Source organism: Lactuca sativa, chromosome 1, assembly GCF_002870075.4.
Source record: "Lactuca sativa cultivar Salinas chromosome 1, Lsat_Salinas_v11, whole genome shotgun sequence".
NCBI lineage: Eukaryota > Viridiplantae > Streptophyta > Magnoliopsida > Asterales > Asteraceae > Lactuca > Lactuca sativa.
Genome location: NC_056623.2, coordinates 73,680,869 through 73,752,957, shown reverse-complemented (window position 1 = coordinate 73,752,957; position 72,089 = coordinate 73,680,869). Strand labels below are relative to the sequence as shown.

The 72,089-nt window shown below is 38.4% G+C and overlaps 4 protein-coding genes and 2 long non-coding RNA genes across 6 annotated transcripts; 2 read left to right on the top strand and 4 right to left on the bottom strand.

Moving 5' to 3' along the window:
- Window positions 1-27,029: 27,029 nt before the first annotated feature.
- LOC111916558 (receptor-like protein 9DC3) lies at window positions 27,030-28,166 on the bottom strand. The gene has a single exon (XM_023912221.1). The coding sequence runs from the start codon at window positions 28,164-28,166 to the stop codon at window positions 27,030-27,032; it is 1,137 nt and encodes a 378-aa protein (XP_023767989.1).
- A 364-nt stretch (window positions 28,167-28,530) lies between these two features.
- LOC111916557 (uncharacterized) lies at window positions 28,531-29,823 on the bottom strand. The gene has a single exon (XM_023912220.2). The coding sequence runs from the start codon at window positions 29,821-29,823 to the stop codon at window positions 28,531-28,533; it is 1,293 nt and encodes a 430-aa protein (XP_023767988.2).
- A 9,722-nt stretch (window positions 29,824-39,545) lies between these two features.
- Window positions 39,546-42,917, bottom strand: LOC111916589 (receptor-like protein 7). Its single transcript, XM_023912250.3, has 2 exons — window positions 41,915-42,917; window positions 39,546-40,502 (listed from the first exon to the last, which is right to left on the bottom strand). The coding sequence occupies exons 1-2, from the start codon at window positions 42,899-42,901 to the stop codon at window positions 40,485-40,487; spliced, it is 1,005 nt and encodes a 334-aa protein (XP_023768018.2). The 5' UTR covers window positions 42,902-42,917; the 3' UTR covers window positions 39,546-40,484.
- Window positions 42,918-43,266: 349 nt separating this feature from the next.
- LOC122195178 (receptor-like protein 20) lies at window positions 43,267-46,920 on the bottom strand. The gene is made up of 4 exons (XM_042896743.1): window positions 46,533-46,920; window positions 45,867-46,274; window positions 45,715-45,780; window positions 43,267-43,403 (listed from the first exon to the last, which is right to left on the bottom strand). The coding sequence occupies exons 1-4, from the start codon at window positions 46,918-46,920 to the stop codon at window positions 43,267-43,269; spliced, it is 999 nt and encodes a 332-aa protein (XP_042752677.1).
- Window positions 46,921-57,325: 10,405 nt separating this feature from the next.
- LOC128126447 (uncharacterized) lies at window positions 57,326-59,485 on the top strand. Its single transcript, XR_008224437.1, has 2 exons — window positions 57,326-57,527; window positions 59,320-59,485. It is a non-coding gene; the product is annotated as an uncharacterized LOC128126447 (long non-coding RNA).
- Window positions 59,486-64,489: 5,004 nt separating this feature from the next.
- On the top strand, window positions 64,490-66,649 carry LOC128126445 (uncharacterized). Its single transcript, XR_008224420.1, has 2 exons — window positions 64,490-64,691; window positions 66,484-66,649. It is a non-coding gene; the product is annotated as an uncharacterized LOC128126445 (long non-coding RNA).
- Window positions 66,650-72,089: the final 5,440 nt, after the last annotated feature.

Here is a 72,089-nt window from a genome sequence, read left to right as displayed (position 1 = left end):
GGACCAAAGGTGATCTTGATAAATATTAAACAAGTAAGGAAGGTGTGGAGTACACACTTCTTTAAGTTTGATCAAGTTTTCAAAGTACACTGTCATTTAAGGGCGAAGCCCCTAAATGAACGGGGTCCGGGGGCAACACCCCCGAGAGCGGGGACGAAGGGACAGAGCCCCTGACTGGGGTCAGCGCAAATTTTTTTTATATAGGGTATGTTGCTATATAAAAAAATGCATCAGAAAATCGTATTTTCAGAGAATTGACCATTGTTTGACCCTTATCCAAACTTCCGTTTTATTTTGGTTTTTATAGTTTATGACAGTTTGAAACTGTCATATGACAATTTTCAGACAAAGATCATAAATTCGGTTTTGGTCTCATTTTTCTGGTACAGACGAAACTATCATCAAAGCATTCTAAATTCTTCTCTCTCTGAGTCTTATCCGATTAAAGAATATTGAGAGTATAACCCAAATCCTTAAATCTTAAAGTGTTTTATACAATTCTCAGAATTCCAAGCCTTACTATACCCCAATTTTTAACAAACAGATTGTCAATGCATTTGATTTCGATAGTTTGGGAACACACTCAAATGTTCATTCATTGCTTGAAGATGTATTCGACAGTCGAAGCGATGATGTTGATGTCGATGATTTTGGGAACGCTTGTAATAGGGAAGTGACGATTATGAGATTGAATGGTACGGTGGATTTCGTTACTGGTAAACAAATTGGAGAAGAAACCAACCAAGTTTCGAAATTGGTCCTTAAACTTTCAAAGATTTGACAGTTTACACCTACATTCGACATAAGGACCTAATTTCCACAGTTTGAAGACAAGAGGCGAAATTTTCGAAAGTATTCCCTAAAGTTTCGAAATTTTGGCAGTTTATACCCAACTTCGTAAATAGGGTTATAAAGCTGAGAATTGAAGAATGTTCATTTCTAGTCCCTGCAGTTTGTGCGAATTTATACTTTCTACTCAGTTTCAATCACGAAATCCACGACACCTTTTTAACGAAACGTTTTACTTGAAATGTCGAAAATTAAAAACTTTCGTTAGTCCAGGTATCACCAAATCCTTCGACTCATTATTTCCCCAACCCAAATTTTCGACAGTCGACGGCTTGCCAATACTCGACCTTCACGACATCAATTCTCAACTCCACTCAACCATCGAAATTTTCGATACTTTTCAATCTATTTCGTTAACAAACCAACACCAACCCTCAACTCATAGAATCTTCGAAATCCAAGAAACGAATATCTGATTTCGTTATTCTCAATTTATTCCTAAAATTATCAAGTTCGACTGTGGAAACCAAATAAACCCAGCAATCGACTCCAAACGTTCCTTATTGATACCTTCCCAATCCAACATTCCAAGCCCATACCTTTGCTATCGCCTTTGATTTCCATTCATTATCAGCTCATGGATCTCAGGTTTGACCACCAAACAAAAAGACAACTATGACCCCAAAAGCGAATTCACTTTTTCAACAACGAACTGGCCATGATTCGTTCAACATCAAGCTGAGCAATACAAATCAAAAATGATTTCGACATCAATTACTCAAAAACTTCCTGTTGACCACGAATTCCAGCCAATCATTCTCAAGACTTGGACCGTTCGACATCAAAATTCAATTGCAAACACTTTTCAAAATTGAACCCCAAATCATTCATGATTTCGAAATTCATATCCCATGTTCAACTTGTATTAAAAAATTTCAACATCCAATTCAACAAATCAACCAATAGAAGTCGAGTTTGACTTTTTCTGAAATTGACTTTTCGAAGTCAAACATCAATAAACATAAAATTGATGAATCTAATGTCAATTTTCAAATCAAAAAGTGTTTTTCAACTATTCTTCATCACCATCAAGTGTTCTTGACAATGATTTACAAGATCAAAGAATCAATTTCCAATTTCTAAGTCTTGACATGAATAAAACCGATTTCATCTTACACCAATCATATGAAATCGATTCACAGTTTTAAATTATCAATCAACAAGAATTGATTGTTAGAATTGACGGGATGAAATACAAGAATCAGAAAAAAATGATGCGAACATCTTGTACATGTTGAAATACGTATGGCGAATGATATCTAATCAAGGATTAAGTGTCGACTGGAAATCATTGGATTGTACAAACCATTGGGCTCACAAAAATGGATCATGAATAGTAACAGATTTAATGCGATTAGTAGGGCACGAATCAATGAACAGTAACCAGATCGATACATTTGGATTTGAATGAATGAAATGGATTAAAACTTTTGATTGAGCCTTTTGAATTCAATCTAATGAAAGTAAATGATTACAATTTTAGGTTTTGGACAAGATCAATTGAAAGAAATGTATTGGATCATAACAATTGGGCTCAAAACAAATTTGATCCAATGAATCAAAATGATCTAAAATCAAGAACGCAACATACAAATCATCAAGATTAAGAGAGATCATAGAGAGAGACTCACCATAAATGCTCTAATTGTGACGAATTTAGCCAAACCGAGAATCGTTTCTTCAAAAAATCATGTTGATCTTCGAAGACATGCTCTGATACCAATTGATGAGAATTATGAGCTTTGGTCTGGCTTGCGGAATTAAAGAACACACAATGAACATGGTGATTTCGGTGTTTAAGAGATGCATTCAATTATGTATGGTGTTACAAAAAGGGATCTAGATCTAAATCTACATAAATAACACACACTTACACACTCAATTTTACATCTCTCAATCACACCTCTATAAAGTGGTATAAACCCACCTTATATAGAGGTGTTTACATGTCTCTCTCTCACTCTCTATCTCATGTCAAAGGATAAAGCACCACATGCAAGTGGGTCTACAAAAGTCAAACCATTGACAAAGTTGTCATAAACCCTGTCTCACTCTTCTTGAGACCTTTGGGTCTACAAAGGTCAAACCGTTCTCCTTTGGAAATCCATTTTCAAGGGAATAACTTCCTCCTTCAAGGTTGTCATAAACCGTATCTCACTCTTCTTGAGACCTTTGTCGAGTTGCATAGTTGATAGGATTCGGGATCCAATCCTATTTCTCTTCAAGGGTATAATGTGAATTATTGAACCCTTAGTGATGTGCATGGTATCATTTCTCTCAAATGACCAGGGTTGTACGTTGTCTAGGAAATCCATTCCTAATACCATACAATAGTCATCCATATGCACCACTGTCAAGTCTATGGTGCCTTCCGATTCTGCTATCTTAAAAGGTACTCCATAAGCAACACCAATGATAGGCTTAGATAAAGAGTTGACGACTTTCAACCAGCTTATATTTTTGGTGTATTTGATGCCCAACTTCCTAGCTTCATCTTCAACAAGGAAATTATGAGATGCATCTATATCAACCAATGCCTTGGTGTATCCTCCATTTACCTTGGCCTCCACGAACATTAACCTTCCTATTTTAGTCTTATTCTCTTCTATAGCAAATAATGCCTTGTCATCCCATTCATCCTCTACTTCCTTTTTGGAAGTTACTACATTGCTTTCCACAAACTTTTTCTTTGACCAACAATCCTTGGACATGTGGCCCCACTTTCCACAGTTGTTGCAGTTGCCTTTGAACCTCATCCCTCGAGAACTCTTATTGTCGGTCTTTTGAGATCTCCATGGTTATGAGGTTCCTTGCTGACTCTTCCCTTTGTCAACATTTTTGTATCCTTCTTTAGAAGATGGCTTGAAATTCCTTCGACTTTTGCTTGTGTAGAGTGCTTCCTCTTCATTCTTTAGCGTGATGCCTCCCATTTGCTTAGCCATAGCTTCTTGGTTGGCCAAAAAATTCTCAAACTCTACAAGTGATGGTTGAACATGCCATCCTTATACAAAAGTAACAGGCTTCTATATTCCGGCCTCAGTCTATGGATGATGATCCTCTTCATTCAAGCTTCTGCAATGACGAATTGCGGATCTAGTTCAGTAATCTCCTGACATATTGACTTGACCTTGCGGAATTATTGAGCAATCGCCATGTCACGTTGTGAGATTGATAATAGTTCGTTCTCCAAAAGTTGTAGTCTCATATCATCCTTCTTTGAGAAAAGCATCACAAACGTGCCCCAAGCTTCTTTCGGTGTGTTCTCATCCCGAATATGCTCCAACATCTCTTCTTCGATTGTGGTCTTCAAGTAAAACATTGCTTTGCCTGCTTTGATTTTCCATTTGTGCAAATCACCATTAACATCTTCCTCTAGTGGCGTAGTTTCGCTTCTTCCAACGACCTCCCATAGATATTGTCCTTGTAAGTAAGACTTCATACATGTTTCCCACGTTTTGTAGTTGTTGTTGTTGTTGAGTTTCGTGATTCCTCCGACAACTTGGAGATCACCCATTGTGTTGGCAGTACCTCGGTAATACCAAACAAGCTAGCTTCGAAACCAAAATTGTAGAGTCACAAACTACTCACAATACAAAGAGAATCACTCATTCTCACTATCAAGAAACCTCGCTCTGATACCAGATTGTTGAACACGTCTCTTTGTGTGGGAAACAATAATACTTTTATTAAGACATTTAAGAAGAACTTACACTTTGAGAGACTACTACACACTTTGCTTTCTTTTAGGCTTTTCTTGGATGGTTTTATGTTGTGATTGGTTTGGAGCAAATGAGCTCCATACCTATTTATAGGTGTTTTCACCTCCATATAGGAAGGTTCTAGATCTACATACATTCATGACTATTCTAGAACTTTCTATCATATTCTATATCTATTACAAACTTCTATATGTTTCTAAAATGTTTCATAACGTTCTAGAGAGGTCTAGGATGCTCCAATGTCTTCTAGAATGATCCATAACCTTCCAGGTTCTTCCATGTCATTCTAGAGTATTCTAGAGTCATTCGACGTCTTCTAGACTCCTCCATAGTATTCCATAATGTTCTAGAATCTTTGAGATCATTCTAGAACATGCTAACTTCTTCTAGACAATAACATTATTTCTCTTGGGCTAATGATGACCTTCAACATGATGCACCAAGATTTCCAGAGCTCATGGTATGCCATGTTAGTTTGAAAGTAATTTTGGTCCAACTGGCCACTGAAACGGTTGTTAGACAGGTCTATAATCTGCAGCTTAGGTAACTATAAGGAAACGATAATAAAATCTTGAGTTGGACCATATAATTTGTTGGACCGCAAAACCAGAACTTGTAGCTGCACAAGACTTCCCAACCAAGAAGGAAAGATGCCATGAAAAGAGTTATCTTCAAGAGAGAGAATCTTTAAATTTGTACAACTCATCAATGATCTTCCTACTTGACCCCTAAATCTATTTTCACTCAAATCAAGTTCTTTCAACTGGCTTCTAGACATAAAATCATTCATCATTTTTCCATGGAATTTATTTTGTTTCACATTCAAAGACATCAACAAATTGCTAAGGATACCTAAACATGAAGGAATTGTTCTGCTCATGTTTTTAAAAGACAAATCTAATTGTTGAAGAGATTTTAATTCACATATCGATGGTGGTATTTCTCCTATCAAATTATTATTTGAGAGAGAATATATAACTGTGGTTTGTGGTGGAATTGGTAGTTGTCCTCATACCTGATTATTATCGATAAAAAAATACTTCTACATTTCTCCATGGAGAAATGAGGATGTTGATCAAAGCCATTGATGGAGTTGAATGAAAGGCTAATCAACTCTAATGTTTCCCGGCTGTTGTTCCAGATCCGCACCGGTACCAGCCCATCAATTTTGTTGTGGTCAAGAAATAAGGCATGCAATTTATTTTGGAAGCACAAAAAGGCAATAAATTCCTTCAAATTGCATTAAGACAGTCCTAACTTATCCAATTCTGGTAAATTGGTATTGGTGTAGTTGTTGGTGGCTACTACTGATATGATGTTATAACCTAAGCCTAATACTTGAAGTTTGTTGACTCCTAGGAACATGCCGAGTTCAACCCTACCACTGAAATTGTTAAAAGCTAGGTAAACAGACCGAAGACTTTTGAAGTTGGAAAATGTCTTTGGAATTGGTCCTTGCAATTGATTAAAAATAAGATTTAAATTTGTTAGTTGGTTCAGGTTGAACAACCATGATGCTATACAACCAATAAGAGAATTTTTCCCCATTTTTACCTCATTAAGTTTGGTAAGGTTGGCAAGAAAGAGAGGGATTTCACCGTTTATGTTCATATCAACTAGAGAGAGTTCACGAAGGTTATTCAGCTTTCTAAGCCAATTCGGAAAGCGTCCTTTCTCAAATCTGTTACCATCAAGTTCTAAAACATTGAGTTTAAAAGACTAACGAGTGAAGGAATTGAACCAATGATGTTATTATCACCAAGAGCCAAGTAAGTGAGTTGCGTCAAGTTAGAGAGTGAACCTGGAATAGGCCCCGAGAAAGTGCATCCAGTAAGGGACAAGACAATCAGACGGTTAAGGTGGCTAAAGGCATCTGGTACAATTCCAAAGAAACCTGTGGAAAATAATATTACTTCTACAAGTAAGCTGATTTTATGAAATTTGGGAAAGGAACCAGTGAGATCTGTATTTTGTGCCAAATCAATAACTTTAACTCTAGTAGCTCAAGTATGACTGCAGGGAATTTATTCTTAAACGAGCAGTTTCTTAGCTGGATTAAACTCAAAGAAGAAAAGTTGGCCAAGAAAAGTGGTATATAAGAACTAATGTCAACCCCAGAGAGATTAATTTCTTCAAGCCCTGTTATGTATTGCCCAAGGTTCTTGAGGTTAGGATTATGAAGCTTTAGTGAATTCCCTGACAGATCTAAATATGACAACTGAATCAATTGTGAGATTCCTTTCGAGATTTGGCCACTAAACCCAGAATAAGAGATATCGAGGGTTCTTAATTGCTTTAGAAGAGCAATCTCAGATGGGATTTGAGATTCACCAAAATTGTTCCCAGAAAAGTGATATGTCCTAGGCTGGAAGATCAAGATTTGGTCAAGTATATCAAAGGTGTGGCAGGAATATCTCAGTTTAGGATAATTGTGGTTATTTATGTTTAGTCTTTATCCTTTTATGTTAATCTTTATCTAGTCTTTATCTTTCCTAAGATGTGTCGATATCTGTTATTAGAATTGGAGTCAGATTAGGTTTGCTTGTTATGTTAGCAGGACACTATAAATAGTGCTCCATAGGATTTTGTTTGATTTTCATGAAATTAATAAAGACCGAGAGGTGTTAGGAGTATTCTTGTGACTCTAGTAACAGGTAGGGATCTTAGGTTACCTGGGATCATATTATTTGGTATCAGAGCTGTTAACGGTTTTGGAGGGGAAGGGCACCAATGCCGAAAGGCTTGCTGTGCTTGAGGGTTCCGTCAACCAGGTGCTCGATGCATATGAGGCTCATCGTTTGGAAGTGGCAAAGCAGATGCAGGTGCTCAACAAATCCATTTCTGAGTTGACTGAAGCAATAAAGAGACCAAGAAAGAAAGACAAGAAGTCTTTGTAACACCCATGTTTCCGGGATTGCCATTTTTAGCAATGTAATGGTCTAGGTTAACCTTTGTAACCCGTTTTGAAATAATAAGATTGTATTATTTAAGTATTGTGTGTTTTGTGCTTAATTGCTTAATTATGTGGTTTAATTAATTAAGAATAAAAATAAGCGTCAAAATTTAAGTGTAAAATAAACTTAATATCTTTGAATAATGTTGTAGTAGTTGAAACGAGGTTTCCGAATATATATAGAACGCCCAAATCTGACTTCGTATGAGGAAGTTATGATTTATCGAAGTTTCGGCTTAGCGGTATGCAGCTTGAAATACTCGATTTGAGATCGAGCGGTTTTTAGCCGAAGCAATCTAAACGAGGACCGAAGGTCTCGTTGTTGGTATTGAAGCGATAAAAAGTTAGGCGAGAACGGACGTCAAACGAAGAAGTTATGAATTTATAACGAAAGTTTCTGTCCCGGCCTATTAAAAATAAATAATAAAAATAAAGTCAAAATTAGCCGACAAAGTCTAAACGAAAGTTGTAGAGCGTAGTCTCACCTTCGCGTGGATATAAAGAACGTTGAAAACGGAGTTCGTATAAAGAAGATATGAATTTTCGAAGTTTATTAAATATTTTGTATTTAAATTAAATCTTTAAATCTGGCATTATCCGAAGGGGAGTCAGCAATCCGATCCGAAGTACGCCCCGCGTACTCGAGTACGCCCCGCGTACTCCGAAGGTGTCGACACTCGCAGAAAGTGGCTTCGGATGACGCATGCAGTGACGAATTCGGACGCGTACGCCCCGCGTACTCCGAGGCTCCAGCCTCCTATAAATAGGATGCGAGGGGTCCGGGCATAATTGCTCATTTCTCCTCGTTTTTGTGCCGAAGCTCTGCGCGTAAATCCCCGAAGCCATCCCGAAGCCCTGGTAATATTCTCGAGCCCCGAAGCAAGTCCCGAGATCTCGAAGATCCCGAGAAGTGCGGTTCCCGAGCCGAAGCTCTGCCCGCGAGAAGTTCGATTTTTGTAGAGATCTTCTAGATCTGCTGTGGATTACTACTTCTGCAAGTCGTAGTGCTGTCCGATCATCTTCTGATCAAGTGAGTGTGTAGTTACTTTCTTCTAACGCATAATTATGAAGTATTTTATACGTAATACGTATTATGTGTATAATTTTGTGGTTATGTGTGTGAACGTGTGTTCACTTTCTTCTAACTCATAGATATAATTTATTCTCTATGAGATAAGTGTTATGTGTGTGTGTGCCTCATCTGTTATGTGAAATATGTGTTGATTAAAGCATGTTATGCAGGTTTTTAAACTATGTATACAAATGTATATTTTTATCTACTAATATGTTAGGTAGAACATGGGTAGAGAGTTTGTGTGTAATAAACAGATGAAAGACCTCGTTGTTGTTTGATTTAGTCATCTAGCGGAGTTTAGATGATGACCACGGGCTATTCTAGACAGTCTTGTGGAACATTATTAGGTTCGCCACCCGTAGGTGTTAATGAACTTGGGTGTTCATTCGCTGTACTCCATCCCCCTCATGGTTGCCTTATTTGACTTATATTGCTGAGGTACCCCCGAAGCATGTGTTGTTGCCCCGATGAAATATTCTTAGACTAGGTCCCTTATGTTAGTTGTCTTAGGGACATTAAAGTGAGAATAACGGGAATGGGTAATTGGGTTATTGTTGGTTGGTGAAAGTTAAGTATGATTATTTATTGTGGGTTGAAAACCCTATATGCTCACCAGGCTCCCAAGCCTGACCCACTCAGTTTTATTTGTATTACAGGAAGTGGCGCAAGGGCATGAGATGGATGAACCATCAGTTGTTTTGTTTACAAGTCTGTATATGTATATATTGTTGAATGACTTGTAATGTTATCGTTTATGCTTATGGGTCTGTATCGGAACATGACACCCCGAGTTTTGATTATAATGAAAATACATTTCTTTTACGAAATGCTTTGGTAAACATTGTTTTATCACGTTTTGTTTTTGGGAACAAATTCCGCAACTCTTTCAAATCAAAAGGATTTACTCTGAAAATATTTTTAAAGCATAAATGAAAATCGGTCTTTTCTGGCCGAGATTTTGAGGATGTCACAGTTGGTATCAGAGCATTAGTTTAAGCGAACTAGGAATTTGTAGGATTTCTAGACTTAAACTTAGAATGCTAAGTGGAATTTTGAGATGTGTGTCTGTTATGTTTTAGACACGAGCACCAGTTTATTTTAGGAAAGTTGCCTAAAATGCTTTATGTGCTAAATGTTATATGTTGCCATATATGATATTATTTGTTCGGATCTATGGTCTGTTGCCGACCGGATCTAGAAACCTTATGTGTGTAGGATTCTAAGCGTACGTCTACGATATTAGAACTAGCATGTAAACGTTTCGGAGTGATAAGGATGATTTGAATATCTATCGTGATTGAGGATCTAATTTCACCTTATTCGGTGTGTAGATCAAAATGGTGAGAACAAGAAGTGGAGTTGGAAATGCTGACGAAAACAGGAATCAACCACCAGTGATTGAACAAATACCTGTCGTAGCAGCAGCACCTGAGCCAATAACCATGGCTGGTGTGCAAATGATGATTCAGACGATGTTGGATCGTCAGATGGATGAAACTAGACGGTTGCTTCAACAGAATCGTGAAGAACTGTCAATTCGTGTGGAAGAGCCTGAATTAAATGAAGGGCACTTGGAAGGAGGAAACTTCAGTGGGTCTGTTGGTCAAGCCAAACCACCGATAGTTAGGCAAGACAACCATGATAGAAGGAATGATGGAATGGGATGCAAGTACAAGGACTTTTTAACTTGCAAACCATCGACCTTCAATGGAAAGGAGGATCCGATTGGGGTTATGGATTGGATCTCAGAAATGGAATTGGCCTTCATGACTTGTGGCTGCAAAGGTAAGTTGCAGACTATCTATGCAGTGCGACAGTTTCGAGGTGGAGCCGTTCGTTGGTGGAACACTCTAGGGAAGACTTTAAGCCCTAATGAGCCACTGCAATTGACTTGGGCAGAGTTCTTGGTGCAGTTCAAGCGCAAGTTATGCTCGGCTCAAAATCTGTTGGAATTGGAGAACAAGTTCCTGACATTGACGAAAGGCAGCATGTCAGTTGATGAATACACCAATAACTTCACCGATAAGATGCAGTTTGCCTTGCGTATCGTCCCAGACGAGTTGACAAAGGTGGACCGGTATGCGAAGGGACTCCCATGGGAGTATGAGGTGCCAGTACGTCAGACACATACTCTAGAGGTAGCTATCTGGGCTGCCAAGTCTGTTGAGAACATGATTAAGGGGAGAACCACCGACAAGGTTGATGTTGGTGAGAAGAGGAAGTTTGATGGAACATCTGGTTCCGGTAAGAAAGGCAAATTTTCGAAATCTGATTCGAAAAAGTTTGGAGGAAAAGGAGGCGAAGCGAAGTGGTGTGATAAGTGTAAGAAAAAGCACTTTGGAAAATGTAGCGAGGATGTAACCTGCTACAAGTGTGGAAAGATTGGACATTTTGCCAATGAATGTCCGAACAACAAAAGGATGTGTTTTGGTTGCAATGAAGAGGGGCACATTTTGAAAGACTGTCCGAAGAAGAAGGAGGCAGCTAGGCCCAACATTCCACCAAAGCCAAAGGCGAGAGCCTTCCAGATGACACTTGAGGCTGCGAAAGATGAAGTTGATGTCGCTTCAGGTACCTTTCTCGTTAACGAATTACCTGCTCAAATTTTGTTTGATTCTGGAGCCAACTACTCCTTTATTTCGCATGAGTTTGGTAGAAAGCTAGCTTTGCCTGTTGATAGACTAGATAATGCTTTATTAGTCGAAGTTGCTAGTGGCAAGTTTGTACCTGTTAGCCATCGTATGAAAAACATCTTAATTGACCTTAATGGGAATAAGTTTCACGAGGAATTATTTCCTATCGAACTTAATGGTTTCGACATCGTGTTGGGAATGGATTGGCTTAGCGCCAATGATGCCGAAATATTATGTAAGAAGAAGATAATTAAAGTAAACCCGCCTGGAAAAGATTCGTTTATGGTGTATGGGGACAAACGTAGAGTGAATTCTGGAATCATTTCCCTAATGAAAGCTAGAAAGTGTTTGACCAAGGGATGTACATCATACTTAGCATTTGTGATTGATGCTAAGAAGGAAAAGAAGGTGATGCAGAGCATTCCAGTGGTGTGTGATTATCCGGAAGTATTTCCTGAAGATCTTCTTGGATTACCACCTGATAGACAAGTGGAGTTCAGAATTGACTTGTTACCAGGAACCACGCCAATAGCAAAAGCACCTTATCGATTAGCACCGACGAAGATGAAGGAGCTGATGATGCAACTTCAGGAGTTGTTGGACAAAGGTTTCATTAGACCTAGTTCATCGCCCTGGGGAGCTCCAGTGTTATTTGTGAAGAAGAAAGATGGAAGTATGAGAATGTGCATCGATTACAGAGAGCTGAACAAGGCAACAATAAAGAATAGATATCCGTTGCCGATGATTGATGACCTGTTTGATCAATCGCAAGGTTTGAGCTATTTCTCGAAGATCGATCTAAGGTCAGGATATCATCAGCTAAAAGTAAGAGAGCAAGATATCGAGAAGACTGCATTCAGAACTAGATATGGACACTACGAGTTCTTGGTTATGTCATTTGGACTAACCAATGCTCCGGCAGCGTTCATGGATTTAATGAATAGGGTTTGTAATCCGTTCCTTGATAAATCTATGATAGTGTTCATAGACGACATTCTGATTTACTCGAAAAGCCAGGAGGAGCATGGCAGACACTTGCGAGAAGTGTTAGAAGTTTTGAAGAAGGAGAAGCTGTATGCGAAGTTCTCCAAATGTGATTTTTGGATTCGTGAAGTCCAATTCTTGGGTCACGTGGTCAACCAAGAAGGGATAATGGTTGATCCAGCAAAGATTGAAGCTGTAATGAAGTGGGAACAACCGAAAAGTCCCATGGAGATTCGAAGCTTTTTAGGATTAGCCGGATATTACCGAAGGTTTATCCAAGGCTTTTCTTCGATTGCTACTCCATTGACAACTTTGACCCACAAAGGAGCTACTTATGCTTGGAGTGATAAGCATAAAGAAGCATTCGAGAAGCTAAAGAAGAAGCTATGCGAGGCACCGATACTTTCTCTACTCGATGGAGTTGAAGACTTCGTTGTTTATAGCGATGCGTCTGGTGTTGGATTGGGTTGTGTTTTGACCCAAAGAGAAAAGGTGATAGCATATGCGTCTCGACAGCTGAAGGAGCATGAAAAGAATTACCCGACTCATGATTTGGAGTTGGCAGCGGTAGTTTTCGCTCTGAAAATATGGAGGCATTACCTCTATGGCACGAAGTGCAAACTTTTTACTGATCATAAGAGTCTCCAATATCTCTTTAATCAGAAAGAATTGAATATGAGGCAACGACGCTGGATAGAATTACTTAAAGACTACGACTGCGAGATACTTTACCACCCCGGTAAAGCTAATGTTGTTGCTGATGCTCTCAGTTGGAAAGTCAATCTTGAAAGGAAAAGGCCAAGAGCGTTGAGAATTGAAGTTGTCTCGACCATTGTGGAAAGTATAAAGAAAGCTCAAGAGGAAGCTTCTGAGAAAAAATGACCGAAAGGAGGAACGTTTGGGTAAAACGTTGGTGTTTGGTACAAACGGTCATAGACTGAAGGTATTCCAAGATCGTATTTGGGTACCTAAGTCAGGAGGAATTAGGGATCTTCTGATGGAAGAAGCTCACAAGACCATGTACTCAATTCATCCTGGTAGCACTAAAATGTATAGGGACCTGAAACCCTACTACTGGTGGCCGACGATGAAGCTTGATGTTGCAAAGTATGTGTTCGAGTGTGTGACTTGTGCGAGAGTCAAGAAACAACATCAGAAACCTTACGGGAGTTTAGAACCATAGCCTGTGCCTATGGGTAAGTGGGAAGACATTGCTATGGATTTTGTCACTAAACTGCCCAGAACAAAGAATGGTCACGACATGATTTGGGTGGTCGTTGATCGATTCACTAAGAGTGCGCATTTCATAGCGGCCAAGGAGAAATGGTCTATGGAAAAGCTTGTGAATTCTTATGTGAAGGAAATTGTGAGGCTTCACGGTGTTCCGTTAACGATTGTATCGGATCGTGATAGCCGTTTCACCTCAAGGTTTTGGAAAAGTCTACAAGAGGAACTGGGTACCAAGTTATGTTTAAGTATAGCTTACCATTCGCAGACTGATGGTCAGAGTGAAAGAACAATACAAACACTTGAAGATATGCTGAGAGCATGTACCTTGGAATTCCTAGGTAATTGGGATGAACATTTACCATTGGTAGAATTTTCCTATAATAATAGTTTTCACTCGAGCATTAAGATGGCACCTTATCAAGCTTTGTATGGACAGAAGTGTCGTACGCCGTCTTGTTGGCTTGAGGCTGGGGAAAAGCAGTTTATGGGACCATAGATGGTTCATCAAACTGCTGAAAAGTTGAAAATAATTAGGGAAACAATGTTAGCAGCTCAAGATCGTCAAAAGAGCTATGCTGACAAAAAGCGAAGACCGATGATTTTTGAGGTTGGAGATTCGGTTCTGCTTAAAGTCTCGCCGTGGAAGGGACTTATAAGATTTGGTAAAAGGGGAAAGTTGAGTCCAAGGTTTATTGGACCGTTTAAAGTTCTTCAGAGGATTGGGAACCAAGCTTACAAGCTCGAATTACCCAAAGAACTGAATGGAATTCACAACACTTTTCATGTGTGTTATTTGAGAAAGTTCACGGGAGAAGTTCCCGATATAATTCCAATTTCTAAATTGAGAATTGATGAGAACAAAAGGTTGATTGAAGAACCAGAGGCAATTGTTGACAAAAAGACTAAGAAGTTGCGACGCAAAATGGTTGGGTTAGTGCTTGTCCGATGGCAACACACGAATGGGCCGAATCTCACCTGGGAGACGGAGAGTGACATGTTGAGTCGCTATCCGCATTTGTTTGTTGATGTGTGATTCCGGGGACGGAATCATTCTAAGGTGAAGAGAATTGTAACGCCTGTGTTTCCGGGCTTTCCATTTTTAGCAATGTAATGGTCTAGGTTAACCTTTGTAACCCGTTTTGAAATAATAAGATTGTATTATTTAAGTATTGTGTGTTTTGTGCTTAATTGCTTAATTATGTGGTTTAATTAATTAAGAATAAAAATAAGCGTCAAAATTTAAGTGTAAAATAAACTTAATATCTTTGAATAATGTTGTAGTAGTTGAAACGAGGTTTCCGAATATATATAGAACGCCCAAATCTGACTTCGTATGAGGAAGTTATGATTTATCGAAGTTTCGGCTTAGCGGTATGCAGCTTGAAATACTCGATTTGAGATCGAGCAGTTTTTAGCCGAAGCAATCTAAACGAGGATCGAAGGTCTCGTTGTTGGTATCGAAGCGATAAAAAGTTAGGCGAGAACGGACGTCAAACGAAGAAGTTATGAATTTATAACGAAAGTTTCTGTCCCGGCCTATTAAAAATAAATAATAAAAATAAAGTCAAAATTAGCCGACAAAGTCTAAACGAAAGTTGTAGAGCGTAGTCTCACCTTCGCGTGGATATAAAGAACGTCGAAAACGGAGTTCGTATGAAGAAGATATGAATTTCCGAAGTTTATTAAATATTTTGTATTTAAATTAAATCTTTAAATCCGGCATTATCCGAAGGGGAGTCAGCAATCCGATCCGAAGTACGCCCCGCGTACTCCGAAGGTGTCGACACTCGCAGCAAGTGGCTTCGGATGACGCATGCAGTGACGAATTCGGACGCGTACACCCTGCGTACTCCGAGGCTCCAGCCTCCTATAAATAGGATGCGAGGGGTCCAGGCATAATTGCTCATTTCTCCTCGTTTTTGTGCCGAAGCTCTACGCGTAAACCCCCGAAGCCATCCCGAAGCCCCGGTAATATTCTCGAGCCCCGAAGCAAGTCCTGAGATCCCGAAGATCCTGAGAAGTGCGGTTCCCGAGCCAAAGCTCTGCCCGCGAGAAGTTCGATTTTTGTAGAGATCTTCCAGATCTGCTGTGGATTACTACTTCTGCAAGTCGTAGTGCTGTCCGATCATCTTCTGATCAAGTGAGTGTGTAGTTACTTTCTTCTAACGCATAATTATGAAGTATTTTATACGTAATACGTATTATGTGTATAATTTTGTGGTTATGTGTGTGAATGTGTATTCACTTTCTTCTAACTCATAGATATGATTTATTCTCTATGAGATAAGTGTTATGTGTGTGTGTGCCTCATCTGTTATGTGAAATATGTGTTGATTAAAGCATGCTATGCAAGTTTTTAAACTATGTATACAAATGTATATTTTTATCTACTAATATGTTGGGTAGAACATGGGTAGACAGTTGGTGTGTAATAAACAGATGAGAGGCCTCGTTGTTGTTTGATTTAGTCATCTAGCGGAGTTTAGATGATGACCTCGGGCTATTCTAGACAGTCTTGTGGAACATTATCAGGTTCGCCACCTGTAGGTGTTAATGAACTTGGGTGTTCATTCGCTGTACTCCATCCCCCTCATGGTTGCCTTATTTGACTTATATTGCTGAGGTACCCCCGAAGCATGTGTTGTCGCCCCGATGAAATATTCTTAGACTAGGTCCCTTATGTTAGTTGTCTTAGGGACATTAAAGTGAGAATAACGGGAATGGGTAATTGGGTTATTGTTGGTTGGTGAAAATTAAATATGATTATTTATTGTGGGTTGAAAACCGTATATGCTCACCAGGCTCCCAAGCCTGACCCACTCAGTTTTATTTGTATTACAGGAAGTGGCGCAAGGGCATGAGATGGATGAACCATCAGTTGTTTTGTTTACAAGTCTGTATATGTATATATTGTTGAATGACTTGTAATGTTATCGTTTATGCTTATGGGTCTATATCGGAACATGACACCCCGAGTTTTGATTATAATGAAAATACATTTCTTTTACGAAATGCTTTGGTAAACATTGTTTTATCACGTTTTGTTTTTGGGAACAAATTCCGCAACTCTTTCAAATCAAAAGGATTTACTCTGAAAATATTTTTAAAGCATAAATGAAAATCGGTCTTTTTTGGCCGAGATTTTGGGGATGTCACAGTCTTTCCACAGTTCCTCTTCCGATTCATGGGGGAGTGATGATGAAGATGATGAGGAGTCTGACGACTCGGATGACAGTGCTAAGACCAAAGACTCGAAGCGAGCCATGAAAAAGAAGAAAAAGCGGCATCCATTGCTTGATTGCCGGAAATTGAAGATTCCTGTTTTTGATGTCACAGATGTTCATTGGTGGGTTTACAAGGTTGAAAGATACTTTGAAGTCCATAAATTTGGGAAGAAGGATCGATTGCGGGCAGTGTCAATCTACCTTGAGGGTGCCCCATTGTCGTGGTTTCGTTGGAATAATGCCAAGAAACAATTCCGTTCTTAGGGAAAGTTTAAACGAAAGCTTCTTGAAAGATTTCAAGGGTCTCGTGAGGGCAGTGTTCATGAACAGTTCCTGGCCATCCAACAAACAGGGACGGTATGGGAATGAGTGGATAGATTCGAAGGGTTCGTAGGGCAACTACACGACGTGTCAGAATCGATTCAAGAGAGCACATTTATTAAAGGTTTGAAAGAAGAGGTTTGTGCAGCAGTTCAGATAGCAGAACCTGATTCCTTATCTCAGGCAATTCGAATGGCCATTAAAATTGATGAAAACAAGGTTCGGGGATTGATCAACGGGACAAGCAACGCGTCTAGATCCGGGTTTAGTACAACACCTCGACCGCTGCTGTAGTGACAAAGAAAGAGGATAGCCCATCGAAGGGGTTTAAGAGACTAACGGCTACCGAGCTTGCTGATAAACGTGCCAGGGGTTTGTGTTTTAGGTGCGATGGAAAATTTTCATCGGGACACAAATGTCCAAATAAAAATTTACAATTTCTTATTGTAGATGGAGACAATGCTGAGGAGGAAGAGTTGGGGAGTGAGGAAAAGGTGCATTGCGATATGGCAGAGGTGTCTCTTAATTCAGTCAGCGGTCTCACTCCACCGCGAACAATGAAGGTGAGAGGGAAGACCGGGGACAAGGAAGTTGTTATTTTGATCGATAGTGGGGCAACCCATAATTTTTTCTCGACAGAGATAGTTGACGAACTTACCATTGTCGTATCAGATTCTGGTTCAGTGGGGGTTAAGCTGGGTAATGGGTTGATAGCACGTAGCCACAATTGCTGCAAGGATGTTCTTCTCGACTTACTGGAGGTTAGGACTGTGGAATAGTTCTTAGGTTTTGAACAAGGAGGATCAGATGTCATATTGGGTTTAAAATGGTTGCAAATGCCGGGTGACATGATGGTAAATTGGTTGGAGCTTCGAATGCAATACTGGGAAGGGGATAGGCCGTTAACTATCGTGGGTGACCCAAGCTTATCAAAAACTATGACCTCGTGTAAGACTCTTCACAAGTTAATACAACGTGAGGAGGAAGGATATTTAGTCCATCTTTAGGCAAAAGGAGTGGTGCATACTCCTATCATGATTCCGGGGCACTTTATGAAGGTATTGGAAGCATTTAAAAACATTTTTGAAATGCCTAGTGGTTTACCCCCTATCTGTAGAAAAAATCAAGCGATCATTTTAAAGGAGAGTACCTCGCCCGTAAGCGTAAGACCTTACTGCTACCTGCAAGCACAGAAGAATGAAATTGAATGCTTAGTCCAGGAAATGCTAGATGTTGGAATTATTCAGCCAAGTACTAGTCCTCTCTCTAGTACCATGTTGTTGGTGAAAAAAAAGATGGGTGTTGGCGTTTTTGTGTTGACTATAGAGCACTTAATAAGGCGACGATTCTTGACAAGGTCCCAATTCCTGTTATAAATGAGCTTTTAGATGAGTTGCATGGGTCGGTTATTTTTTCAAAGTTAGATTTAAAGTCTGGGTACCACCAGATACGGATGAAAGAAGAAGATGTTCATAAAACCGCTTTTAGGATTCATGAGGGGCACTATGAATTTCTCATTATTCCTTTCGGGTTGGCCAACACTCCCGCCACATTCCAATCACTAATGAATCAGGTATTCCGACCCTTCTTGCGACGCTTTGTACTCGTTTTCTTCGAAGATATTCTCATCTATAGCAGGTCCCAGGACGAGCATGTGCATCATTTATCTTCGGTACTTCTAACGGTGCAAGAGCATAAACTTTTTGCAAATAAATTTTTTTTTTTTGCTCAGAATCAAATCGAGTATTTAGGGAATTTGGTTTTACCTGAGGGTGTATCGACTGATCCCTCGAAAATTGAAGCTATGTTGGAATGACCGGTACTAAAAACGCTCCGGGAATTACGCGGGTTCTTAGGGCTAACAGGGTACTATCACAAGTTTGTTAAGGATTATGGAAGATTGCAGGACCACTCACGGATGAGCTCAAGAAAGATAATTTTCATTGGAATGAAGACACTTTGCAAGCTTTTCAGTAGTTAAAGACAATTATGACCCGTGTTCCGGTTTTGGCCTTACCAGATTTTACAAAAACATTTGTGGTGGAAACTGATGCTTCGGTTGTTGGATTGGGGGCGGTATTAATGCAAGATTCTCGCCAAATTGCTTATTTTAGTCAAATTTTGGGTGCTAGGGCTCGTCTAAAATCTGTGTATGAGCGTGAATTAATGGCAATTGTTTTTGCTATCCAAAAGTGGCAACCTTACTTGCTGGGGAAAAGGTTCGTTGTTCATACGAATCAACGAAGTTTAAAATATTTGTTGGAACAGTGAGTCGTGGCTGAAGATCATCATAAGTGGCTTTCTAAACTTTTGGGGTACAAATTTGACATCGAGTACCGTCCGGGGCGAGAGAACAACACAACCGATGCCTTGTCAAGGAAGAATGGGGTTGAATTGTTGGAGTTGGTATCTGGTTGCATAGTTGATTGGGAAAGGTTGTGGCTTTGAAAATGACCCTGATTTGGTCGTTCTCAGGGAACACGTCATTTCCGGTCAACAGGTACCAATTGGGTTTTTGGTAGACAACAAACGACTGTCGTTTAAGGGTCGTTTAGTGTTAAATCACAATTCTTTTTCGATTCCTCGGTTATTTCATGAGTTTCATGGGAGTTCGTTCGGTGGTCACTCTGAGTTCAAAAAACGTATAGACGGATGGCTCGATAACTGTTTTGGACAGGGATGAAGGGTGACATATCACACATGGTGGCACAGTGTGATGTCTGTCAATGACAGATATACTCTACCCTGATGCCTAACGGGTTGTTGCAGCCCCTTGAATTACCTATTAAAGTTTGGTCGTAAGTTACCATGGATTTTATTGATGGCATACCGAAGTCAGATGGGTTTTCTGTTATATTTGTGATCGTTGATAGGTTAAGTAAATATGCCCATTTTGTTCCTCTGAAACACCCGTATACGACTCTTACAGTAGCTTCGGCGTTTTTAAGGGAGGTGGTTCGGTTGCATCGTATTCCGGAGTCCAATGTATCAGATGGAGATAGAGTTTTCTTAAGCTTGTTTTTGCGGTAGCTTTTTCGGTTGCAAGGCACCAAGCTTAAGCGAAACATGGCTTAGCACCCGCAAACAGATGGCCAAACCGAGGTAGTGAATCGGTGTTTAGAAACCTATCTTAGTTGTTTTGTGTCAGATTCTCCAAAAAATGGGCGAAGTGGTTGTCATGGGCAGAGTTTTGGTACAATTCCTCTTTTCACACTTCCACCAACACCACTCCATTTCAGATTCTTTATGGTCGGGATCCTCCTCCTTTTGGTTTATTATGGCAACCAACGTACTTCTATGGGTTCCGTGGAGGAGTATTTAGAAGAGCGGGATGTCATATTGAAAGAGTTGAAGGGGTTTTTGATGCGTGCTAAACAATTGATGAAGGCTAAGGCGGACAAGCATCGCAAGGATGAGGAGTTTGTTGTTGGAGATTGAGTTTTTCTCAAGCTTCAGTCGTATAGGCAACATTCGATGGCGCAAAGGGTGAATGAAAACTTATCTCCTCGTTACTTTGGTCCTTTTGAGGTGTTGGAAAGGGTGGGTCGTGTGGCTTATCATTTATAACTTCCCGATTCCTCAAAAATTCATGATGGTTTCCATATTTCTCAATTGAAGAAAGCTATCGGGAATCAGTTGGTTCTTCCTATGCTTCTAGCTACCTTGACTGCTGATATGGAAGTTTTGTTGCAACCAGATCAGGTAGAGGGCCTTCGTAAAGAGGTTTCGGGTCGTGATGTTTTAATAAGGTGGAAGGATTTACCAAATTATGAGGCGACATGGGAGCTGTTTGATGATATGGTGAAGCAATTTCCTAATTTCCACTTTGAGGACAAGGTGGCTGTTTAGGAGGGGAGTAATGATACGTCCTAGGCTGGAAGATCAAGATTTGGTTAGGTTTATCAAAGACGTAGCAGGAATATCTCAGTTTAAGATAATTTTGGTTATTTATGTTTAGTCTTTATCCTTTTATGTTAGTCTTTATCTAGTCTTTATCTTTCCTAGGATGTGTCGATATTTGTTATTAGAATTGGAGTCAGATTAGGTTTGTTTGTTATGTTAGTAGGACACTATAAATAGTGCTCCATAGGATATTGTTTAATTTTCATGAAATTAATAAAGACCGAGATGTGTTAGGAGTATTCCTGTGACTCGAATAACAGGTAGGGATATTAGGTTACCTGGGATCATATTAAAAGGTTGAGTCTCAAAAGATGAACAAGGCTGAAGAGGGTGTTGTTGGAGTTGATATACCCACAAAGAGAGCTCGCACTCAAGTCAAGGCCGATCACATGACCATCTTGATCATGGTCATTGCTGCACGCCACCCCGTCCCATGAACAACAATCAAAACTAATGTTCCACAAATGGAACCCTTGGGAGCCATGAGCAGCACAAGCAACATCATCTTGATAAATTATGCTTTGCTTAAATTTAAACAAGGCTGAGCATTCTTCGTCATGGCTTAATGATGAATCAGTGCATGTCACTATGACGAACACATATAGAAAGGTGATGGTTTGCAAGAAATTGAAGTGATTCATGTATGGAGTCATGAGAAAATGGTTAATTTTTTTTAATGGTCTAGGGACATGCAAGTTCATTATATTAAATAGACCATGAGTTAGTTTAACATTCAAGCATAACTAGATATGATGTCAACATGGCTGTGGCTAAGAGTGGAGGGGAACCAATAATAGGTATAGCTGAAAAATCAACTAATACAGCCAAAGAAAAAAGACCTTAGAGATTTTAAAAAATAGATTAAATACAAGGAAAAATGATTTTTAGTTTATTTGTAAAAAAAATTTAAAGAATCTGTTAGTAATTTATTTTTCTATTTCTTGATTATATATAATAAATACACGTGTGTGCTGGTTGTGATTCATTAGTGTTGATGTGTGAAGTACTAGTTGATGGCTTTCTTTTTGATCCCTTTTATTGGTGTTAGGGCAACTCCAACCAATATCAGATTTGGTGTTAACACCATTTTTATGTGTAAAAAGAGGTGTAAACCTTCACCAACCGGACATTGTTTTTACACCAAATGTGGTGTAATTATATTAATGACACCAAATTTGATATTAAAGTTTCATTTCATTTTCCACCATGCCTCTCTCTCTCTCTCTTTCTCTCTCTCTCTCTCTCATTTTAGAGAAGTGGTTTCCAAGATTTAGTAAAACAATAAAAAAGAAAAGATTTTTTTGTGTGGAAAAAGGGGTTGTTGCTAGATGATGCACATGGGGGCTTAGAGGGGGGCAAAATGGGCAGTTACACATAGCTCCATTTTTTTCATTATATATTGTTATTAAAAAAATACAAAATTATAATAAAGATAAATGCTTTTTTTTTTTTTTTTCTTTTTCGTCCTGAGTCTTTAAAAATATTTCATTTTTCAGGACCAACCTGATGGTGCCAACACCAATTCTAAGTTTTTATAAAATTAATTTTTGCACCATTTACTAACTTAACATCATTTATTGTATCAAATGGCGTGAAAATAACAACACATTGTGTTATACTATTTATTTACACCATCATCATGTTAGATTTTATGAATACATTTTGGTCATTCAGGTGCATACATTTCTAATTAGTTTTATTATATAATAATTATTATTATTATTTAAATGTAATATTTGCCACTTGTTGGTAAAATAAATCTTGATTTTACATGTGGAATAATAAGAATATAGTTGACACAATGATTTGGGTGTTAAAAAGACATTATCAATCATCATAAGGAGTTACAAAAAAATATAAGATCTAGTTCTAAATAAATAATTGTAAACTCTCCTTGTTGATTACATCTCTCGATCATACTCTATCATGAATATAACAATCATTGTTTATAGAAGTACATATATAGTGTACAAGAAGGTAAAAATCTCACATATCTAATTGGGTCCTCCAAGTTTTCTAATGTCATCCTCCATGAAATTTTTTACATTCCAATACTTGTAATATTATATTATATTATATTATATATCAAGTTTATATTAGTTAATCGTACATTACAATTAATCATATATACTAAGTTTAAAATGTAATTTATAAAGTTATTATAACAAAAACAAATATGTAAGAGAAATTGGTAAAATAAAAAATGAATGTAAAGAGAATATTTGAAAATCCATATAAGTTATAGAAAATCCTCCTTAATAAATGAACGTTTTTTTTTGACACATGCCAATTTCTCATTAGTTTTGACACTTGTCATTTTGTAGTATTTTTAAAATAAATACTATCCACTTGTCAATTTATGATTTGTTTCAATTTTTAAAATTAAAGTCATATACTTATATATGTAAAGTATTAAATATCATATATATGATATTAAATTGCAATAAATACGTTTCTTCCTTTTTTATTTTAAAAGTTGTACATTAAAAAATATTTTCTATTTACATTTTAATTTAATATATATATATTTTTTAAATCAACCCGTGTAATATACGGAAATCATACCTGAATATATTATTATGGTTTGAACACTTACGACGTCAAAAAGGGTTAGGACGGTGGATACGAGTATTTAAGGGGAGGTCATGGTTGCATGATAAAAGAAATGCGAGGGGTAGGGGTGGTGGTGGGGGCCATACTTTGTAGAAATAATATTATAATAATAAAGACTTTAATAACTAGAAAAAATAGTAACTTTGCAAATCTTACAGCTCTTATATACAAATATTTTGTTTGAGGGACAAAAATCGTAAAATTTCTATTTGGGCCAAAATTCATAATTCTTACAAATCGAGAGAAGAAAAGTATAACTTAACCTAAAATATAATAATTTAAGTACAAACAATAATTAAGTAGACTTATAAAAAGACTTCAAAGTCTTTCTTTTGTCGTGCTAATTGTAGAAATAGACAACCACTAATTTGGAGGGCGTAAACATCTCTTTGGTGGTAAATATGTTTTTTTTCTTAACTTTTATATGTTTTTTTTTTTTCACAAATTAACGTATTTTATGGTTCATTGATTACCTTGCTATACTTCGTAGAGACAATATTATAATAATAAAGACTTTAATAACTAGAAAAAATAGTAACACTACAAATCTTACCGCTCTTATATACACATTTTTTGTTTGAGGGACAAAAATCATAAAATTTCTTTTTGGGCCAAAATCCATAATTCTTACAAAGTCGAGTGAAGAAAAGAATAACTTAACCTAAAATATAATAATTTAAGTACAAACAATAACTGATTAGACTTATAAAAGACTTCAAAGTCTTTCTTTTGTCGTGCTAATTGTAGAAATAGACAATCACTGATGTCGAGGCCGTAAACATCACACCAATGTCTTTGATGGTAAATATTTTTTTCTTATCTTTTTATATGTTTTTTTTTTTCACAAATTAACGTGTTTGATGGTTTATTGATTACCTTTTTAGATGTTTTTTGTATTCTAAATCATTGAATTGGTTAATATATTATAAGTGATAATTTTGACAAATATTATCACCGGTGCGGTGTATTGCTCACATAAAACAACCCTTTCATTCTAGATGCCAAAGTGGCTAATAGATACAAATACGGTGAAAAGGGAAAATAATAAATCAACAAGAAAATAGGAAACTACTAAAAGATTATAGCTAATGACCATGTAAAACATACGTGCAAAGACCAGGTAAAAAGCAACGGTCCAATCTCCAACAAACCCTCCCCCAAACTAGACTTTGATGGCTTGTTTGTCTTCAAGTGAGCAAATTCCCAACTTTTCTCTCAGCTTCACAAAGTATTGGAATGCATAATATTTTGCATGATATTCTCTCCTTGTTTTCCTCTCAACCACGAGATACTGTGATTGTTATTTGCCTTGTATATTGTTTCCTTTTTCGGAGTTTTTTTTCTTGTAATTCTGTAATGCCTATTTAGGCTTGTCTTCTTAGTATCGATGTACGTGAATATACACAGAAAAGCTTCTAACCAAAAGATGGAGCTAAATCTAGATCTCTAAGCTTCATTCCAAAGAATGAGTCCACCCACGTTTTCTTCTTTCACTCCAAGGAGCATAAGCAACCAAAATCAAGACCAAGGCTAAAGAACACTCAAAGAGGCTATTAGGATTCGAGATTAGGGTTTTAGGACAATGGAGGTTGATAAAGAGGCCAACCCTAGGAACTTAAGGAGCTAATATAGGGTGCAACACCTCAAATTAGGGTTTCATTAAAATGCACATACACCCCGTGTACATGAGTGTACGCCCCGCGCATGTGCCCAAATGTGCGATCCATCCTTGTATTAGTACACCAAGCATACTACGACTTCCCCAAAATTGGCACTTTTGCCCCCTAGGGACCAAATCCACCAAATCTTCCACCCCCCAAAGGGTCTAGACTGAAAAGCACAAAGAACCAAGTGTTATAACAAAGCAAGACAATATGACCGTATCAGCCTATTACATGAAGTTGCATGAGCTATGGGATGGGATGCAATCCTTCCTCCCTACTCCCAAATACAAATGTAACGGCTGCACCTGTGGCGTTTGAAAACCCATTTCGTTCTTAGGAAATGCCTACCACCTAGTCGCCGAGGATGAGCAACAAAGAACCATAGCCGGAGGAAAAAGACTAGTGAATGAAACGGTGGCTTTTCAAGCCACTATGAAATACAATGCTCCACCCACCAGAACCGAACATAAAAATGATAAGCCTTTGGATCATTGTGATCATGGTGGAAGAGACGGGCACACTTGTGACGGTTGTTTCATGCGTGTCGGTTATCCAGAATGGTGGCCCGGAAAGAGTCTAAGGTTGTGACTACTTACCAATAGCTTACATAAGAGTCTAAGATCATGCTTCCATAAATGGTAAACTTTAACAGTGAAAGTGTTACAAAATGATACATCAAAAATATTACAATGAAAGTCTACTCAAACACAATCTTATACGTCCTATACACATACTACATGGTAAAACAAACTGAAATCCGATAAAGGTCTTCAATAACTTCTCCATACCCTTTGATATGATACCTCCTGAGACACATGCTAAGTTAAGTTCACATTTTTCTAGTTATGGAAAAATACTTCATCCAATAATAGTAAATGAGCATCTAAAAAAACATGGTCATATTATTGATTACATACAAACTACTTAAAGCATGTACTATCTCAAACATTTTTCTCGTAGATTGTATTATGATGAACTAATTATTATAAACAATTACCATGCTTAAACATAGACCGACATCACATAACTACCGGATGCGACACATAACTCATCCAAGCTACAACTAAAAGATGTATTCTTTAATATTTTGGGAAAATGACTTAAAAGCCCAACGAAGTTTTTAAACCATTTAAAAAATCTCAATCATGTTTTGTCTGTTCAAAGAAACCCAACGAACTTAACATTTTGTCTAAAAAGTCCAACAAAGTTCCAAACCGTTCAAAAAATCCCAATTTTGTTTTGTTTAAGTTCGTTGGGTTTTTTTTGAACAGTCAAAACATGATTGGAGTTTTTTAAATGTTTTGGAAACTTCGTTGATCTCACAAGTCATTTTCCCGATACGGTAATAAGTCACGTCATCTGTTTCTTTTATTTGACTTTCAGGAAAGTGTAACTTAGTTGAACTTTTTCTTTTATTTGACTTTCAGGAAAGTGTAACTTAGTTGGACTTTTTAGACAAAATGTTAACTTTGTGAAAAGAAAAAACTTGGGATTTTTTGAACACTTTGGAAACTTCGTTCGGCTCATAAGTCATTTTCCCTAATATTTTTAACTTGGCTATGTAATACGACTTTCTTTGCTAAAATGCATATTTTAACATATAATTTAAGTGAAGTTGTTGAATGACAAAAAAAAAAAAAAGCGCAAGTAATTGTTGATAATACAAAGTTGAGATGTATGTCAGTTAATATCACAAAGATATTGTTACGATTACTTTAATTTAAAGATAGTATAAATTTAAGAAATATATAGAAGCATCATATTTTTTGCATGTGATGCAGAAAACATTTTCTATTTGGTTAATACCACATGCACATAACAAACTATTATCTTGAAAAATTGGTACGGGTGATTTAACGAATCATTGTACCTTAGTTTTTCCTCGTGTGTTACGAAGTGGCCTTACCCATCTGTCCTTTCTCTTTGTGAGCCGATCGCTATACCTTTCATATAGAAGGTTTCCAATAATAACCCCCACAACCAGCCCACTTCCAACTCCACAGAATATGATGATCCAATCAATTCTTTCGCTTGGGAGGAGTGACTCGGACACATTGCTTATTGCTGGAAGTCTTGACACCTTTAAATCATCTTGACATTCCTTGGATAATGGTTGTCCACACAATTGGGGATTCCCTATGTAGGAGTTGTTATCAAATGTATCAAACTGTTTTCCTTTGGGTATGCGCCCCTCAAGATGGTTGAATGACACTTTGAAAATTTCAAGGAAGCCGAGCCGGACCAACTGTTGAGGAATTTCCCTAGATAGCTCGTTTTGGGAGAGATCCAAAGCTTCAAGATTCTTTAGGTCACCCAAATACGGAAAGATACGTCCAGTAAAATGATTGTTGGAGAGATTGAGTGCTTGAAGCCCTCGAAGATCTTGGAGTGACTGTGGAATTTTTCCTTCAAAGTGGTTACAAGAGAGATCAATAGACATATCTATGGTTAAAATATGTATATACTCTGTTCGGACACCTTTGTGTGTTAATGTCAATGTATATGGCCAACTGTTTTCTCCGTTTTTGGAGGATATCTCTGATTCCATAATAGATGATACACCAAAATTTTCAGAACTCATGGCTTGCCATGTTTGAAAGTAGTTTTGGTGCAATTGACTACTGAAATTGTTGTTAGAGAGGTCTATGATCCGCAACTTAGGGAACTGTGAGGAAACAGTTGTTGAGCCTTGAATTGGACCATATAATTTGCTGGAACGCAAAACCAGAACTTGCAGCTTTGTAAGACTTCCCAACCAAAAAGGAAAGAGGCCATCAAAAGAGTTATCTCCAAGTGAGAGAATCTCTAAATTGGCACAATTTGTCAATGATCTTGGCAGCTGACCCATAAATCTGATTTCGCTCAAATCAAGGTTTTCCAGCAAGCTTCCTGGCATAAAAGCATTCATCATTTTGCCGTGGAAATTATTTCGTCTCAGATTTAAAGATACTGGCGAATTGCTTAAGATACCCAAACATGAAGGAAGTGTTCCGCTCATGTTGTTAAAAGACAAATCTAACAGTTGAAGAGATTTCAATTCACATATCAATGGTGGTATTTCTCCTATAAAGTTATTATGTGAGACTTGATAAACAACTGTGTTTTGTGGTGGAATTGGTAATTGTCGTTGTAGCTGATTATTCTGCACATAAATTGCTTCTAAATTTCTCCATGGGAGAAAATGATCAGGATGTTGATCAAAGCCAGTGATAGAGTTGTGTGAAAGGTCAATCGCCACCAAGGGCGAAGCCAAGAAATTTTTTTAGGGTGTTCCTAATAACTTATTAAACATCCAAAAACTAGAAACATATATAAATTATCAAACAACCGCAAACTTCAAACATATATAGATTACAAATTCACTAAGGTCGTCGACGAGTTTTCATTTTATCAAACATATTGCTGATATCTTGATTGGCAACATCTGCAAAAACCTCTTTTTCGATATAAGCAACAAAATTATCATTCATCCATTGATCTCCCATTTTATTGCATATCCTGTTCTTCACAATCTTCATAGCGGAAAACGATCTCTCAACTGTTGCTGTTGAAATCGGTAACGTCAATGCTAATTTAATGAGCAAGTAAACCATAGAAAACACTTTATCCCTTTTTGTTTCAACCATCTTCTGTGCAAGATCGCCAATCCCATTTAGATTGAAAAACTCTGACGAATTCAACATATCGAGAATATAAGTTTCTAGTTGATCGTTAAGTATCTCCAAATCCATATCTGAAAAATCATTTGGATATAAACGAGCTAGCTGAATTAATTTGTTTTTATCAAAAGCTGCAAATGAGTTATTTGGATTGAGACACGCCATGAAAAGAAGCAATTTGGTGCCAGTCTCACTAAAACGGCTCTCTAGTTCTGTGCGTTGCAAATCAATGACATCGTAGAATAACTCTACACGATAGTAGTGTAAGTTTGTCATCTTTGGATATTTTCGTCGTGACCGTCCAGGAAGTAAGAACATTGCATCCATGTTGCAAACCTCAATCTCGTGTTTTTTACAAAACAATGTAGTCTGAGTGAGCATAGAATCCCATCCACTATCCCTCAAATTTTGCAATTGCATCTTGCAAATTCTAACCAAGTTCATTGCATTTACAATATCTTGATCTTTCCTTTGCAATGCTTGGGACAACTCATTCGTAATACCCAATAATTTTTTCATGAAGTGCAAAGAAAATATGAAATCAAAGGTCTGCAAGGAGTTAATTAACATATCAGCTTCACATTTTTGTTCTGGGGTTGCTCCATCTTCCGTAATAATCTCAAGAACATCTAAAACGGATGGAAACAATGTAATCATACTTATCAAAGTACCATAATGGGATCCCCAACGTGTGTCTCCCGGTTTGATAAGAGATGTTTCTTGATTGAGGCCTCGACCGCTTATGATTTCACCTAAACCAAGTATTTCAATAACTTTGGAAGCTTGTTGTTCTCGAAGACGGTCAAGACGCTTGCAAGAACCTCCAACAACATTCACAACATTGGTTAGCAACACAAACAAAGAAACGATTTTTGAATTATTTTTTTCCACCGCTACAAGAGTAAGTTGAAGCTGGTGAGAAAAACAATGAATATAATATACACTTGCATTTTCATTCAAAATCAAAGTTTTAAGACCACCAAGTTCACCTTTCATATTACTTGCCCCATCATAACCTTGTCCGCGCAAACTGGATGTAACGACCCGTTCCCGGTATGTTAATTTATTGGTAATTGTTGTGAGTTTTGCAAGAGGAACTCGGCGAGTTCATAGCCTGACTCGCCGAGTAGGGTCGCGGCTGCGAGCACGCGTGAGCCGGGGACTCGGCGAGTCCATATTCTGGACTCGGCGAGTCCATCCGTCTGGGTGAAACCCTAAATCCCCGGGTTGCCCACTATTTAAACCACCTTATAGCCCCATTCTCGCCTCCCTCACCCTGAGAACACAGTGAGAAAACCCTAATCCTCCCTTGAGAGCTTATAAGTGATTTGGTGCCATTTTGTGAAGGTGTGAAGAAGGAGAAGAAGAAAGAAGCAAGGAAACGAGTTGTAGTGCAAAGATCCAAGGGCAAATCTGAGTTTATTGAGGTATTTTCGGAGTTCCCTTCTTGTTATATGCTTTAAACTTCCATTAGAGCTCTTCTAAGAGCTATTTGATGTTTGTTCCAAGCCTTATGTTTGCATGAATGTCTTAATAAGTCGAAATACCTTTGGATCTGAATGTTGGGGTGTTGTAGAGCCCATATCTTCTGTCTTTTTGGAGTTACTTTGCATATTAATCATAGATCTACCCATTTTATGCATCTTTTAGCCTTATTTCCCTTATTCATGAGGTTGTGCACGTAAAGTTGGAAACTTTACGTGGTAAATCAGCTTATTGGACTCAGATCTATCAATTGTATGCGTTGGATTCAAACAAAATCGAGTAAAAATCAGTTGCATGGCGGCAACTCGGCGAGTCGGGAAGAACGACTCGGCGAGTTGGGTCGCGAGTTCCCGAGTCCTTCATTTTGATCTGTGTCGAGTGAATCCAGTGAGTTAGAGAGTGGACTCAGCGAGTTGAGGGTAGACTCAGTAATGGAGGGACTCGGCGAGTTGTTCATGCAACTCGGCGAGTCCAAGGCAATCTTCTTAGGATCATGAACAACTCGTCGAGTTTGTTCATACGGCTCGGCGAGTCGGATGAAGATTGTCTGAGTTCTTGGATCAAGAGGGTACTCGTCGAGTCGATGCCACACTCGACGAGTAGCAGCGGGTAGAACTGAGAAGTAAGAGTAGGACTCGGCGAGTTGGGTGACCCAACTCGGCGAGTCAGCCCCAAAAGTAAGTTGACTTTGACCTAGGGTAAAAGAGTCATTTTACCCCAAGTGCAGTGTTTAGTATTTGATTGAGTGTGTTCATGGGCTTGTAGCCGAGGAGATTCAGGAGCAGCAGCCGGTGGCTTTCAGAGACACACACTCAGCCGCCAGTTTACGAGGTGAGTTTCCTTCAAGTAGGGACGGGTCTAAGGCCGCAAGGCCGACCCGTCCAGTTAGCAGTAGTTTCCGGACTTCGGTCCGATGTAGCAGCTAGTATGTTTGATGCCTTCGTGGCTCAGACAGGATTTATGTGCTATGTTTTATGTGTTACGTGTTATGTGTTCCGGGCTACGGCTCGATGTAGTATGCAGAATATGTGTTCATGCTAGTTGATATGCTATGATATGTTCAGTCAGTTAGTTCCGGACTCCGGTCCGATGCAGGGGACAAGGTCCCAGTTAGTTCCGGACTTCGGTCCGATGCAGTTAGTTCCGGACTTCGGTCCGATGCAGTTAGTTCCGGACTTCGGTCCGATGCAGGGGACAAGGTCCCAGTCAGTTCCGGATTTCGGTCCGATGCAGTTTCCGGGCTTCGGCCCGATGCAGTGGGCAAGGCCCAATATGTGTTATATGCTATTGTATGGTATGTGGTATTTTGGGGGAGCTCACTAAGCTTCGTGCTTACAGTTTCAGTTTTGGTTTCAGGTACTTCCGCAAGCAAAGGGAAGAGCTCGGGATGATGGCATCGCACACACCACCGCCTCAGCTTTAGCCTGGGATTGATTTGGTTGTTTTGGTCTGATGTAGTATGATACAGTTTTCCGCACAGTATTTTATTATGTCTTGGAATACATCACGCATGGTTTATTATATGATGCTCTGATTACAGTTTTGATTATATTAAAAACAAAAATTTTTGGGTCGTATTTTTGGGTCGTTTCAAGTTGGTATCAGAGCCCTGGTTTGAGGGATTCGGATACACTTCCGGGTGTATCTGAACTCAAACTAAAGGGAAATAAAAAGATTTCTAAAAGTAAAATGTTTCTAAAAGAATTATGAAAGCACTTAAAAAGAAAGAAATTTTTTTTAAACAAGAAAAGGGTGTGGTGCATGCGATCAGCCGAGCTCAAGTAAGTACTCCCAAATTACCCATACAAGTTATTTGTTCAATTTCAGTTTTAGTAGAACAGCATGCTAGTATAGGACTAAGGATTTAGGAGAATGCCTTATGTGCCTGCTTATGTGTTACAGCTTTATGAGTATTGCATGCTAGTACTGAGTAGACAGCAGTAGGATAGCCTGATTAGGTTATGCCTGATAGCAGGAGCTTAGCATCTTATGCTAGATCAGTTTCTCGTTTTGAGAATAGTTTTGCCTAAGTATGTTCCCTTATTCCGAATGCTGCTTGCTTCGTGCTTTGTGGGAGTTCTGAGTGATGGAAGTTAACCATTAAGTGAACACGTTACACCATATGTGATCAGGGTTAAATAATCCCAGAGTGCTGGAACTGACCCTATTGCGCAGCTCTTGTTTGAGTCCAACCGTTATAGGGACGGGTCTTTTACTTGAAGGATTATCTGATCTTCGTCTCATGTGATGGTGTTCAGGTGATGGTTAATTAGCATTATAAGGAGACCTGCAGCAGCTGAGGACTAGTTGAGTTAAGTCTGAGGTTTCCTTGGGGCAAGCCTAGGACGAGAGTAGCAGAGATCAGTAGTAGTAGAAGTGACTTGGTGGAGTCAGGGCAGTTCTTGAAGAAAGTACGGATAGATGTGGAAGGTAGTATGGGCCCGTACTACTGGAAGCAGAGGATCCGTACTCGAATCAAGAAAGGCTGAGACAAGACCAGAGAGCTAGTTGTAGTATCAATGATCCCTCAAGATATTTCTGTTTTCTGATGTAATTGTGATGTGTTTCAGAATGGTGGTTTTGCGTTCGAGACCAGCAGCCGATAGCGGAGGTGCCGGGGAGGGATCAGGTTCAGGCTCGGGGGATGAGCGCATGGATGAGCAGACCCGAGAGTTTCTTTCTTCGGAGATTACGCGCATCATTATAGAGCAGACTCCTGTGATCTTCGGTTCGATCAAGGAGGGGATTCTAGAGCTGATGGATGAGAGACTGGGCACCTTCCGTGCCGAGGTGGCGGCCATGATGGGGTCGCGCACCCTTACCTTCAGGGAGTTCAGGGCATGTGGAGCCCCGGACTATCATGGGGCGCGGGACCCCATAGCGAGCACCAGATGGTTGGCAGATGTGGCCAACGCTTTCCGTACTAGCAGATGTCCCGAGGGGGACAAGGTCAGATTGGCGTCCTGTCTTCTGAAGGACAGGGCACGAGATTGGTGGGAGGAGGTCGGGCATGCCATTGGGGATGATGCGGCATTGGACGCCATGACCTGGGCTGATTTCTCTACCAGGTTCAGGGCGGAGTTTGCACCGGTCATTGAGGTGCAATAGCTAGCTAGGGAGTTTCAGGACCTCACCCAGACTACAGAGACAGTGGCGGAGATCACCGCCAAGTTCAGGGAGAGGGCTCTTCTCGTTCCTCAGTATGTAGCTGATGAGGAAATGAAGAAGGCCCGTTATCATGAGATGTTGCGGAGCGATATCCGCCAGTTTGTGAGCCGGTCCAGCTGTAAAACGCTGGAAGATATGATTGCTAGAGCTCGGGAGAGGGAGATTGATCTTGAGATGGAGAAGAAGAGGAAACCGGAGGCGGTTTCGGGTTCAGGCAGTTCGGGCAAAAAGCCCAAGGTTTCGGATCACAGATCTAGGAGTCAGCAGAGCCACGGTCGATGTGGCAAGTGTGGGAGATTGCACGAGGGAGCGTGCAAGGCAGGGAGTTCCGGCTGCTACAAGTGTGGTCGGATTGGGCACTTGAGTAGGGATTGTACGGCCCCTGCTACTGCCGTCGCAGCATCAGATCTGATTTGCTTTCAGTACAATCAGAGGGGACATAAAAAGTCCCAGTGTCCGAGTTTAGCTTCAGCAGGGAAGGTGGCTGCACCTGCCCCTGCTACCTTGAGGATTACAGATGGCCGGCAGGGCCGAGCTGATGCGCCAGTGGCGAAGAGTAGGGCGTTTCAGATGACAGCAGAGGAGGCGCGAGCGACTCCTGATGTGGTGACGGGTATGTATCTTCCCTTTTATCTCTTTATTATTATTGATTAAATGTTGCTTATGGTTGTATGTTTTATTCAGGGTCGTTCTCTGTGAACGGCATTTCTGCTTTGGTATTATTCGATTCGGGGGCTACCCGATCATTCGTATCTCTTGCGCTTAGCAAGAGGTTCAGTAGCGCTCCAGGGGAACTGGATTGTCCATTAGAGGTTGAGATAGCGGATGATAGGACCGTGAGGGTCGGCAGAGTGCACAGAGGGTGTTCTCTTAAGTTATTTGATGAGCAGTTTTCGGTGGATTTGGTACCTATTCCCCTGTGAGGGAATAAGGTTATTGTGGGTATGGATTGGCTAAGCCCCAATGGGGCGGTGATTGATTGCGAACTTCAGTTAGTGAGGGTTCACACTCCCAGTGGGGGAGAGTTGGTGATTCAGGGCGAGAGGCCACAGCGAGGACCGACCTTTTGTTCCGCCGCAAGGGCGAGGCGCTATGTTCAGCAGGGTTGCGCCGGTTTTGTAGCCTACGTTTTGGATGCCCGGGAGAAGGGCAAGTCGACAGTGGATGATGTTCCTATTGTTTGAGACTACCCGGATGTGTTTCCTGAGGATTTGTCGGGGATACCTCCTGAGAGACAGGTCGAGTTCCGGATCGACCTCGTCCCTGGTGCGGCTCCGATAGCCAAGGCACCGTATCGACTAGCTCCCCCTGAGATGCAGGAGTTGTCTACACAGCTGCATGAGCTGTTAGACAAGGGTTTCATTCGGCCGAGCAGTTCGCCTTGGGGAGCGTCGATCCTGTTTGTGAGAAAGAAGGATGGGTCGCATCGTATGTGTATTGATTATCGGGAGCTGAATAAGGTAACGGTGAAGAACCGTTACCCACTCCCGAGGATAGATGATTTGTTTGATCAGCTTCAGGGAGCGTCTTGGTTCTCCAAGATCGATCTATGCTCCGGATATCATCAGATGCGGGTTAGAGATGAGGATGTGCAGAAGACTGCTTTCAGGACCAGGTATGGTCATTACGAGTTTGTGGTGATGCCATTTGGGCTCACCAATGCCCCAGCCGCGTTCATGGATCTCATGAACCGCGTGTGTAGGCCGATGCTGGATCGGTCAGTGATAGTGTTCATAGATGACATCTTGGTGTATTCCAAGACGCAGGAGCAGCACGAGGAGCACCTGCGGGAGGTGCTAGAGGTTTTGAGGAGGGAGAGACTTTTCGCAAAGTTCTCCAAATGTGAGTTCTGGTTGCGCGAGGTGCAGTTCCTTGGTCACCTCGTCAACCAGAAGGGTATTCTGGTAGATCCGGCCAAGATAGAGGCCGTGATGCAGTGGGAAGTCCCGAAGTCTCCATCTGAGATTCGGAGCTTCCTAGGGTTGGCAGGGTATTATCGAAGATTTATTCAGGATTTCTCCAAGATAGCAGTGCCGCTCACCCGACTGACCAAGAAATCAGTGGTATTTCGTTGGGGTCCGGAGCAGCAGACAGCATTCGAGACCCTCAGGTAGAGATTGTGCGAGGCTCCGATCCTTACCTTGCCAGAGGGAGTAGAGGACTTTGTAGTCTATTGTGATGCCTCGATCACAGGTTTGGGAGCAGTTCTGATGCAGCGAGGCCATGTGATAGCTTATGCCTCGAGACAGTTGAAGCCTCACGAGGCTAATTATCCTACCCATGATTTGGAGCTGGGGGCAGTTGTGTTTGCCCTCAAGATTTGGAGGCATTACCTTTATGGGGTCCGTTGTACTATATACACGGATCATAAGAGTTTGAGGTATCTTATGGATCAGCCGAGTTTGAATATGAGGCAAAGGAGGTGGTTGGACGTGCTGAAGGACTATGACTGTGAGATCCTTTATCATCCAGGGAAGGCCAACGTGGTGGCCGACGCCCTAAGCCGCAAGGTGTCGGCGGCCCCTATCAGGGATCTGTGTATGAGGATGACAGTGATCACTCCACTGTTGGAGCGGATCAAGGAGGCTCAGATGGAGGGCCTCAAGGAGGAGAGGCAGAAGTGTGAAAGGATAGTAGGCCGAGTAGCTTCATTTGAGTACGACGGTCGGGGTTTGTTGACGCTTCATGGTAGGGTATGGGTACCGTACTGGGGTGGGGTACGGCAGGTATTGATGGACGAGGCTCATAACTCTCGATTTTCTATCCACCCAGGAGCGACAAAGATGTATCGAGATCTTCGACCTGAGTATTGGTGGCCCTGCATGAAGCGGGACGTCGCCTGGTACGTCGAGAGATGCCTGACCTACCGGAAGGTCAAGGCGGAGCACCAGAGACCTCACGGCAGGATGCAGCCGTTAGACATTCCCGTGTGGAAATGGGAGGACATTACCATGGATTTTGTCACCAAGCTTCCCCGGACCGCACGTGGAGTGGACTCGATATGGGTAGTAGTGGATCGGTTGACGAAGAGTGCCCATTTTATCCCGATCCAGGAGAGTATATCGGCGGAGAAGTTAGCCGATATCTATGTGCGTGAGATCGTGGCACGTCATGGAGTGCCGGTATCAGTGGTGTCTGACCGAGATGTCCGTTTCACATCCAGATTTTGGAAGCGGTTTCACGACGAGATGGGTACTCGTCTCCATTTCAGCACCGCTTTCCACCCTCAGACAGACGGGCAGAGCGAGAGGACGATTCAGACTCTAGAGGACATGCTCAGGGCATGTGTCCTAGATTTCGGTGGCAGTTGGGATACGTATCTTCCGTTAGCGGAATTCTCGTATAACAACAGTTACCATGCGAGCATTGACCGACCTCCCTTTGAGATGCTGTATGGGAGGAAGTGTAGGACCCCGATTTGTTGGGGCGAGGTCGGTCAGCGAGTCATTGGGAGCACAGAGGTGGTGCTCAAGACGACTGAGTTGATCCAGCAGGTCCGTAGTAGACTGCAAACTGCTCAGAGTCGGCAGAAGAGCTACGCCGATAGGAGGCGTTCGGACTTGGAGTTCCAGGTGGGAGATATGGTCCTTCTGAAAGTCTCACCTTGGAAGGGTGTCATCAGGTTCCGGAAGAGGGGCAAGTTGGGCCCCAAATTTATTGGTCCTTTCAGGGTTTTGGCCCGGGTGGGTCGGGTTGCTTATCGGTTAGATCTTCCTGAAGAGCTTAGTCAGATCCACAACACTTTCCATGTGTCCCAGTTGAGGAAGTGTTTGGTGGATGAATCAGCAGTCGTTCCCCTAGAGGATATTCAGGTTGATAGTAGCCTGAATTATATTGAGAGACCGGTCGCGATTCTGGACCGGAAGACCAAGACCTTGAGGAACAAGGAAATTCAGTTAGTAAAGGTGCAGTGGCAGCACCGGAAGGGGTCTGAGTGGACGTGGGAGGCTGAGGAGGAGATGAGAGAGCACTACCCTGAGTTATTTGCAGATCCAGCTGTAGCAGACTTCGAGGACGAAGTCTGAGTCAAGTGGGGGAGAATTGTAACGACCCGTTCCCGGTATGTTAATTTATTGGTAATTGTTGTGAGTTTTGCAAGAGGAACTCGGCGAGTTCATAGCCTGACTCGCCGAGTAGGGTCGCGGCTGCGAGCACGCGTGAGCCGGGGACTCGGCGAGTCCATATTCTGGACTCGGCGAGTCCATCCGTCTGGGTGAAACCCTAAATCCCCGGGTTGCCCACTATTTAAACCACCTTATAGCCCCATTCTCGCCTCCCTCACCCTGAGAACACAGTGAGAAAACCCTAATCCTCCCTTGAGAGCTTATAAGTGATTTGGTGCCATTTTGTGAAGGTGTGAAGAAGGAGAAGAAGAAAGAAGCAAGGAAACGAGTTGTAGTGCAAAGATCCAAGGGCAAATCTGAGTTTATTGAGGTATTTTCGGAGTTCCCTTCTTGTTATATGCTTTAAACTTCCATTAGAGCTCTTCTAAGAGCTATTTGATGTTTGTTCCAAGCCTTATGTTTGCATGAATGTCTTAATAAGTCGAAATACCTTTGGATCTGAATGTTGGGGTGTTGTAGAGCCCATATCTTCTGTCTTTTTGGAGTTACTTTGCATATTAATCATAGATCTACCCATTTTATGCATCTTTTAGCCTTATTTCCCTTATTCATGAGGTTGTGCACGTAAAGTTGGAAACTTTACGTGGTAAATCAGCTTATTGGACTCAGATCTATCAATTGTATGCGTTGGATTCAAACAAAATCGAGTAAAAATCAGTTGCATGGCGGCAACTCGGCGAGTCGGGAAGAACGACTCGGCGAGTTGGGTCGCGAGTTCCCGAGTCCTTCATTTTGATCTGTGTCGAGTGAATCCAGTGAGTTAGAGAGTGGACTCAGCGAGTTGAGGGTAGACTCAGTAATGGAGGGACTCGGCGAGTTGTTCATGCAACTCGGCGAGTCCAAGGCAATCTTCTTAGGATCATGAACAACTCGTCGAGTTTGTTCATACGGCTCGGCGAGTCGGATGAAGATTGTCTGAGTTCTTGGATCAAGAGGGTACTCGTCGAGTCGATGCCACACTCGACGAGTAGCAGCGGGTAGAACTGAGAAGTGAGAGTAGGACTCGGCGAGTTGGGTGACCCAACTCGGCGAGTCAGCCCCAAAAGTAAGTTGACTTTGACCTAGGGTAAAAGAGTCATTTTACCCCAAGTGCAGTGTTTAGTATTTGATTGAGTGTGTTCATGGGCTTGTAGCCGAGGAGATTCAGGAGCAGCAGCCGGTGGCTTTCAGAGACACACACTCAGCCGCCAGTTTACGAGGTGAGTTTCCTTCAAGTAGGGACGGGTCTAAGGCCGCAAGGCCGACCCGTCCAGTTAGCAGTAGTTTCCGGACTTCGGTCCGATGTAGCAGCTAGTATGTTTGATGCCTTCGTGGCTCAGACAGGATTTATGTGCTATGTTTTATGTGTTACGTGTTATGTGTTCCGGGCTACGGCTCGATGTAGTATGCAGAATATGTGTTCATGCTAGTTGATATGCTATGATATGTTCAGTCAGTTAGTTCCGGACTCCGGTCCGATGCAGGGGACAAGGTCCCAGGGGACAAGGTCCCAGTCAGTTCCGGATTTCGGTCCGATGCAGTTTCCGGGCTTCGGCCCGATGCAGTGGGCAAGGCCCAATATGTGTTATATGCTATTGTATGGTATGTGGTATTTTGGGGGAGCTCACTAAGCTTCGTGCTTACAGTTTCAGTTTTGGTTTCAGGTACTTCCGCAAGCAAAGGGAAGAGCTCGGGATGATGGCATCGCACACACCACCGCCTCAGCTTTAGCCTGGGATTGATTTGGTTGTTTTGGTCTGATGTAGTATGATACAGTTTTCCGCACAGTATTTTATTATGTCTTGGAATACATCACGCATGGTTTATTATATGATGCTCTGATTACAGTTTTGATTATATTAAAAACAAAAATTTTTGGGTCGTTTCACTGGAGATGCTCAACCCATGTCTTGAAAACAAATTATCGAGTGTCTCTTTAAGTGTAATAGCTGTAGTATTTGGGACATGCTCAATACCTAGAAAGCGTTCAATTACACGACCTTCTACATCTACATACCGCAACACAACACTCATTTGCTCTTTAATCGAAATATCACGAGATTCATCGACAAGGAGAGAGAAAAAAACATTCGCCAATATCATTTATAATGAGCTTCGTTGTTCCAATTGCAGCCGCATGAACAATGTCTTTTTGGATATCTGGTGAAGTCAACTTTAGATTCAAAGGAGCATTATTGAAAGTAACATCTTTAATGCTTTGATTATGATCAGCTAGAAATTGCAACAACTCTATAAAGTTCCCTCTGTTAGCTGAAGTTTCACTTTCATCATGTCCTCTAAATGCAAGACCTTGTCTTAATAGAAATCGAATACAATCAATTGATGCATCCAATCGTATATCATAGTCTATTGAACTTTGTGTTAAATGCTTTGCAAACGCAACATCAACACGTTGTTTGTTGTTCAATAAATCCTTGCACTTGGACCATGCTTGGTTGTGAACACTCTTGAAACCTCCAACATGTTGATTCAACTTTTCTTTATGTCCCCAATTTTCAAATCCCACACTAACAAACGTTTCACCGCCTCCTTGTGCTCCAACATATGGTTTGAATAAATAACAATATAAGCAATACACAACATTTTGAGTTACACTATATTCTAGCCATGTAGAATATTCTTTAACATTAAACCAAGCAACATTAAATCTTCGTGGTTTTTTGCCAAAAAGAGTGTAAAGAAACTCGTGAGATTTAGGTTGGCAAGGCCCTTTTAAGAGGTATGCTCTTCGAACTTCGTCTCGAACATTAGGATCATAATCTAAAATCCTAGTCCTCATTCCAGGGTCTGAGGGAAGATCTGGTAAATTGATTTCCACACGGCTATGTTTAGAAAAATCAACATTAGATGCCTCTGATGAATCCGAAATTTTTCTCTTTGTTAAATATTTCTCCATGCCTGTTGAATGATAAGTGATTAATAAATAATAAGTAATTAATGAAAAATAAGACTTGTTTCTTATAATAAATACAATAACTAAACAGAAAAATAAAAAGGAAATATAGGTTCTACTTGGTCTGTTCATATGTTTGCAGAGAGAAAAGAAAGAAAGATATAATAATTAACAAATATGTATATTCAAACATCAAAAAAGCAAGAGATAACAATTAAAAGATAAGTATATTTACACTGTGAGTTGTGACTTTCTCTTTTCACAGCATGGGCAAGTATGGGCAAGTGTACTGTATACAAGTGTGCAACAAAAGGAATTAAATAAACAAATGGTGTGGATCAGTTGCTATATCTTTTCCCATAATCTAAATAACATAATTTATACAATAAATAATAGGATCATAGGAATCGTATCTACTCCACTTCTAAATAAACAAATTAACGAAATCCCAATTGCTTTGCTGCCGACATATACAACAAAAGGATACCCTAAATTCTTTGAAAATATAAAATATTTACATACAATAAGTCAATAACCTGCTGCTTTGCTTGCTTGCTCGATCGCAAACTTCAATTAAGAGAATTAGAAATTTTTAGAAGACGATGTCTGATTGTCTTACTTGCTTGATCGCACTTTTTCTCCATCTAATTTCCCGCTAATTTGATCTAATGAGATTTGGGGTTCAGACTAATGAAAGCGACGAGAGTGGGCCTGACTATTTGGGCTAGTAAAAAAACAAAAACAAAAAAAAAAAATTAATAATCTGAGGGTGGGCCTGGGCTCCCTGTGGCCCCAACGTGGCTCCGCCATTGATCGCCACTAATGTTTCCCGGGTGTTGTTCCAGATCCACGTAGGTACCAGGCCATCAATTTTTTTGTCGTAAAGAACTAAGTAAATCAGCTTATTTTGGAAGCGCAAAAAGGGAGGAAATTCTTTCAAGTTGCATGATGACAATTCTAACTCATACAGTTCTGGTAACGTGGTATTGGTGTAGTTGTTGGTGGCTACTAATGATATTTTGTTATAACCTATCCAGAGTTTTTGAAGTTTGTTGAGTCCTAGAAACATACCCTACCACTGAAATTGTTTGCATCTAGGTTAAGGGACTGGAGACTTTTGAAGTTGGAAAATATGTTTGGAATTGGTCCTTGCAATTGATTCATCTGAAGATCTAAATATGTTAGTTGGGTGAGGTTGAAGAACCATGATGGTATACTTAAGAGAATTTTTCCCCATCCGAACCACACTAAGTTTGGTTAGGCTGGCAAGAAAGAGTGGGATTTCAGTACTGTTTGTGTTCATATCAGACACATAGAGTTCACTAAGTTTACCCAGCTTTCCAAGCCAATTGGGAAAGCATCCTTTCTCGAATTTGTTACCACTAAGTTCCAAAACATCGAGTTTTGAAAGACTTACCAACGAAGGAAGTGAACCTGTGAACTGATTGCCACCAATAGCCAAGTAAGTGAGTTGCGTCAAGTTAGAGAGTGAACGTGGAATGCGCCCCGAGAAAGAGCAATAACTAAGGGACAAGACTGTCAAATGCTTGAGGTGGCTTATGGATTCTTGTATAATCCCAAAGAAACCTGTGCCACCTAGTATCACCTCTTTTAGTAAGCTTTTGCCATGAAATTCTGGAAAGGAACCAGCCAGGTTGGTATTGTCTGCCAAGTTAAGAACTTGCAACTTTGGCAGCTCAAGTATGGCTGCAGGGAATTCATTCCCAAGCGAACAATCTCTTAGCTTGAGTGATCTCAAAGAAGAAAAGTTGGCCAAGAAATGAGGTACAGAAGAACTTATGTCAACCCCAGAGAGATGGATTTCTTCAAGCAATGTTAAGTTTTGCACTAGATTCTTGAGGCTAGGACTGTGAAGCTTTAGTGAATTTCCTGACAAATCTAAAGAAGACAATTGCATCAACTGCAAGATTCCATTCGGGATTTGACCACTAAACCCAGAATAAGAGAGATCGAGGCTTCTTAATTGCTTTAGACGAGCAATCTCAGAAGGAATTTGAGATTCACCAAAGTCATTCCCAGAAAGGTTGAGTGTCTGAAGATGAAGAAGGTTGAAGAGAGTGGTGTTGGATTTGATATGCGCACAAAGAGACCTCTCACTCAAGTCAAGGCCTATCACATGGCCATATTGATCATGGTCATTGCTGCATGCAACCCCCTCCCATGAACAACAATCAAAACTAGTGTTCCAAGAATGGAACACTTGAGAGCCATGAGCAGCACAAGCAGCATCATCTTGATGAATTATGCTCTGCTTAAACTGAAACAAGGCTGAGCATTCTTCATCATGGCTTACTGATGATCCAGTCACATTCTTCACTGTCACCAATGCATATAGAAAGGAGATGGTTTGCAAGAACTTAAGGTGATTCATGTATGGAGCCATGAAAACTGTGTTTTGTTTTATAATAGTCTATGGACATCCAATTCTCGTTATATATAGACAATGAGGAAGTTTAAAAATCAACTAATAGGGCCAAAGAAAGAAAAAAGACAGATTAAAAAAAAGACTAGATACAGTAAATTAAAAAGTATTTTTAATTAGTAGTGGTTTTGGAAAATTTAGTTTGTAGTGCTTTTTCCTTAATTAGTTGTTCTTTTATAATGTTTGTCATATGGTCTGATGGCAAGTTTGAAAATATATTAAGTTAATATGTGATTAATATGCCATATTTTGTCCCTAATATGTAGTTTTGTAAGTTAACTAAATGGTTAAGCCATTAAGTCCAAATAAAATGATTAATGTGCATTCTATGCAAGATGTGTGAAGTGCTCATTTGCAAGGTTTTCTGTATCATTCCTTTTCTTGATGTTACTCAATATGAGGAGGTCTTTGATGATTGCTGCAGATGCAGAAACATTGCTTCTCAGAATTACCATCTCTCTCTCTAAAACAAATTAATAAACAATTCAAATCAATTTAGCAGAGTTTAAATACTTCTTGGAAATTATAGTTGGTCCGTGAATTGGCAAAATAGTTATTTTACAAAACATTAAAGTTTTCTTTATTAAAGGGTATTCCATTTGAGGGATGTGAAGCACTGCAAAACTTTATTATAGGCATTAAAAACAGAAAAGTCCTTTTTGGGGTCAAAATCCATAATGGAAACTGTAAAACAGCCTAAAAATATTAATTCAAATACAGACAAGTGCTAGTGGAAGACTTCAAAGTCTTACTACAATAGACTACATGGAATGTGGATGTAAACATCAGGCCAATTTCTTTGATAGCATGCGTCTGTTTTCTTCATAAATAGTATTAAAAATTCACAAATCAACTTATTGAATGGTTCATCAGTTTTTCCTGTGGAGTCGCATATGCACTTCATTGAACAAATTTCTTCCAAAAAAAACATGGATTTTATACGGTTTAAGCATTGGCGAATCAATGTGACCTCTTTCTACGTGTAATAAAAATTAAGTCATTTTAACTTGTTACTCTAAGAGTGATCTAACAGTGTAACCCGCAGATTTTGCAATTTATTCTAGAGATATTTATCAATAAAAATACATTATCTAAGATATAAGAAAAAAACTCTTTTTGGTGTTATGTTTAGGTGAATTACAAACAAGACACTGTTTTCCAACATTTTATCATCTTCTTTGTTCCACACAGCCACAATTTGCTTACACTTGAAGAATTGACGACAGAAGATTAGGACAAGTATATAGAGTATAAGGCTCCAATTGAGCAGCCATATGGATTGAAATTCACAAAAGGGTAGAGACGGTGGAAACTAAATCCATGTTAATGTACTTCATGATTCTACAACCAAATTTCATATTAGTTTATTGGATGGATTCCATTGCTGTTTTAAATATTTGTTATCTCAATTCAGTAATTGTTCATTCTTTTAGTTCATGTAGAATTGGTTATGATTGTAGTGATTAAAAACATGGTAAGTTACGGAAAATATCTGCACTTGAACCCATGGTAAGAGGAAAGACAAAACTGGAATCAAGTCAAATCAGAGAGCATAAAGTAACGAATGTTATTTAGTAGAAGAGGTCTCGTGGAGAATTATGCAAAATAGAAAGGCTGAAGAAGGTTATTGCTTTTGGATGAGAAACATGCATACAAACCATTCGATGGAATGCCTGAGGCAATTAAGATATTCTCATTCCAGATTACTTTACCTGATTTATGGTTGATTATATGTACTTGAAGAGATTTTTTGCCACAGTAACATTAACCTACCAAAGCGACTTTAAGATTTTTTCTTCAACTCCAATAAAAGATAGGTGAGAATTGTGAGAATATGTTCAGAAGTATGACTATTAGATACCTTAACTACTATAGTTTATATATTGTTTTGTTTGAATTCATACTACATTCCATCTCTAAGATTCCATATACATTGCTTATATGATGGATTAGAGCATAAGTGGACGGTGGACCACATGAATGTGTTGTATGATGAAAAGGAATTTAGACAGCATAAATATTTTCAATGTAGCTAATTTACTCCTATGGTTTTTATAATGTATTATTTTTTATATTTACTTTTTTGGTTGTGTGTATTTCTGCATTGAAAATTTATGTAAGTTTTTGAGCTGGTGTTAAAGTTTCCAATATCTCAAAGTTTCATTTTCTGATTTTCTCAGATTCACCAAGTCTGATGCGAAGGATGTATGTATTTACATGGCAATATCAGCTGCATTTGTAAGTTTAAAAATATACATAAAAACTATTCTTCGCATCAAATATGATCCGGGTCTTATAACCTATTTCGTAGTAATTTATTTTTGTACTAACAATGGCATTCACTTGTTTTATTTGAAAATATTTAATATGTATGAATCTCATAGTATGACAACCCAAAATATGAGGTTGTGACTACTTACCAATAGCTTACATAAGAGTCTATGATTATGCCACCATAAACGATAAACTTAAACACTGAAAGTGATACTATATGATACATAAAAGATCTTACGATGAAAGTCTACTCAAAGAAATCCAACTAAACGAACACAATCTTAAACGTATTACACACATACTGGTAAAACAAATTGAAATCCCTTGAAAGTCTTGTATGCCTTCTCGTCACCCTTTGAACTTCAAGCTATGACACCTCCTAAGATACATGCTAAGTTAAATTCAATGATGCAAAGTTTATGGTTTTCTATCAACTGAAAATACCGAATCGGCAATATAAAATGAACATATAAAAAACATGGTTATAATATTGATTATACCTTTTTGGATGACATATGAACATTTTTTTGAATGACATACGGAAATCGTTTTCAAATTGGTTGAGACTACATAAACATAACAAATTTTTATCTTGAAAATTTGTTATGAATTATTTAACGAATCATTGTACCTTAGTTTCTCCTTGTGTTACGAAGTGGCCTCACCCATCTGTCCTTCCTCTTTGTGATCCGATCACTATACCTTGTATACAAAATGCTCCCAATAACAATCCCAACTGCCAGCCCACTTCCAACTCCACATAATATGATGATCCAGTCAATTCTTTCACTTGGGAGTAGAGATTCCGACACATTGCTTGTTGGTGGAAGTGTGGACACCTTTGAATATTGACATTTCTTGGATAAAGGTTGTCCGCACAATCGGGGGTTCCCCTCGTAGGAATCGTTCTCAAACGTATCGAATTGTTTCCCTTGAGGAATGTGACCATCAAGATGGTTGAATGACACATTGAAGATGGAAAAGTAGCCGAGTTGCACCAATTGTTGAGGAATTTCCCCGGATAGCTTGTTTCGAGAGAGATCCAAAGCTTCAAGATTCTCTAGATTCCCCAAAGTTGGCAAGACATGTCCAGTAAAATTATTGTTGGAAAGATTGAATGCTTGAAGCCCTCAAAGATCTTGTAGTGATTGCGGGATTTCTCCTTCAAAGTGGTTACAAGAGAGATCAATGGACATATCTATGGTTAAAATGCGATAGTACTCTGTTCTGACACCATTGTGTATTAATGTCACCGAGTATGTCAAAATTGTATTGACGTTTTTGGAGGATATATTTGATTTCATAACAGATGATATACCAAGATTGGCAGACCTCATGGCATGCCATGTTTGGAAATAGTTTTGGTGCAATTGACCACTGAAATTATTGTTAGAGAGGTCTATGATCCGTAACTTAGGGAACTGTAAGGAAACAGCTGTGGAACCTTGAATTGAACCATAAAGTTTGTTGGAGCGCAAAACTAGAACTTGCAGCTTGGAAAGAGTTCCCAGCCATGAAGGAAAGGTGTCATGAAAAGAGTTATCTTCAAGAGTGAGAATCTCTAAATTGGTACAATTTGTCAATGATCTTGGCAGCTGACCCGAAAATCTATTTTCGCTTAAATCAAGTTTTGTCAACGGGTCTCCGGTCAAAAAAGCATTCATCATATTGCCGTGGAAGTTATTTCTTCTCAGCTTCAAAGCCATCAGCGTCTTGCATAAGATACCCAAACATGAAGGAAGTGTTCCACTCATGTTGTTAAAAGACAAATCTAAACTTCAAAGAGATTTCAATTCACATATCCATGGTGGTATTTCTCCTGTCAGACTATTCTGTGAGGCAGAATAGATAACTGTGGATTGTGGTGGAATTGGTAGCTGTCCCTGTAGCTGATTATCATTGATAAAAATTACTTGTAAATTTGTCCATGGGAGAAAATGAGGGTGCTGATCAAAGCCAGTGATGAAGTTGTTTGAAAGATTAATCAACTCTAATGTTTCTTGGCTGTTGTTCCAGATCCACACCGGTACCAGGCCATGAATGTTATTTTGGTCAAGGAGTAAGGTACCATTTTATTTTGGAAGCGCAAAAAGGCAGGAAATTCTGTCAAGTTGCATGACGACAGGAATAACCGATTCAATTCTGGTAAAGTGGTATTGGTGTAGTTGTTGGTGGGTACTAATGATATCTGATTATAACCTAAGGACAATGATTGAAGTTTGTTGAGTCCTAGGAACATGTCGAGTTCTACCCTACCACTGAAATTGTTTATGGCTAGGTTAAGAGACTGAAGACTTTTGAAATTAGAAAATGTGTTTGGAATTGGTCCTTGCAATTGATTAGCCGTAAGATCTAAATCTGTTAGTTGGGTGGAGTTGAACAACCATGATGGTATACGACCAATAAGAGAATTTTTCCACATTTCTATCATACTAAGTTTGGTTAGGTTGGCAAGAAAGGGTGGGATTTCATCGTTTATGTTCATCTCACACAAAAAGAGTGCACTAAGTTTAGTAAGCTTTCCAAGCCAATTTGGAAAGTGTCCTTGCTCGAATCTGTTACCATTAAGTTCCAAAACATCGAGTTTTAAAAGACTATCCATTGAAGGAACTGAGCCTGTGAACTTATTGTCACCTAGAGCCAAGGCAGTGATTTGCGTCAAGTTAGAGAGCGAACCTGGAATGGGCCCCGAGAAAGATCATTCAGTAAGGGATAAGATTGTTAAATGTTTGAGGTAGCTTATGGATTCTGGTATAATCCCAAAGAAACCTGTGGAAAATAGTATCACTTCTTCAAGTAAGCTGTTCATTTGAAATTCAGGAAAGGAACCAGTGAGGTTGATATTGTCTGCCAAATTAAGAACTTGCAACTTTGGCAACTCAAGCATGGCTGCAGGGAAATCATTCTTAAGCAAACAATTTCTCAGCTTGATTAACCTCAAGGAAGAAAAGTTGGCCAAGAAGTGAGGTACTAAGAACTAATGTCGACCCGCGAGACATGGAGTATTTCAAGCCCTGTTAAGTTTTGCACTAGATTCTTGATGCTAGGACTGTGAGGCTTTAGTGAATTCCATGACAGATCTAAAGAAAACAAGTGCACCAACTACGAGATTTCATACCCAGTTATGACATACAAGGATTCCTAGTATGGTTCTATTGCGCACTACTACAAACAAGGGTTTTAGAGACGGAACAATTCGTCGCTCTTCTGTTGCTAATGATTGTTTGCGACAGATCAATGACAGATAGACTCCATAGTTAATTCAATCATGGCTAATGTGTCAGTGAGCGATTTTACGACAGACTAGTTTTTCCTAACGACGATTTAGCAACAGATTATCCATCACAAATAATCACATACTACACTTCTTTAGGATATCAGCAATAAAATGTAATAACAATATTCCGTCACTGATCCATCTCAAATTTCCATATTTGTTTTTTTTGTAGTTCATTGCTGATCTGTCGCAAATGAATGATGCAAGATTTTTGTCTTCTGTCACTAATCTGTCGGAAAATTTATGATACCAGATTTTTGTAGTCTGTTGTCGCTGATCCCATGCAAATGTGTGATACCAAATTTTCTTAGACCATCACTGATCCCTCGCAAATTTAATAAAATAATAACAATATTTTTGTTTTTTTTATTACAAATCTAAAATAAAAGTACCAAAATACATCAAATAAATTATACATTGCCAAAACAAACATTAACATTTAACCATCCAAAGCATTAATCTATACTTTTAATGTAATAATTTTCTTTAAAATATCAAAAGCATCGACTATCAAAGTTTACCAAAACATCTTAAATCATCAAATATCAAAGTTTAACATTAACCGATATTTCATTTCAAAGTACCATAATTCTTAATTTCCTCTTATATTTTGCATTGCTGCAACTTTTACATCTATTTTCACAACTTCATCTGCAATTAATAGATGCATAGTTTGTACAAATGAATAGTCTGTTCACAATCTAAAAAGCTTCGTCGGTGAAGAACCATTATAAGTGTCCTCTGCAAAACTTTCTGCAACACCCAAGGAATTTACTGTTTAAAAATACAAGAAATAGCAACATACTTTCATTTTTTTTATTGTTATAGTACCTTAATATTATATCTTCATTTTACAATGTTGTATTTTGAAAAATACATATCATTACAGGTATGTTACTAAAAGACAAAGCATGTCCCACTTATATAATTAGCTCAATTATTAAAAGTATAATGTGATAATAATAAAAACATATATAATGTTCATCAGTAATAATAGATATTTTCAAGGGCCTACATATAACTTACCAAGTCCTTGAGCGATGTCACAGCTTCCACATCATCATCACTAACATATTGTTTCTGTTTGCAAAAACATTTCACAAGAGGAAATACACATGTTTAGGGCTAAATATAAGAAATACCAATCCACTTTCATTTATTTGTTTATTATATTATAGCATCATACTTTCAAATTTTCATTTATTTGAATATGAAAGTATTTACACATTTAAACTTAAGTATCAATTACCTGTTTTTATGCTTCTCCTTCACGCATTAAGCTCTATCCTTGACTCCCTACAACCTTGAGACGTCTTACTCTAACCTAGGTACACAATGTATTTAGTATAAATCCAATTTTTTAATGTTAGTCTATGAAAAAGACATAAATGCCCTCCTCAATCATTTCATACAAAACAGCCCTAAAAAGTTTGTCCATTGTAACGAAGACAACCTGATAAATCCAAATTAAGTCTAACTCACCAGGTTACCAGATTATTTATCTTGTTTTCCATTCCATCTCTTATCACTTTTCCACCGCCAAACACACACTCATCACCATAAATTGCAAAATCTTTATCAACTTCAGCAAATAAATCGGTGTCATCAAGATGAATTTTGTCTCACTCTGTAGGGTCATACATATTAGCGTGTGTCTCACGTGACATTTTATATGCTAGTGGAGATCATTCTATAATGATACCATTACTGCAATATAAATAACACACACAATTATAGTTTATACAGAAATACCAAAAGAAACAGCTTTTGATATCTTAAATTGGTACTGGTATCTTCGGAATTGCCGAATCCTCTTGCATGTACTGATTCCATTACTGTTTTGACATTGGAATCAGGGTTGTCTACGATTGCATTCCCTCCTCTAATTACTTGCATGCCACCAATTTTTACAAGAGTGACAGATTTTGCATCCCCTAGCTGGAAAAGTAAACTTAAGTACATATTTATTTTTAAATTTAAATAAAATATAGTGCCTTAAGGTTAAGTATTTGACCTCAAATCTAGTAGTTGTTCCTACGGGTATATTTAGTATCATGCTATATGATTTTCTTGGATCAAAAATTAAACTTGGATTGACCTTGATAAAATGGTAATGGCTTCCAACATGTAAAAATAGTATTTATTTAAGTAATTATATAAGAGAAAAATATTAAAATGTGAAAAGGAAAGTAGGAAGCCACCTATATCGATCTATCTCCATTGTTAGTTACTTTAAGAACTACTGCTTCCCTTCCAGTATTAAGCATTATATATCCATGTCTGAAGGTTAGTTCTCCAGGAATCTTACAACTTTCTAGATTTGGAAACTTTTCAAGTGAAGGAACTGCAAATATTCGTCAAATTTGGCACCCAAGATAAGTAAAATGGATCTGAAAATATGAAAATATAGATTGCTGACCTGGAAGAAAAGATCCATGTAAAGCCATTTCAAGATTTCCATTTTCACAAGATACTGGATCATGTAGAGTAATTAACTTTGTTCCATCAGGAAAGGTTCCCTTTACCTAAACATAATTTAAGCATCAATGAAAAAGAGTTGATGCAAATTGATCAACTCGGATAGTAAATTGGGATAGATTTTAGTGCTTATGTTGTTGGGGTTGAAACACACTTTTATTCAGAACTAGAACAAAAGGAGGAGCTTACTAGCTCAATTACAAGAAAAGAAAAACAACCCTCTATTACAAATACTCACTTTGTCACTCTCTGTTTTTGTGGTGTCTTACAACTGAGCTTAGACCCTCTATTTATACTTAAACAAGCCTACAATTACTATTGCTACCATTTATTGTTTTCATTATGTGAACATACGAAGTTGCCATTTGAGTTCTTATTGTCAACATAGATAGAGGTGCAGCTACTGATGTCAGGTTCACACCAAGTCTGGTTTACACTCACATTCTCCCCCTTAGACCGAACTTGGATCGAGATTCGTCACTCCGATCACGTTTTGCATTTCACCATGTTTCACGTATGCTAAAGCCTTTGTAAATATGCCCGCCCGTTGATCCTTCGAGTTGACATATTCCACTATAATTTGCCCATGTTCAAAACATTCTTGTATGAAGTGATATCGAATGTCAATGTGTTTGCTTCGACCATGAAACACATGATTTTTCATCAATGCGATTGTTGACTTGTTATCGACATATAAAGTGATAGGCATGATATGATGTCCCGTGAGCTCCTTCACAAGATTAGCAAGCCAAATGGCTTGACATGCTGCTGCTGTAGCTGCCATGAACTCGGCTTCACATGTGGACAAAGAAATAGTCTTTTGCTTTTTGGATTGCCAAGTTATCGCATTCCTTCCCAGATAGAAAATCATTCCACTTGTGCTCTTGCTATCAACAGGGTCACCTCCAAGATCACTATCAGTAAAACCAACCAAATCTTCAAGTTCACGACCTCTTCCATAGTTGAGTCCATAATCAACGGTTCCTTTTACATATCGTAAGATGTGTTTCACAACTTGAAAATGCAAAGTGGTTGGTTCCTCCATGAAACGACTTGCAATTCCAACTAAAAATGACAGGTCTGGTCGAGTGTGAGTCAAGTAGCTCAAACAACCTACCACTCGCCTATATTCAGTTGGATCAAAATTTTCACCATCTTCATCCTTCTTAACCTTCAACTTAGGTTCCATTGGTGACATTGTCGGATAGCAATCCAGCAACCCAAATTGCTCTAAAATCTTCATAAGCCGTTTGTCGCAAAGATATTCCTCACTTCTTTTGCAAAACTTCGATTCCAAGGTAGTAAGAAAGTAATCCCAAGTCACTCATTTCGAATTCTTTTTTCATTTGTTCTTTGAATTCGACAGCGTCGTTAGTGTTCGACCCGGTAATGATCAAGTCATTAACATAGACACCAACAATAAGAAATTTGTCTTTTGAGTTCCTTTTGTAAACAGTTGGGTCTTGTGAACTTTTTGTAAAACCAAGTCTTTTATGCTTTTATCCAAACGAATGTTTCAAGCTCGAGGAGCTTGTCGTAGACCATAAAGATCTTTATAAAGCTTGAACACCTTGTGACTGTTTGCTTTATCAATATATCCTTTTGGTTGGGTGACATAAACCTCCTCTTTGAGATCTACATTGAGAAAAGCTAACTTGACATCGAGATGGTGGACAACCCACCCATGTTGAGTTGCTAAGGCAAGAATGAGCCTTACGGTGTCAAGTCGTGCTACCAGTGCAAAAACTTCATCAAATTCGACTCCTTCCTTTTGTACAAATCCTTTTATGCTTCACCACTTTTCCCAAGTTGTCTTTCTTCACTTTAAACACCCATTTCAAACCGATTGCTTTGTGTCTTGTTCTTCTCTATTGCATCCAACTTTGTTTACATAGCCTCCTGCAATGCCTTAGAGGTTACCGCCTCTTTAAAATTCAAGGGTTAATCCGCTGCAATCATCAACAATTCTCCGGGTTCAAGGAACACATTTTTGTTTTCAGAATAAATATCGGTTAACGGACGCAATCTCCTTGGCCCAATCTCACTAGAAGGGCTTTTGATATGGGGCGAGGTTGAAGAAAATGGGGCTGAGACAGGAGTTTGTGGAGCTGGTTCAGGCTCGTCAAATTCAGCATATGGTTGTCCAACTTGGATAGCATCGATTCCTGGGCTGTTTGGTTGTTCTGGGTTGATTTCGGGGTCATTTTGAGGTGTTTCGAGGTGTATTTAGGGTTGTGGTTCAATTATGGTAAAGGTCTTAGGAGTCACCATCTCTTCTTCTTTGTTTTTGTACCAATTCCATTCTTCTTTTTTGGCAAAAACAACATCTCAACTAACTCGCAACTTTCGGTCTTGTGGATCAAACAAATGGTTGCCTTTAGTTCCATCTTCCACACCTAAGCACACCATCTTTTTACTTCGATCATCAAGCTTCTTCAAGTGACCACCTACAAGTTTAGCAAAAGCAACACAACCAAAAACTTTTAGATGTTCAAGGTTGGGCTATTTTCTAAACCATGTTTCATAAGGCGTCTTGTCGGGAAGTGCTTTTGTTGGCAGGTGGTTGAGAAGATAAACTGCATGTCTAACCGTTTCTCCCCAAAACTCTCCCGGAACATTTCTACCTTTAAGCAGACTTCTTTCCTTGTCCATAACGGTCCAATTTCGCTTTTCTACAACTCCGTTCTATTAAGGCGAATATGGTGTCGTAAGATGCCTTTGAATACCATTTTCTTCACAAAATAATGAGAATTCTTTTGAAGTGAACTCTCCCCCTCGGTCCGTTCGAAGTGTCTTTATTTGATAACTTGATCATTACCGGGTCGAACACTAACGACGTTGTCGAATTCAAAGAACAAATGAAGAAATAATTCGAAAGGAGTGACTTGGGATTACTTTCTTACTACCTTGGAATCGAAGTTCACCTTTTAGTGGACAAAAAAGTCTAAAAAATATACACCGAGTAAAGAATGTATACGTACATCTATATCCTCTCTCCCAGTAGCATGAAACTTGTAGCTATCACCATTACACACAGGAAGAATGTTCCTACCAATAAGCTCCTAAAAAGTTAGCTAATCTTTTTCACAGTTTAAAAAAAAAAAAAAAGTGACCTGTTTTGCAAAATGAAAATTAAGCGAATACTACCTCAACATATACCTCTCCCTTCCTTTCTTCATCAACTATCCAACAGGTTTGACTCACGTTTCATGAGAACTAATAAGAAAAAGGAGCAGACTTATTAGTAATATTAAGTATATGTATCATTAAATTAAGTCAATAAACAACATTCACATGTAATCCAACACTTAGTGTAAATTAAAGGTCTTAGTAGTTTAGTAGTTTCTAGAATAATGTAAGAGTTTTTTCTAGTATTAATGCAGCAACCTGTGATATAGTGAAAGTTCATGTAAAAAAGCATTTGGATTTTTCTCAATATGAAAAATAAAAGATGAAAATGATAAATTTGTAATGGAGATAAGATACCTTGTCAAGGTTATTTTTGGTAACTACAACACCAACTGCTCCACCAAGAGACCTTCCAAAGACAACTATTTGAGAAGTGTCAATGTCTGTTCCTCTGGCTGAGATGATCTAGAGCAGCCTAGTTGAAATATATGTGATTGAGTTCTAATAAAGTAAATAAGAAAAAGAAAATCATTTTAACGGATTATGGCTAGAATGAAACCTAAGCATCCCAATTGATTCCTTGTTGAGAAGGATAAACATCATTAGCACCATATCTATTTATTGTCAACAAGATGTAGATTAGAATTGATTGCATCTAGAATTGACTCCTCTTAGTCGATATATATATATATATATATATATATATATATATATATATATATATATATATATATATATAGATATGCTACATTTGTATTTATAGAGTTTATTGTGCATATCTTTTCCTTAGTTATAGGATCTGCTTTGTTTTGTATATATATACCATTATCTTGGTTAATGAGATGGGGAGCATTCAATAATACCAATTCTCATGGTATCAAAGCAACATTAAACCCTAGCCGTCGTTCTTTTTTTCTACTCGTGTTCTGCCTTCTCTTCTGTTTCTCTTGTCTTTTCTTCTAAATTAACTAATCATGCCTGAGACAGGCGAAAATTCTGGGGTTAATAAATCCATTTTTAATCCAGCATTTATTGTAAACAACATTAAGAATGCCATACATCTCATTCATAACCAAACGGATGGCCATTATGCTTCCTGGGTTGAGTACTTCCACATCCACACATGCGCCTACAATGTTAAAGACCATAGTGATACTGCCACTCCGCGATGAACCGACATCGACAACTTCACATGGGATCGCCTCGATTGTCAAACAATGGATATACAACGCCATTACTCTTGATCTATCCCACACCATCATGAAACCAAGTGCCTATGCTCTTGATTTATGGAAGCGTCTTCAAGAAATTTTCCAAGAGAATAGAGCAACAAGGGAAGTTTATCTCAAAGAACAATTTAATAACACCCGTCTTGTTGCTTTCTCCAACATCACCTACTACTGTGCATGACTCAAAAACCTTGCTAATCAATTTGAGAACGTAGGAAACCCCATATCAAAGACAAAGATGGTACTCCAACTGGTTGCTGGTCTCACCAAAGGGGAATTTGACACTGTTGCCACCCTAATCCAAGAAACCGACCCTCTTCCAAGTTTCAACAAAGCTCAGTCACAACTCTTACTTGAAGAAGTCAGACGAACCAAACATGAATCTCACGTCCCACATGCCCTTGTCACCTAACGGACAGATCAAACCTCATCTGATATGGCAAATTCTCCCCATAACAACTCCGGCTCCAACAACCATGGACAATTCCGTGGCAACCATCGTGGCGGTGGCAGATGGTCACCAGGAGGTCAGCGAGGCGACAAAGGGCGTGGGCGTGGAAACAACAGAACCCAACAGAAGGTCCCATTCTGGCCAGGATGGTTCCCCTCTTACCCATATATAGACACCCCCACCAAGCCCGTATCCAACAACAGTTCCTCAATCTGGAATTTTGGGCCCAGACCCAACTCTAGGTCATCCACATACCAACAATAATCGACCCAAATAGGAAATCAAGCCCACTTCACTACAGATCCCTTGCAGGCCCACAGCAGCCCAATGACTCCCATCGAACTAGTTGCTGCCTTTCACACCATGGAGATGCAACCACCTGATAACTCGTGGTATATTGTAACAATTGGTAAAAATAGGAACGATCGTACGATGCTATCTTTTGATTATTAAGCAATATGAGTATTTTATTAAGAATGGTTGAAGGAATTTAACCTCTTTTATTTAAATAAGTTATTGTGAAATATAAAACAAGTAACTAATGATAATTCCGTTATGGTGTATGACTACGAACCATCACCAGTTTGTGAAATTAGCATATAACATCATTTAAACGCAACAAACTTAATTTTTGTATCAACATGTCTCTATTTGATAAGTAAGTTAGGTTCTATGTAAAACGTTTGCTTAATAGATGTGAAGGATCTAAATTTGACAAATATACGAACCAAAGTGACAAAACGTGTTTAACGATATGGTTAACCGGTTAAATGTCACGAAATTATACATTGCTCAATAAATTTTATATTTAAATAAATTAAAATATAAAATGAATTATTATAAGGTATAATTAAAATGTATTTAAGTGTTTTTGAATAAAAAGAATAAAACATAAACATTAAAGTTCAAATACACAAAAACTACATTGTTATTTTATACTAAGTATACATGTATGTATTTGTATATATGCATTATTATCTAGTGAATGACTAGTTATAAGTCATGAATTAAAATGATTTCATGTAAGTTTTATGATGTTTAAATCAATTAAGATAAGAGAATTGGTGGAGATAAGTGCCAACTTAACTAATAAGTGCTTAATCACTTAAGACATTTTACTAAGAATGCTTATTAATCCCTCTTCTAATTTTCGAGATTAAGACCTTCCCTCTCCTTAACTAGAACTCCTAACTAACTAAATAACTAGTAGTTAGTTAGTTAACTAACTCTATCTCTAAACAACCACCCAAGCAAGTGGCTAGACAAGATCACATCACTTAAACTCACATCCCATCACAAGCTAGTCTAGGTTTTGTCCCCTTATCCTCTTCCACCCTTTCCTCCTTCATAACCACGAAATTTCCTCTTCATTTTACCCTCATTTGACCAGCCAATACTCCAAGTAATTACTCTCAACCTTCATCTCATTTTCAAGCACAAGAACTTCCTTCCAAAGCCATCAAAACCATGAACTAAAGGGTTGCTGTCCCTTTTGTGTTTCAGCCACCATTTCACCCATCTACACCTTCCTTTTGCTTGATATTTTTACCACCAAATACCCCTGGAAGTTACTTGTTTTGATACTCAAAATTATTGATTCAAAACAGTGAGTAAACTACCCTTTTTCTTGCACTTTTGCTGTGAAATTTTCGTGACAGCAACATAGCCAAAAGAGTGGCTGTTTTGGAGCATCAAACCAACAACCAAAAGTTCATCTTCAACTTTCCATTCTTCAAGTATTCACATAAGGTGAGTTCATACCCCTACATTTTCATGTTTTATTCAAGTTTTAAGGGGGGGAATACAAGTTAGAACACTAAACATAACTCAAATTTAAATGACAGCTTTCTACAGAAAAGTTGAGTCCTGTTCACGGACTGTTTTGACCATCTTAAACTTAATATCTTTCAAAACTGTACAATATGCAAATAGTTCAAGTTTATACCTTTCTAATGACTACTCGCACACGTTCATACGATTTTTCTACAATTTATGGCGATTTTTATAAAACTGTCTGTCATTTCAGAAGTGATTTCGGACCAGTCTGTGAAGATGTTCATTTTCACACTAGTTTGAGACCACTAAAAATCATAATAAAAATTAGGAGCAAAGTAGACTTATTTTATAAACTCTCAGAGGTGACGGATTCAGTTTTTGACTTACGATGATTTTTCTATGAGTTTTCTAAAAACAGGGACAGTAAAGGGTAAAACTGTCAAAAGTGGTTTATAGATTTATTAACACCTTCTAACATTTTTGAGTAATGTTTATACATTAAGGAAGTTAAAACACAATCATTTAAATATGTTTAATGACCATTTTTACAAAAGTAATAAGTACAAAAAGGTCTTTAGTATCAAACTTAAGGATTATTTCATGCAAAGTTCCTAATAAAAACGTAAGAATATGAACAACAATTACGAAACATGCCAAATCATCCTTTAAAACTTATACATATATATAACCATATACATATATATGTTTTGTTTACAAACTTGTCTTCTACATCAAAAATTTAACTTTACTCGTTTTTATCAAATGAATCACTTGTGATTTATTACTACTATGTGAAAACTCTTGTCATACTTCGCATGCACTAGATTTATACAAAGTATTTAGAAATTCCAAAGTATTCTTCGTTGCTAAACCGTTTTATACATTCTAAAAACTTATGATTTATGCTTTGTCAAACATTGTGAAAAAGGATAAACTTTGCATACAAAACTACTACTTTAGTACAGACTTAGTTGAGAATCCATGAGACGTGTACATCTTCAAACACTGCCTTTTTGATAAAAGGTATCGCTACAAGTCCTGTCTATAACCAGAGTCTCCCGTTCGGAGAACGTGTCAAATGTGTATAGATCTATACGGGAAGTCATGATCCCGCGCCCTGACTGTTAGCTACAGTCCGTCTTTTGGGGTGACAGTTGTCATAACGCTACGACGCCTGAAGAACGTCGCTACAGGCATATTATGTTTAGTATGGTTATAAAACTCATCGGATATACAATTATTATGGTATTATGCTTTTGTGAAAGAGTAGCTATTAAAACTATTCTTCATCTAACAAATGCGATCTTCGTATAGCTTTATTATATAAAACTATGCCACACCTTTCGAGCACGTCGGTTGCTTGCGATTTTCGGTCTTAGAGACTGCCAGTTATGTCAGGAAAATAAGGGTTTTTCCTGTATACAAACCAAACAACTAATAGGAAAATAAGGGATTTTCTCGGTACAATTAGTTGCAACTTATAACACGAACATTCATATGCATTTCATACTTTTATAAGAAAATAAGGGTTTTTCTTGGAAAACACAACAAATCATACCTCAACCATTAGGGAAAATATGAGATTTTCTGGATCTAATACATTCATTTTCAACACAACAAATCATAACTCCTTACATTTGAAACAGTGCGTTTTCCGGAAAACATACACGAACTTTCGAATGGTGTACATTTTCTCAAAACACTACTTATGAACTCACCAACTTAATTGTTGACATTTTTTCTTTGAAATAACTTGTATTCTCAGGGAACCGCTAAGCAGATTTGGAAATCAACTTTTGGGGATTAACGTGCTGACGTTAATTACTTCTTTTGAAGGATGTTTTTGTATTTATCTTTTGAACAAGTAACGAATACGATTATGTAAACATTTTGGAAACTTTAATATATATGGTGGTGTGTACTTTCCTTTCTATGAACTGTTATGATACTGAATATGACGTCCTCCGCCCCAGAACGTTTCCGCCGTTCGTGGTTTTGGGGTGTGACAGATTGGTATCAGAGCATTGTTTATAGTGAATTGAGTATATCAACCCATAAAAGATATACTAACTATAAATACAATGGGATTAAAAATACTCTGATTTAGAGTTTATACTTTAAATAATAAAATATTTAAGTAAGTATACGTGCTGCATTCATACTAAAATCAGTGTCACTAGGACAGTACAAAAGAATTACGATTGTTGGGCAACACAAGTGGGCTTAGAGACATATGGTCAAAACTGGGAAGATATAGCCTGATCGCCTATATTATCCGAGGGTTGACTAGCATGTGCCTAAGTTTAAATGTGTAGTCGCAACAATGCTAAAATCTTACCAACCCTACCACAATGAGAACAATAGAACATAACGTTAAAATTAAAATACTATAGGAGTATTTGGTGTTGCTATAAGTACTTTATACTTGAGAATTTAAAACAGGATCCTCATTACTAAGTTGATAGTTGCTAAGTGGATACACTATGGCTACATGTAATTAGGATGTTATAGACTTAGAATCAGTGATAATTTTGCCTTACCTCTATTCTGTGTGAATTTGGAAATAAGGTCACTTATTCGAAGGTCTATCCTGTTTAGATTACACATAGCTGGTATGCACTTCACAAATAGCGATGTAACTAATAAGGGTTTTTCTAAATAATTATCTAGATAGTTAGTCTAATAATTATCCACTTACCCTAAATTCTCGCATAGAAATCATAGTTGGACTCCATCCCCTCGGCAACCAGTATCTTCCGAATGAAGTCATAGCTGGTTGGTTTGGAGAAGAACTAGAGAATGATCATCCTATCCCTTTGGATGATCATCATGATGAAAACCTTTCAGCCGATGCTAATTCCGAACTAGAGGTTGAGAACCTACCTCGAGCAACTCCCTTTCCAATTCCTAACCCTCGTCCAGCTCTTCATGGCCCGACGCCTGATTCGGTGGAATGCTTGGAAACATGAAGCCAAGAACAAGATCAGCCCATGCCATTTATTGGCGAACGAAACTTTTACGACCTGAGCAATGGGGGCTCAGCAGGTAGAATCTTGCCAATCATGGTCCGCAGAGTGGCCCAAAATGAGATTCAAGGCAGGACAGCCCAACATCAGATTGCCGAAGTTGTCACCGATGCAAGAATGAATACCCTCCACACCACTCATCTAGAAGATGCTCACAAGAGATCAGAAAGAAACCATGAGAACCTGCTGCAAACACTAGCTGAAAACCCGAGCCAAAGTCATAGAGCTCCAAGTACGCCAGAGGGTGTAATAGAGACACCTACTTGACATGGAACGTCAATTGGTTGAACTAAGAATTCACCAGAGGAATTACCGTCACCAGTAGTAGACGCTTTACTTTATATCCCTTACAAAAAGAGGAATCGTATTCTTCTGTCTATGCCTGATGTGACACTTTCTATGAAATTATCTTGTATCGTAAGTACTTTAGTTAGGTCTTTATACTGTCAGGAACTATCTCCTGTGTATATGATGTAAGACCTTTACAAGGCCATTTTCCTGAACCTTTACGCCGTAAATATCCAAGGTATTGACCGCCGGCTAACTTTTGTGTCATTTCCATCATTCAAGTACTCTTATCATACTCTCATTGGAGTCTATCTGAAACCTGCTTTAGTTAAGTCATTGGACCATAGCAAGTTAGATACGGAGACATTTCTAAGTCTCTTTCAGTGGTTGGATTTTATTATTCACCAATCCACGATACCTCAACTTGTACAACAAACAGTGACATTCCATACCACCACCATCCCCACTACCTCAGTGCCAACAAGACCATATGTTGGAAACCTGCCAAAATGCACCAAGTGTAGCTTTCATCACAAAGGAAAGTGCAGGGAAATGCATTGCAAGAACTATAATGAAAAAGGGGCATACCACAAAGTTCTGTAGGGTGCCGGCTCAACAGACCAACCAGAACACAAAAGCTGGGATGAGTCGGACTTGCTACAGATGTGCAGAAGTAGGGCATTTCATAAAGGAGTTCCCGGAGACTAAAAACAAAGATGTCAAGAGCATCGGAAGTGTTTTAGCAACAGAGCATGGGAAAGCAGTAATAGACCCCGCTGAGATTTCGGTACGTTCAATTCCCGATAGCACATATGCATGGATACTATATAATAGCAATGCGGAGAGGAGTATTGTGAGTCGTAGATTTAATCAATTTCTCAACCAAAAACCTCAAAAACTTAAACGAAATATTTACAGTAGAATTGGAATAATCAAAAGCACTAGAGACGTGTACATAGGGTGCACTCTAACACTAAATCAACCAATTCATTCAAATCATCCTAAAACCGGTCACAATAAAAATTTACGACATTTTCATTTTAACAACGTATTAGTTAGTTTCCTCACCATACCGATATCATATATTACGAAAAGTCCATTCGCCTAAACCCATCGAGTAATAGAACCCTCGTTGTCTATAACGACAAACCGGACACAATCCCCCGACTCACCTTTTGCAACAAGACTCAGAAGTACCTACACAGGAGGCACCACGCCGTCCTAGCCTGTGCTGTGGATAAGAAACAAGAAGAGAAAGACATCATGGATGTTGAAAAAGCCCGTAACCTTCTCGATATATTCCGAGAAGATCTCCTGGGAATACCATCCATACGGTAACCCGAGTTCAAAAATCAACCTAAGTGTAGTAGTTGCGGAAAAGGGTTGTGGTAAATGCCATCTCACCCAAGTTAATCACCCCACTCAAGTAGAGACTATGGACCCATACTAGTGAATCTATGATTACTAAGTGTATATATTGGAGCCCTATATAATTAAGATTCTACGGACTTAGGGTTGGTAATTCCGCTTTAAATCCTTTTCCTTGTTTGGATGTGGGCTTAGAATAGAATCATCGATTCGACTGTCTTTTCAATCTTAATTATATACGACTTATAAACACAAAGAGATGATAGATGAATCAGTTATGAGTCATACCATGAACTCCATGACAAGTTACCCAAGACAATGGATGGACATGCTACCACTTGAGCGATCGTAGACAAATCAACCAAACCCACACACTTTCTACCGACCAAGGATACAAAGAAAAATAGAAAAGCTAACAGGAGCATATACAAAGAAAATTGCGAGACTGCATAGTATACCACTGTCTATCATTTTGGATAAGGGACAGGCGATTCGCCTCGTGTTTTTAATAGTCGTTAAAGAAGTCCTTTTTATCACCCTCAAACTGAAAGACAAAGAGGAAGAACCATTCATCGAATCCTTATACAACATCAACTATTACATTAACATCAAGGTCACGTCATTCGAAGCTCTCTGCAGAAGCAAGTGTAGATCACCTCTTTGATGGGATGAGGTAGGTGACACAAAAATAGCTAATAGGCAAGTTCCTAACAACACTTTCACCAGCCCCCAGAACATACGAGAAACTACAGAGAAGATTGTTCAAACCCGTGAATGATTGAAGGCATCCCAGGATCGGAAGAAGATCTTGTCTGATGAGACTCTTGTTATTCCACTGGATGAAATTGAAATCAACGGGAGTCTAAACTTCATCGAAGAACCGGTGGAAATCATGGATCAGGAGGTCAAGAGGACGAAACAAAGTCGCATACCCATAGTGAAGGCCCGTTGGAACGCCAAGCGAGGACCTGAATTCACTAGGGAACGCGCGAATCAAATAAAAAAATAAAGAAATAAAAAAAAAAAAAAAACACCCCCAATTTTTTAGTGAAATCTCGTCTACAAGTTTAATTTCGGGGCGAAATTCTTTTAACGGGGGGAGAATGTAACAATTGGTAAAAATAGGAACGATCGTACGATGCTATCTTTTGATTATTAAGCAATATGAGTATTTTATTAAGAATGGTTGAAGGAATTTAACCTCTTTTATTTAAATAAGTTATTGTGAAATATAAAACAAGTAACTAATGATAATTCCGTTATGGTGTATGACTACGAACCATCACCAGTTTGTGAAATTAGCATATAACATCATTTAAACGCAACAAACTTAATTTTTGTATCAACATGTCTCTATTTGATAAGTAAGTTAGGTTCTATGTAAAACGTTTGCTTAATAGATGTGAAGGATCTAAATTTGACAAATATACGAACCAAAGTGACAAAACGTGTTTAACGATATGGTTAACCGGTTAAATGTCACGAAATTATACATTGCTCAATAAATTTTATATTTAAATAAATTAAAATATAAAATGAATTATTATAAGGTATAATTAAAATGTATTTAAGTGTTTTTGAATAAAAAGAATAAAACATAAACATTAAAGTTCAAATACACAAAAACTACATTGTTATTTTATACTAAGTATACATGTATGTATTTGTATATATGCATTATTATCTAGTGAATGACTAGTTATAAGTCATGAATTAAAATGATTTCATGTAAGTTTTATGATGTTTAAATCAATTAAGATAAGAGAATTGGTGGAGATAAGTGCCAACTTAACTAATAAGTGCTTAATCACTTAAGACATTTTACTAAGAATGCTTATTAATCCCTCTTCTAATTTTCGAGATTAAGACCTTCCCTCTCCTTAACTAGAACTCCTAACTAACTAAATAACTAGTAGTTAGTTAGTTAACTAACTCTATCTCTAAACAACCACCCAAGCAAGTGGCTAGACAAGATCACATCACTTAAACTCACATCCCATCACAAGCTAGTCTAGGTTTTGTCCCCTTATCCTCTTCCACCCTTTCCTCCTTCATAACCACGAAATTTCCTCTTCATTTTACCCTCATTTGACCAGCCAATACTCCAAGTAATTACTCTCAACCTTCATCTCATTTTCAAGCACAAGAACTTCCTTCCAAAGCCATCAAAACCATGAACTAAAGGGTTGCTGTCCCTTTTGTGTTTCAGCCACCATTTCACCCATCTACACCTTCCTTTTGCTTGATATTTTTACCACCAAATACCCCTGGAAGTTACTTGTTTTGATACTCAAAATTATTGATTCAAAACAGTGAGTAAACTACCCTTTTTCTTGCACTTTTGCTGTGAAATTTTCGTGACAGCAACATAGCCAAAAGAGTGGCTGTTTTGGAGCATCAAACCAACAACCAAAAGTTCATCTTCAACTTTCCATTCTTCAAGTATTCACATAAGGTGAGTTCATACCCCTACATTTTCATGTTTTATTCAAGTTTTAAGGGGGGGAATACAAGTTAGAACACTAAACATAACTCAAATTTAAATGACAGCTTTCTACAGAAAAGTTGAGTCCTGTTCACGGACTGTTTTGACCATCTTAAACTTAATATCTTTCAAAACTGTACAATATGCAAATAGTTCAAGTTTATACCTTTCTAATGACTACTCGCACACGTTCATACGATTTTTCTACAATTTATGGCGATTTTTATAAAACTGTCTGTCATTTCAGAAGTGATTTCGGACCAGTCTGTGAAGATGTTCATTTTCACACTAGTTTGAGACCACTAAAAATCATAATAAAAATTAGGAGCAAAGTAGACTTATTTTATAAACTCTCAGAGGTGACGGATTCAGTTTTTGACTTACGATGATTTTTCTATGAGTTTTCTAAAAACAGGGACAGTAAAGGGTAAAACTGTCAAAAGTGGTTTATAGATTTATTAACACCTTCTAACATTTTTGAGTAATGTTTATACATTAAGGAAGTTAAAACACAATCATTTAAATATGTTTAATGACCATTTTTACAAAAGTAATAAGTACAAAAAGGTCTTTAGTATCAAACTTAAGGATTATTTCATGCAAAGTTCCTAATAAAAACGTAAGAATATGAACAACAATTACGAAACATGCCAAATCATCCTTTAAAACTTATACATATATATAACCATATACATATATATGTTTTGTTTACAAACTTGTCTTCTACATCAAAAATTTAACTTTACTCGTTTTTATCAAATGAATCACTTGTGATTTATTACTACTATGTGAAAACTCTTGTCATACTTCGCATGCACTAGATTTATACAAAGTATTTAGAAATTCCAAAGTATTCTTCGTTGCTAAACCGTTTTATACATTCTAAAAACTTATGATTTATGCTTTGTCAAACATTGTGAAAAAGGATAAACTTTGCATACAAAACTACTACTTTAGTACAGACTTAGTTGAGAATCCATGAGACGTGTACATCTTCAAACACTGCCTTTTTGATAAAAGGTATCGCTACAAGTCCTGTCTATAACCAGAGTCTCCCGTTCGGAGAACGTGTCAAATGTGTATAGATCTATACGGGAAGTCATGATCCCGCGCCCTGACTGTTAGCTACAGTCCGTCTTTTGGGGTGACAGTTGTCATAACGCTACGACGCCTGAAGAACGTCGCTACAGGCATATTATGTTTAGTATGGTTATAAAACTCATCGGATATACAATTATTATGGTATTATGCTTTTGTGAAAGAGTAGCTATTAAAACTATTCTTCATCTAACAAATGCGATCTTCGTATAGCTTTATTATATAAAACTATGCCACACCTTTCGAGCACGTCGGTTGCTTGCGATTTTCGGTCTTAGAGACTGCCAGTTATGTCAGGAAAATAAGGGTTTTTCCTGTATACAAACCAAACAACTAATAGGAAAATAAGGGATTTTCTCGGTACAATTAGTTGCAACTTATAACACGAACATTCATATGCATTTCATACTTTTATAAGAAAATAAGGGTTTTTCTTGGAAAACACAACAAATCATACCTCAACCATTAGGGAAAATATGAGATTTTCTGGATCTAATACATTCATTTTCAACACAACAAATCATAACTCCTTACATTTGAAACAGTGCGTTTTCCGGAAAACATACACGAACTTTCGAATGGTGTACATTTTCTCAAAACACTACTTATGAACTCACCAACTTAATTGTTGACACTTTTTCTTTGAAATAACTTGTATTCTCAGGGAACCGCTAAGCAGATTTGGAAATCAACTTTTGGGGATTAACGTGCTGACGTTAATTACTTCTTTTGAAGGATGTTTTTGTATTTATCTTTTGAACAAGTAACGAATACGATTATGTAAACATTTTGGAAACTTTAATATATATGGTGGTGTGTACTTTCCTTTCTATGAACTGTTATGATACTGAATATGACGTCCTCCGCCCCAGAACGTTTCCGCCGTTCGTGGTTTTGGGGTGTGACATATATGGATACGGGATCAACTTCTCACCTCACCAACGATGCTAGTAAACTTTCAAATTACTCTCATTTTCATAATGCAAACTATATTCTTGTTGGTAATGGCACTCGTGTCCCAATTTTTGGTCATGGCAATGCTATCATATCCTTCCTCAACCACCCTTTCCGCCTAAATAATGTTTATCATGTTCCCAATATCATCAAAGACATTATCTCCGTTAAGAAATTTAATCGCGATAACAATAACTCTATTGAATTTGAATTTGACCCTTTTGGTTTTACTGTGAAGGATCTCAACATGAAGACCGCCATAACCCGTTGTAATAGCTCCGGTGATCTCTATCATATCTCAGCTTCACCTACCAACGAGCAACTCCCAGTCATCTTTCATACCGTCTCTCCAACTGCATGGCACAACCGTCTTGGCCATCCAACACCATCTACTTTTAATTCGTTTAAGTCTTGTCTTTCGTTTTCTTGTAATGGCAAAAACAATTTTATTGCTTGCAATGCTTGCTCATTGGGAAAACGTAGTCGGTTGCCTTTTCATGATTCTGTTTCCATTACTTATTTACCTTTTGATATTATACATGCTGATCTTTGGACATCACCGATTTCTTGCAATATTCGCACATATACTATCTTGCATTTCTTGATGATTTCTCCCGTTATGTATGGACTTTCCCCCTCAAAAATAAGTATGAACCATTCTCTCTCATCCTTCACTTCCACAAATATATTCAAACACAATTTTATACCAATATAAAATCATTCCAATGCGATAATGGACGAGAATTCAATAATGTCAATTTCCACCAATTTTGCACCGCCAACAGTATACAACCCCGGTTTACATGTCCTTACACCTCATCTCAAAATGGTAAAGTTGAACATATCATTCGCACCCTCAATAACATGATACAAATATCTCTTATACATGCCTCTCTCCCTCCCTCATTTTGGAATTATGCTCTTCACACCTCAACCTACCTCACAAACATCCTTCCATCTCGCTCCATTGGAAACAAAACACCTGCCCAAATACTCTACCTACGCAACCCGACATACACACACTTACGAACCTTCGGTTGTCTGTGCTACCTAAACACCTCCTCTACCGTACCACATAAGCTTGCCCCACACTCCATACCATGCGTATTCCTCGGTTATCCCGACAATCATCGCGGATACCTTTGCCTTTCTCTCTTTGATTCCAAACCCATTATATCTCGTCATGTAACTTTTCATGAGCACATATTCCCATACTCCAACCCTACAAAGTTTAGATCCACCTCTTATGATTTCCTAAATGAAAATGATCCATCTCCTTACATCATACACCCACAACGACTACCTCAAAATCCTCCACAAACTCCACCCACTAATGAACCCTCCTCGGCAGCCACCATACCTTCCTCCTCACACCAAAACAACACTAATCCATCTCTTGACTCCACGCCACTAAATTCCCCACCTCGATACTTGCACACTCGCTCTCAAAGCGGAATCACAAAACCAAAAACCATCTTCACAATTTGGTGGTTGTCGAGGCCAACAAAATTAATAATCCTAAATATTACACACTAAATAGTGTATAGTGGTAAAGGGATCGAATCCATGGAGATTGGTTCAATTTTATAATTCTATGAAAATCTCTTTGTAAAATACTTGTTAAATAATAATAAAAATAAAAATGGGGGTTTTGGTCTTTTGAAATACTTGAAACAAACTAAAACTAAACAAAGATTTAATTGGGAAATTTAACAAAAACAATATTTTGATGTAAAATCAATAAGGGAAAGATGGTTGACTTAAAGTTTCCTCACTTTGACTTTTGATGAACATATCATTAGAATCCAATGGTGCAATACTTGTTTTAAATCCTCAATTTGGCTTTAGTAATCCAAAGAGCTTGAGATTACCTAGACTTTTCTTAGTTGTTGAAATGGTTAGAGAAGCTCATAACAATTTCCTTAATCAAAGTCACAATTTCTATTAAGCATGTAATTAGTGAAGGTCAACTAACATTAAGAACCAAAAAGTCACCAAATCCAAGAGGAGTCAAATGCTTTTACTACCATGTTGGAGGAAATATTTTTATGATTGTGTGAAGCAAAAACAACACAAAAATCATTTGTTGCTTGCTAATTTAAGGATCCTTTACTTAATCAAGAAATTAGCCAACTAATCACCACAAACACATTTAACTCATGAATAAAAACACACAAGTAGTGATAAGATGTTAAAACACAAAACATTCCCATAAAGATTTAAGAAGAAGTTCATGGATTCTTCAACATTCAACAAAAGGTCAAAGGATTCGACAAAAGTCAACAAAGATTTGTTTAGCCAAGCATGGCTAAACTCAAGAAAACAAAGTTAGAGAAGATTGTATCAAACATTTAACAAGAATCAAGAGGTAAAAAGATGATGTTCTTAAGGTGTTCTTGTTGGGTTTTAGCCATAAGAACTTTCCTATGTGCGCATGCAAAACCCTAATGCTTGGATCTAGGCTTTCTAATAAACATGCATTGAATCCAAGTCTTCTAATGACTAATCAGGTTAAATAACAACATTGAAACAGATCTAGAATCATACCTTTGAGTTCCTTGTTGATCTTGAGGTCTTGGAGCTTCTAGAGTCACAAGTGTCACTCCTCTAATGGCTTACAAACACCAATAGCAATAAGAATGATTTAGGAGAGAGGAGAGGGAAGGAATTCGACCAGAGGTTCCTTGCTTTAGGAGATGTGTCGAATTCCCTATGCCATAGGGTCTATTTATACTTGTAGACTCCTTAAGGGTTACAACCTAAACCCTAATTGGATAATCTTCTCTTAAGGCTATCCAAATCCATTCCATAGATAAGTATATGGACGATTTAAGCTATCCTTAACCTCTTAGAATTCGTCCATACCATATCCTAATGGATTTACAGTCTAAAGCTTAACTATCAACCAATTGACAGTTTATACCCCTTTATTTAATTAATCTCTTTAAGTCACCAAATTAATTCTAATTAATTCTATGACTTATATTAATCAAATAACAATATATTATTCACATAATATTTACTCTCTCTTAAAAAATCATCCTATCAAGTTGCTATGGTGAAGGCAACCCAAAAGGACCATGCACAACCGGATCAAATACTTGCCTAATATAGTTGCAGTCTTAGACACTATTCCAACAGTTCTTGGCCTTCAAAAGTCTTCAAAACTCCAGAGAGAATGCTCCAAAATCGGATGTCTAGGAGTCTCCAAAAGATGGGGCACCAACCTTCCTCAAATAGCCTTCCAAATGGATTACCAAAATTACCCCTGCATGGCCTTACGCGACCCGCGTGCTGTTGCGCGGGTGGTGCCTGATATGGGTTTCTTTGAGTTTTTGGGCCTCCAAAGCATAGCCCACTTGGCCCAATTTGAGCCCAATCAGCTCCTAGCCCATTTTTCTTCAATATGAGCCCAATTTGCCTCTCCAAATCACTCATAGCTTCCGCAAACTCCAGATCATCGATCTCCGCACACTCTAAAATTCTCTCTCGCCTCGCTAATTTGAAGTTCAAATCTTCCAAGTCTTCAAGCAATTGACAGGCCCACTCCATGAATCACCTCCATAGCCATCAAGCTCGAAATCCCCATTTCCCTTCAAGTCCAATTGGCTCCTAAAAATCCCGCTCCGCTAGTCTCCAAAAAATCTGCAATAATGCTCAAGAAACTAGAAAGTACCCGAAATGGTCATAAAATTATAAAAAGGAAAATATGCATGGAAATTAACTAAACTGCGAATGAAATGTGCTAAAATAAACTATAAATAGAAGTAAATAAAATGAAGCTATCAAATCACCTCAAGCTTAAACCTTACTTGTCCTCAAGTAAAACTAGACTAAAATGAACTCGGGATGAGCTATCCTAAGAAAAATAAAAAGAATGGATAGAACCGCGGAACCTGGTCACTGTTAGTCAACATGGTCAGAACTGATCTTGTTATAATCTCATTACTTTTTTATCCGATGAAAATGAGACCATAAACCATAGCCAGAACAACTCCTCTAGGTGAGTAAGGAGGGATGGTCTGTCGCAGCCCTAATGGAATATACATATAATGAAGAACATCTGTAGTAGGGAGAAAGAAAATGGACGAGCTCGTATGGATCTCTTCTTTCTTAAGTGCACACTCTTATCACGAAAGTTGCGTGATCTCACGTTTGTTGGCCACTCTCAAGTGTGATTGAGTTTTATCGCTCGGGCACCATTGTAGGAGTCAGTTCACTTAGTGTTGACTCAAACCTCCCTTAGTATCCGACTCAATAGTCTCTCTAACATCACCAATTTACGAAAAGAAACAACTCGATCTATATACAATCAGACAATCATAAATAAATGAATATCAAACGTCGGGCGACCAAAATGTAGGAAAATATGTTCAATAATTGAACCGGTCACCTATCTAAGATTATTGCATCCATTTTATTTTATTTTTTATCAATACACTTTTGACTCAAAATTTGGTTCCCAAAATTATGTAAATGGAACCGAGGGAGTAACAATAATAATCTGAATGGTCTAAGTGTGAAAACGACCATGTGTGGAGCGTATATATGCAAGCTCCTTTTCAAACTTTTGATTTTTCAAAAATAAAGAAAATGCCTTAATGTGGGCTAAAAGACTCTCTAAAATCCTAAGTAAATCGCAAAAAGAATATGGTGATGTAAAGAGACCGAATATGGATTCTACTCGGGGACAAGCACCAATGCTTCATCCTAATGGTTTAAATATGATCAAGTGTGATCCTCTCGGCGGTATGGACCACAACGCTATGAACATCCATTGTTATAGCATATCTTACAGTTGCTAGTATTGCATGCATGATTCTTCGTGAAACTACCTGGCCATGATCACTTACCCCTTTAAGTTTCCATCATCTGATCCCAAGTATGAAGTCCCAAGCTGCAACTAGTGGTCCCGGTTTGATGGGTGAGATGGTAACAAGATCTTGGACCAATAAAGATACAATAACTGTGAACCTGTTCCATGGTATCCAAGGGGGTGAGAATAAACATATAACAAAAATGCATAAATGCTAATGCCCTAAGCTAAGTGTTATGCAAAAATAGAAAGTAGAATAAAAGAAAATAAAATCTTTTTGGAATTTTATTAAAAAAATAAAACAAAATGAATGCAAATTAGATTAAAAATGCATGAAAAAAGTAAAAGTAAAAGGAAATGTCCCACCCTAAGCTTAAGAACAAGCATTGTCCTCAATGCTTAAGGAAAATGCGGAAATGACCTAAATCGGAGGGTTGGGCGGCGGAAAGTGTCCATGGCGGTAGTGGTAATCTCACATATCCTGGTGGACCTAGTGAGAA

What these genes read in the sequence shown, in the direction of transcription:
- LOC111916558 (XM_023912221.1), bottom strand. Translation starts at nt 28,166, where the DNA reads ATGAGCGGAACACTTCCTTCATGTTTGGGTATCTTAAGCAATTCGCCA.
- LOC111916557 (XM_023912220.2), bottom strand. Translation starts at nt 29,823, where the DNA reads ATGAAAGGTGAACTTGGTGGTCTTAAAACTTTGATTTTGAATGAAAAT.
- LOC122195178 (XM_042896743.1), bottom strand. Translation starts at nt 46,920, where the DNA reads ATGGCTTTGAAGCTGAGAAGAAATAACTTCCACGGCAATATGATGAAT. An exon ending in CATGAGGTCTGCCAATCTTG is followed by an intron (nt 46,275 to 46,532) that starts GTATATCATCTG and finishes TGGGGAATCTAG; the next exon opens with AGAATCTTGAAGCTTTGGAT. An exon ending in CAGATGGGTGAGGCCACTTC is followed by an intron (nt 45,781 to 45,866) that starts GTAACACAAGGA and finishes ATGTTTATGTAG; the next exon opens with TCTCAACCAATTTGAAAACG.
- LOC111916589 (XM_023912250.3), bottom strand. Translation starts at nt 42,901, where the DNA reads ATGGCTCCATACATGAATCACCTTAAGTTCTTGCAAACCATCTCCTTT.